This window comes from Podarcis melisellensis (assembly GCF_964234715.1).
Source record: "Podarcis melisellensis genome assembly, chromosome: Z".
NCBI lineage: Eukaryota > Metazoa > Chordata > Lepidosauria > Squamata > Lacertidae > Podarcis > Podarcis melisellensis.
The window spans coordinates 12,473,770-12,543,470 of NC_138547.1; the positions used below are offsets into that span (position 1 = coordinate 12,473,770).

General features: G+C 45.3%; 2 protein-coding genes across 9 annotated transcripts; one reads left to right on the top strand and one right to left on the bottom strand.

Annotated features, from left to right (window-relative positions):
• The first annotated feature begins 6,153 nt into the window (after positions 1 to 6,153).
• On the top strand, positions 6,154 to 16,158 carry ARPC5L (actin related protein 2/3 complex subunit 5 like). Its single transcript, XM_081896664.1, has 4 exons — positions 6,154 to 6,408; positions 13,047 to 13,119; positions 14,172 to 14,348; positions 15,518 to 16,158. The coding sequence occupies exons 1-4, from the start codon at positions 6,245 to 6,247 to the stop codon at positions 15,578 to 15,580; spliced, it is 477 nt and encodes a 158-aa protein (XP_081752790.1). The 5' UTR covers positions 6,154 to 6,244; the 3' UTR covers positions 15,581 to 16,158.
• Positions 16,159 to 17,539: 1,381 nt separating this feature from the next.
• On the bottom strand, positions 17,540 to 55,174 carry GOLGA1 (golgin A1). Of its 8 annotated transcripts, XM_081896404.1 has the most exons (25): positions 55,004 to 55,082; positions 54,299 to 54,404; positions 50,578 to 50,848; positions 49,753 to 49,843; positions 48,653 to 48,727; positions 47,349 to 47,446; positions 46,393 to 46,425; positions 44,711 to 44,839; positions 43,897 to 44,066; positions 42,485 to 42,596; positions 41,416 to 41,511; positions 40,906 to 41,031; positions 38,810 to 38,905; positions 35,310 to 35,405; positions 29,930 to 30,025; positions 28,381 to 28,536; positions 27,603 to 27,698; positions 26,199 to 26,279; positions 24,680 to 24,782; positions 23,730 to 23,890; positions 22,659 to 22,817; positions 22,077 to 22,136; positions 21,355 to 21,501; positions 19,907 to 19,993; positions 17,540 to 19,166 (listed from the first exon to the last, which is right to left on the bottom strand). In XM_081896404.1, exons 3-25 carry the CDS (start codon positions 50,710 to 50,712, stop codon positions 19,086 to 19,088), a joined length of 2,484 nt encoding a protein of 827 aa, XP_081752530.1. In that variant the 5' UTR covers positions 50,713 to 50,848; positions 54,299 to 54,404; positions 55,004 to 55,082; the 3' UTR covers positions 17,540 to 19,085. The 8 variants fall into 8 exon arrangements, with proteins under 8 accessions (XP_081752530.1, XP_081752529.1, XP_081752531.1 ...); XM_081896403.1 differs by lacking the exon at positions 54,299 to 54,404 and having other exon boundaries at positions 55,004 to 55,174; XM_081896405.1 differs by lacking the exon at positions 54,299 to 54,404 and having other exon boundaries at positions 28,381 to 28,533; positions 55,004 to 55,173.
• Positions 55,175 to 69,701: the final 14,527 nt, after the last annotated feature.

Below are 69,701 nucleotides of genomic sequence, written 5' to 3' on the forward strand. Positions count from 1 at the left end.
CCTCTCTCACAAGTCGGTTTTTATGGTTGCCTTGACCACTGCCTCCTATTTATGTGTGTGACCTTTTGCTTCTCTGCTGTACTTCGCAGCTTGCCTCTCATCAACACTGATGAGCTAACAGCTGTGGAAAATATCTATGACTTCCGCTTAAGTGAACAATTTGGTATATGAGATAGAGATGAGATATTGATCCTGGTAACAAGGATGCATGGCTATGTGCTTACAGGACCTATGCATAGCTTCTTTTTTTTAAAAAAATTAAAATTAATTTTCTTTTTTCTCATTACAAATATACTTATAACATACAGTTTACATAACATCTCTCCCTCCCTTTGGACTTCCCCCAACTTCTATGTCTGATTTATTATCCTCATTATTATATTCTGCTATTTTCTACAAATATATTTTCCCTTTTATTACATTATTTGTTCCCTATCCATAAAATTGTGAACGTTTATTTAAGTCCTACCATCAAGTCAATATTCTTCCTTTGTTTCTGCGAATATAATATAAAGGGTTCCCACTCTTTTCCAACATCCCTACTATCCTTTCCCTGAAATCTGTCTGTCAGCTTTGCCAACTCCACATAATATACATAGCTTCTTAACAGTAGAGCCCTGCTCTGCATTGTGGACTGCTGTTTTAATCTTATTCCCTGTGTCAATATATTTTAAAATTTAGTTAAAAGCCTTTCTTAAACTGCTAAATATTTAAACATCTCTTTAAGTGGTATACAAAAATACAATAATAAAACAGTATACTAAAAACAGCTGTATCCAAAGTTAGCTCTATAAAACCCATTGAAATTAATCAATGTGGGTTCCTTGATTTCAGTGTGTCTTAGAATCATAAAATTGTAGAATCAGAATAGAAGGGACCCTGACAGTCATCCAGTCCTACTCTCTGCAATGCAGGAATCTCAGCTAGATTATACTTGGCAGATCACCATCCAAACTCTTAGAAACATCTAAGGAAGGAGAGTCCACCACTTCTCATGGGAGTCTGTTCCACTGTTCATTAGTTCTTACTCACAGAATGTTTTTCCTGATGTTCAGTGGAAATCTCCTTTCTTGCAACTTGAATCCATTGGTTCATGCCCTAGACACGAGCAGGATAAAACAAGCTTCCTCTATATGACAGTCCTTCAGCTATTTGAAGATGGCTATCACATCTCTCAGTTTCCTCTTTACCAGGCTAAACATACCCAATTCCCTCATCTATTCCTCATAAGGTTTGGTTCATCGCCCTCTGCACATGCTAAGATTGTTAATATCCTTTTAAAATTGTGGTTCCCAGAACTGGTCACAGTACACCAGGTTTGGTCTGACTTCTGTTGATTGGGACACTACTGTTGATGCAGCGTAGAATTGCCTTAGCTTGATTTGCTGCTGCATCACATTGCTGACTCATGTTAAACTTGTGGTCTACTAAGACCCCTAGATCCTATTCACAGATACTGCTAGTAAGCCAGGTGTCTTCCATCTTATATTTGTGCAGTTGGTTCTTCCTGCCTAAGTTGTTGTTGTTGTTTAGTTGTTTAATCGTGTCCGACTCTTCGTGACCCCATGGACCAGAGCACACCCGGCACTTCTGTCTTCTGCCTAAGTTTAGAACCTTACATTTGTTCCTATTGAAACTGATTTGTTAATTTGGGCCCAGTTCTCCAGTCTGTTAAGGTTGTTTACACAGTCATACCTCAGGCTGTGAACGTGAGCCATGCGGGAGGCATGTTTGCAACCTACAGCACCGCGTCTGTGCGTGACGCACTTCTGTGTATGCGTGTGATGTCATTTTGCGCTTCTGCGCGAGCGCCGAAACCCAGAAGTAACGCGTTCCGGTACTTTTGGGTTTGACGTGGTCAGCTACCCGAAAACCTGCAGCATTCGTAACCCGAGGTATGACTGTAACAATGTTGAAAAAAAATGGGCCCAGGACAGAACCCTGCAGTACCCCATTTAACATTTTTTTCCTGGATGATGAGGAAATGTCCGTGAGCATTCTTTGGTTTCCGTCAATCAACCAGCTACAAATACACCTAACAATTACCTTGTACAGTCCACATTTTATCAGCTTCACAAGAATATCATGGGGAGCTTTGTCAAAACACTTACTGAAATGAAGATAAACTATCTTCACAACATCGCCATGAACCACCAAGCTTATAACTACAGTGGACCCTCCAGATACAAATTAAATTTGTTTCAGGGGTCTGTCCGCAACCCGAAAGGTCCATAGGCAGAGGCACCGCTTCTGCACACGTGCGGCACGCAGAGTGCTTCTGCGCATGTGCGCGGGGCGAAACCTGGAAGTATACACTTCCAGGTTTGCCATGTTCGTTACCCGAAAGTTACGTATCCAGAGCAGTACGAAACTAGAGGGTCCACTGTATATATAAAAAACAGATTTGTATCGCATGAGTTGTTATGAGAAACTCATGCTGGGTCTTAGTAATTACAGCACCCTTTTCTAGGTGCTCACAGATTGACCATACAGTCATACCTCCACGAATGTCCGCCCCCTCGATCGTCGATTTCAGTGGACATCCGAGGCAAACCCAGAAGTACCGGAACTGGTTACTTCTGGGTTTGCCGCTTTCCGCATGTGCAGAAGCGCTAAACAGATAAACACGCAGAGCGACGCTCTGTCGAGTGTCTCTCTTGTTGAGTTTCTGGGGCTCCGGAATGGATCCTGGACACTTGATGAGGTACCACTGTATAATTAATTATCTGTTATCTGTTTTAGGACCTTTCCTGGTATTGGCAGTTGGCAGTTACAGTACCTGGGACTTATTTCTCCCCCTTTTTGAAGATTGTGACAACATTTGCCCTCTAGTCTGCAGGGACCTCTCCTGTTCTCCAAGAGTTCTCAAAGATTATAGACCAGGGGTTAGCAATGTTTTTCAACTGTGAGCCGGTCCACCATGCCCCAGACCATGTAGTGGGCCGGACTATATGGGGGGGAAAATGAACGAATTCCTATGCCCCACAAATAACCCAGAGATTTAAATAAAAGGACACATTCTAATCTTGTAAAAACACCAGGCAGCCCCCACAAATAACCCAGAGATGCATTTTAAATAAAAGGACACATTCTACTCATGTAAAAATACGCTGATTCCCAGACTGTTCATGGGCCGGCTTGAGAAGGTGATTGGGCCACATCTGGTCCCCAGGCCCCTGTTATAGACACTGAGATTACATCCGCAAGCTCTTTTAGTACCCTTGGATGCAGCTCCTCAAACCCTGAAGATCGGAATTCATTTAAATTAGGTGTTCCCTTACCACATTTCCTCCTATTTTGGGCTACAGCTCTCTCCTTGCATTGTTAATTTTTTTATCGCCAGGTTGGGCACAGTTTTCCTTTTGGGTGAAGACTGAGGCAAAGTAAATGCTGAGTAGTTCCACCTTCTCTCTGTCACCCAAAGAATTTTCCATCTCTTCCACACAAGGGACCTACTAATTGCTGCTTCTACTCTAAGTCGAACTTAGTTGGATATAAACAGTATTATGAAAACAGAAATTCAGTAATAAGAGTGAGTTTATGGTTCAAGGAAAGCCTGTGCAGATAGAATATAGAATAAAATATGCAGGTTTGGGGTAGGTTGGAGTATTTTCTGGGGCTTTCTGGATTGAAGTGAATTACTAACTTGCATTTTCACTTGTACAATACTGCAAATGATTTATGTTGCTGTATATCTCCTGTGATGCTTGTAATGTCCTTTATAATTGTGGCATTCATACAGAGCCCCCGGTCGTCTCACGTACACCACTAATCCACTGCCACCAACCAGGGTCTCCCCGGTAAATCACTTAGTCTCAGTCAGGTTCTTAAGTTAACAAAGAAGAGTGTAGTTTATTGCAAACACAAATAAACTTTAACTGCATTCAAAACGTTGTTACTCTTTACCTTCTTAGTCTTATTTTATCCTGTCTCTAACTCTTCTACCTCCCCTCACATAAGAACCAACTGCACTGTCTTTCTATTTCCAACTGCCAACTGCTTTCCCAACTGCCTTTCCCAACCAACCAAAACTAACCCAAACCTCAGGCTGAGTCCTTTTATAAGCAGGTAGGCTCCGCCTCTGGCTTTTCTATTGGTCTGCCTGTTAACCCTTTCTCTCCCCCATACAGACATTTTCAAACGAATGGGCAAACGCCACAATAATAACTTTTAAAATTGTAGCTACCAAGTTATTGTCATTAGGATCCTATGGACAACTCAGTTTGAAGCAGCTGTTTTCTCAACATCTTCACATTGTAAATGTGTGTGGGTGTACACAAGAAACTGTAATTACAGTACATAATGACTAAGTGGGTTTTTTTTAATAGGGAGGTTTTGCACAATACTTCTTTATGATAATTTTAGTATTTTACTGCTGTTTTGTTGATTGTTTTAAAGGTGTGGGGTGGAATCTCAGATTGTACTTTAATGGAAGCCTACAGCTTCTTAATATTTTTTGGATATTGCAATCTATGCCCACTAAGCAGCATATTGAGAGCACTCTTGTTCAAGACCTGAATATTTCTTTTGAAAAACACAGTGGAAATGGATATTGCCCTCACACTACCTACAAAAAATATATAATTTCCCCCCATTCTGAAACACAACTATGGACTAGCAATGTTTCCTCTTCTTCCTGTGGATTTTTTAAAAAGAGTGTGCACACACGCAGATGCAGTAATACCTGCCCATGCTCCAAGAATGGAAAAATATAGCGGAGGAGTGATTAAGATGGGAAGTAATCCCAAACAGCATGAATATATTCCATCAAGCTCTTGCCACTGGTGTGGATGGCAAATGGCAGAATAGCAATGAATATGAATGACTTAGAAACTGGAATGTGAGGACACTAGTGTCCCAGTCACATGCACACAAAAATAGGATCCCAGCAATCCATTTGTGCAATAACTCCCCTTTGTCTGGAAGCAACCATAATCTAGCATTTGTTGTAAATAATTTGCCAAGCTTGATTATAATTTTTTTAAATGTAGATGTACACTGAGTGATTTGAGAGACTGAAGTGTAACAGTACAGTCATACCTCAACTTACAGACGCTTCAGGTTGTGCGTTTTCAGGTTACGGATGTGCCGAACCCCAGAAGTACCAGAATGGGTAAATCCAGGTTTTGGCGCTCACCTATGTGCAGGAACACTAAATCACACTTTGCGCATAAGTGCCAAATCACAATCTGCGCGTGCACAGATGTGGTGCTGCGGGTTCGGAACGTGCCTCCCGCATGGATCACGTTCGCAACCGGAGTGTCCACTGTACTTGTTTTGTAGGCCCCTTGAAATGAAACTGACTTGACCAGCTTCTTAGACCTGCAGTAATTCCCCTGCCTCCCACCCTCCCCAGCCTCCTGCCCAGGGATTTGCAATATGATGCACTGAAAACAAAGCAGACTGGCTGGATTTTTTTTTAAAAAAATGAAGCTAATTGGAGGGAAATTTAAACAAGTAAAATGTGAAATGAATTGAAGTTGAATTGGACCGAGGTAAATTGACCTGGGTGTTGAAAAGGGCCAAAGTTCAACAGAGAAACCGGAGTGAATTGAGGTGAAAGTGAATCAGGTTCTCGTAGTTGTTTATATTAAGAGATTAGGCAGATTGACAAAACCGCATTGTGGTTTATGAATTGAGGCCGCGGACACGCATATGCATCTTTATTTAAAAGGTGCACTTTTAATTCGAATCCCAAATCGAAGTGGCACTGAAGGAAAGGGGCCATAGCTGTCAACTTTCGGATTTGAAAATAAGGGATCAGTAGCCTCACCTGTCCCGGGGACAGGACTGTCTACGGGATATCTAACAATCCGGGATAGCAGCGGGAAACTGCGCTGGAATAAGGGAATTTCCCGCAAAAAAAGGGAAGGTTGACAGCTATGGAAAGGGGCGAGAGCGGGAAAAAAAGATGCTCCGGGCGGGCGGGGAAGGTGGTTGCGTTGTGAGGTCACGTGGGTGAGACCGGCTGGAGGCGGAGTGACGCAGACCGAACGGGAGCTTCTCCTCCTCACTCTTTCTCGCCCTCCGCCCTCGCCGCAGGCCAGGCCCCGCCCAGAGGGTGGGTTGACCGCGCCTGTCAGTCGGCCCCGCCCTCGCCCTGGCAGGCGGGCGGGCGGGCGGGGTTTCCTTTTCCGGGCAGTGCTGTCCTGAGGAGGGAAGTGTAGCCTCGGCGGCGGCGGCGGCGTGCGTGGCTGTGGCGGCGGCGCCTCGGGAGAGCGCCCGGCTGCCGTCCGGCTCAGCTATGGCGCGGAGCTCGCTCTCCTCGCGCTTCCGCCGCCTCGACATCGATCAGTTCGACGAGAACCGCTTCGTGGAAGAGCCCGACGGCGCCGATGCGGGGAGCGGGGCCGGCGCGGCGGAGGCGGAGGGAGGAGCCGGCCCGGAGGTGGAGGCGGCGCTGCGGCAATATCCTTTCTCGGCCCGAGCGAGCGACCCCGGAGGCCCCTCGATGTCGCCCACCCTTGACTGGCAAGGCGCCCTTCCAGGGTTTCAGGCAGCGGGGTGGGGTGCGTGTGGGATGGGTGGGTGGGTGTCTCTGTCTGTCTTCCAGGCTTCCAGCCCTCCCTAGAGATGTCGTTGGGGATTGAACTGGAGACCTTTCGCGTGCAAAGCATGTGCTGTGCCACTCAGCTGTGGTCCACCCCCATTAGAGATAAAGTGAAATGCTAGTGCTGAATAAAGATGTGCTTTTAAATACAGAGTCACACCGTCGGTCCGCCTAGTTCAGTGTTGTCCGCACGGACTGGCAGCAGCTCTCTAATAGGGTTTGAGGCAGGGGGATCTCTCCCATCCTTACCTGGGGATGCTGTTGAGGATCCAGCTAGGGCCCTTCTGCATGCAAAGCTAATGTTCTGTTGTTTGAGCAAGAACTGCTAAATAAAAAAGGAACGTAGGAAGCTGCCTTATTCTTTTTTTCCTGTGTGCCTTGGGCATTGCTTCTCTTAAGCCTCCCTCTATTCCCCCCCCTACCCGTACTCTTTTGGAGATCCCTTTGTTTTTGCCCACTTTTGTCTCTGTGTGCCTCAGTGCCTTCATTTCCTGCTACTCTCTCCCCAGTGTGCTTTGGGGCACTTCTCTGCTGCCCACCTTTCTCCCTCTTCTCCCATATGGGCCATTACTTCTCATCTTTATTCTCTTCCCTGCTCTGTTTCATGGGGCATTCTTTTTAAACCCTTTTCTCCCCATGTGCCTGAGTGCTTTCATCTTTCCCACTTCTCTTCCCATTGTCTTTGTATTAATCTGTGAAAAAACATTAATTTTATCCAGAACAGGGATTCTCCTTTAAGCTCAATGTGAATTGAGGGATCACCTCATAATGTTTTTTACCATATAGGGGAAGGACTGTAGCTCAGTGGTAGTCTTTGGTTTGCATGCAAAGGGTCCGATATTTCCCCTCTGACATCTCTAGGTAGGACTGGGACAGAACCCATTTTGAAATCCTGGGTATCTGCTGCAAGTCAGTGTGGACAGTACAGAGAATAATGGACTCAGTAATGGGTACTGACTGTTTGAAGGCCACTGTGCTAGATTGTCCTCCTCTGCCTGATCTTTCCTTCCCTGATAGATTCTATGGAGTTGGTTGTATCTCTTGTTGTAGCTGCTTTTATGGAGAAGGCACCATTCTTTTATTTATCCCCCCTCCCTGGAATATTTCTGTCCACTTCACTGCTTATCATTCTCACTCTTTGAGCAACTGTCACTGAGGAGGAATGTAGACTTTGCAAGATCAGGCAAGTGCGTAGTTAGCCATTTACCCTACTGTGAAACTCTGGAAAGCCTTGAGAACATATTCATCCTCCTAAACACCTCATCTCTGACTTTCCCCTTTTGGCATTGGCAGAATTTGCTTCACATCCAAACACCGTCTCTCCTTTTGTCCAATAAGATAGCTAGAGTTTTATCCAGTGTTAGTCCTACACCCATTGAAATTGATGTGCATGTCACTCTTGGTTCATTCATTTCAGTGGGTCTGCTCTGAGCAGAACTTAGTTGTGCACAACCCTTAGCTTCCTATGATTTCATTTAGTGGGGGGAGGGAGTCCTCCTTTACCTAGTACAATGGTACCTCAGGTTACAGACACTTCAGGTTACAGACTCCGCCAACCCAGAAATAGTACCTTGGGTTAAGAACTTTGCTTCAGGATGAGAACAGAAATTGCGTGGTGGTGGCGGCGTGGTGGCAGCAGGAGGCCCCATTAGCTAAAGTGGTACCTCAGGTTAAGAACAGTTTCAGGTTAAGAACGGACCTCCAGAACGAATTAAGTTCTTAAAACCAAGGTAACACTGTAATGGACTTCATAATAACCACGTTTTTCTTCCATCAGAGGGTCTGGGTAGTCCTCAGGGGTGCTCATCCTTTTTTAAGAAGGCAGAGGTTGAAAAGGGAGGGGTATGGATGGAGCTGGCATTTTAAAATCGCCCAGGGTAGGGTGAAGCAGCCTCTAGTGAAGGAACTGTCTTAACGGTTGGTCCTTAATGCCTATAGCCTTCTGGAAGTTGTTTTACTTGTACTGGTTGCTGATTGTAGCCATTCGTGTCTAGTCATTACAAGGAGGGGCAGCTTGGGTCTGGAAAATTGTGTGAATGATCCGAGGAGCTTCAGATACCTGCAGAAACACTGTCTGAAAAATGGGTGTGTGTGCATCTGAACAGGCTCTGTTGGGGAAGGGTTTTGAGTGTGTAGAGAGACCAGGTGATGTTGCAGGGCAGGTCACCATGGTATGAGGTTAGCCCTACCCCGCGGCTTTCCACAGTGTGTAAGCAATTAAAAACATGCGTAAGGGTCGTGAGGCAGGCTTCCGTCATGCATGGAATCAGGTTTGGCAAGAAGGCACTTGCCTTACTGGATCTCTGAAGGGTGCTGGTGACAGGGGCGGGCTTGTTCGTGCCAGCCGGAATTGGCAAATGTGGCCCTGCCTGTGCCTAATGGTGAAATGGGAGCCTGTGCTTTCTGGAATGAGGAGCAGAAAGTCCAGTTCAGAGACCAACAGGTCAGGAAGCTATTGCTTCTGTCATTTCCAGGAGAGAAAGAAAGATGTTAAAATATGAGTGTGTGCTTTTGCTCCAAAAAAAAGATGTTGAAATGTAACCAGAGCTGAATTGATGCAGCTCTTGTCTTGGACAGTGCTTGCTGAGAGACTGAAATAATGTATTTAAAGTGTGACCTTGTACCGTCTGTAATATTCCAAGGAGGCCAGTGACAGCTGACGCACTACAAAAGACAGGAAAGGCCAGCATGTTACAGAATCAATAGTATTATCAGCTCTTTCATGGGTTCAAACAGTATATTTGCTGCTGGGTTTGTCCTATCTGCTTGCTTGCTTTCTTGCTCTCAGTAGTTGGCATGTGTATCTTTCCAGCAAGAATAACCCCATAGATTCAGAAGTATAAGCTTTATGAGATGAAGGGGATGTGACTCACAATGGCAGAATTATGAACAGAAGTGTTAAATGCTTTGAGATTCTCAAGATGAGATGCTTTGAAACAGTATTGTTCATGCTTCTAATGATGACTCTCCCAGGTGTGGCACCTCTTGGCTTTCTCTACCTTTCATCTCCTTTGCCATTGGATTTCCATAAGTTGTTCTTTTCGTTAAATGGAACACACTAGTCTCTGCACTTAAATATTGTTATTCTTTGCTGAGAGTAGGCTGTGCAGTTGGTAGAAGCATATTTCTGCTTGGCTGAAGAAGTCCTGTGAACTCTGTATGAAAGCAATTTCTAGAGCTTGGGTTCCTGCTTTGGATAGGCGTCTTTTTAATTTTTAGGTAGCTGTTAGTTATGCCAGAGTCTGAAATCCAAAGTTAACTGCATCCTTGTAGATAACAAGAATCACAAATCAACATGATTGTTTTTTCACTCCTCATTTTGTTGTTTAAAGCTGTGGTTTACAAACTTATTTCTGGGATTCTAGGAGCCCCTCCACAAGATTAGTAATTTGGGGGTGGGGGTGCTTCCTGAAAGATTGGTTAACTAACAAACTATCTTCCCCTGCAATGTACAGCCTTAGGTTTTTATGGGGCTACAGTGATGCAGTGCATAGTTACAGTGCAGTAACCTTTAGGATTATCTGCAATGCAAATGTATTCTGCACCAGATATGAATGGGGTTCTTTCGCAGACAGATCTGCATAGAAGGTATTCCCTGTAGAGATGTGAAGTTTGAAAAACATGGGTTTGCTGCCGGTGAGGGTAGTGTTGTAGTGTTTGAAATTGGCCAGCTGCATTTTGCACCTGCCTGTTGTCCACTTGCTACCTGACATCTTCACCATCTGGAGGTGCACGCCTGGGGATCATTGGCTCTTGACTGTTTTCACACACCAATACCACATCCTGTAGAATTCTATCAGTTATATTTTATCTGCACAATCAGAATGAATTTCAGGAACCAAAATGCTTTTTCTGTGCAGCCTGAGCTGAAGCAGTGAACAATGTTATAATTAATTGTAGCTTGTCTTCACTTACCCCACCCTACTGCCCTGCTCACAGTTGTGAAGAATATTCTTATGTTATGAATGGTCCATATCACCATTAATAAAAGAGATAGGAAGAGGCCAATACATATGTTGACTGTCCCTGGATCAAGTGACTTTTCTTCTTTAAGTTCTCAACGCTTTTAACCTAGCTCAAGGTTGTCCTCTAAACTAGCCAGATATTTAACTGATAATCAATCAATCATAGTCAGTCCAAAACTGAAAAATAAGACTTTTGAGATATCTTGCCCCCAAATGGCAACTAGACATTCCGTTTTGGAGACGGAAACCTTGGTTTAAGGAGCCATTTGGTGCCTAGTTTATATATCTGAGTTTCTGACACTAGGTGAGTGTTGTGGGTGATTTAGGGTCTATTCTTCATCCCTTAGTGAATGAAACAAGACACTTTGGGTGCTGTTCTTCCAGGATTTGCCAAGTTGTGAAATCACCATTACTGGTGAATTAAATCAAACCATTGAGAGTTCCTATGAAGGAAAAGAATATTCCACTCCCTGCTGTTTTTTGCAACTTTTCAGTGAATGAAGAGTTAAACTGGTATAAAGATGATCAGAATAACTCTGCTGCCAACCACCGAGGGACATAACCCAGATTGTTCCTTTTATTAAGAGGTCAATGCCTTTTGAATTTGAATGCTGTAACATGCATAGGTCACACAGGCTTTTTCTGTGCTGCTAGCATATTTGGATGTCTTGTCTCATTTAGTCTATACAAAAAATTATTTACCACTTACTGTAACTAAAGGTTTTCGCTTCTACCCTTGCCTGCAAATTCATTTGCAGTGTATAACTTTGGTGGTTAGATTGCAGGAATTCCTGGTCTCCCAGCAAAACTGGTCTGTGTACTGGGATGTGACAGTGAATTAGAACTGTGGTGCTGAGGAGTAGGGCTGTGTATTTGCTATTTTAAAACCTCAAGTTTAATCTTCCAAACTGGTGATCTGAAACCTGACCTTTAGCACCTTGCTCAAAATGTTTCTATGGTAGCTTTTCTTGTTTTGTGAGAGACAACAGTACAAGAAAATTTGAAGGATCCTGTGTTGGTTAAAAGAGTGTTGAGAAGAAACAGGTATCAGGTAGTTGAGAAGATTGCATAGGTAGGCAGTGGGACTCCCCTTAGCAACTGCCTCATGTATATTGAGGAAATCACTTACCTTCTTGCTACTGTTTAGCTGCAAATGTTCTAGTTAGGTGCCCAAGACCAACTAAAAAGGTTGAGCAGTCTTCAGTTTCTTGTAGCTACCCTTAAATTTGGAGTTGTGGTGTTCATGTGGGGTGCTGGGTATATTTGAGGAAAGTGAGTGTGTGCCCATATCCATCTCCCACCACCATTCAGCTGAATGGACATTTGAGACTGCTTCCCTGAAAGGCAAAAAAAAATAGCCTTAGTTGCTGTGTAGGCTGCTACTTGCTCACTGGTTTCAAGGCTGGAAGTCCTCTTATATGTGTGCCATCCATGAGACTGGTTGCAGGCTGTTTAGTTTTCTTTTTGTGTGTGTATGTGGTGGAAGCATGTGTTTGTGTGTGTAGACGGGTCTTTGCAAATTTAGCAGCCCTAATTCATTTTAGTGAAAGGTTTGAACTTTGTATGGGTTTAAATTCCTTGCAGCCACTGGCAACACCAGCTCACTGCTGCTGTGAGTTCAGTCTTACTCATTTCAGCTAAGTAAAGACAACCATAAAAAATAAGGGGCGCTTTTAATCTTTAGTGTGTTTGTGGAGATTTAATAATAAATGCAGCCTTTTTGTCTACTGTTCCCTTGGTGTCTTTTCTGATTCCTTGGTATCCTGGCAGCCGCATAAGTAGAACATAATATTATTATCATTTTAAAGAAGCTTTAAGGAGAAAGATTAACAAAATCAGATATGTTGTAATAATGGGAGAGTTATACTGATAAGTTCCAAGGATGTCTGAGACATCAGGTTTCCTTGATCTGATGGTTCTGTCACTTCTGCTTTGGATGATAAAGGGTTTCCTGTCAACTATAATGTGAAGTTTCTTTTAATAAGTGTAGAGGAGATTGACCTTGGCACGGGAGGAGGCTTTCCTTGCAATCAGTGATGCTTTGTGTGATGGAGATTCTAATGGACTCCTTGTGGAGTAATTTCAGGGCAACAAAAAATGAAAGGCACTAAATAATGTTCATCACTTGGGAGAGGGGAGCAAGTTCTAATTTTGGAAGACTGGTTCCAGCTTCAATGTTTTTCCTTTATTTGCTTGATAAATGAAGTGCCTTGTGGGGCATCTTTGCCTGCCTCACACACACTCAACGGATGCCCGTTTCTGTAACTGGTGAATTAGGGATTGTAGTGGTGGAAGCCAGGTCGTCAGCATTTCCTTTACTAGAGGGAATTGTAGGCTGCCTGGCAATGGTTGGGTTTCCTCAGGGTTGGTCAGTGCCCAAATTGATGTCCTTGGGTCTATCTAATGCGTCGCTGTGCAGCGAGTGCTGAGAGACCCTGGTTAAATTTCCAGGCCTGGTACAGGGTGCTGGTTTTGTGTGTGTTGTGTGGGTCAGCTCAGTTGCTTTAGTTCCTTGACTTATGTGGCTGCACAGGTGATATGCTCAGAGCTTTCCATGCGGCTTTACAGAATTCTCCTGTCAACACAAAGAACCATGCAGCAAAGGTAAGTTGAATCCTGGAGAAAGTCATTGTTTTGATAATCAGAAATGCTTAGAATCTGGAGACCTTCTGGTTACAAACACTAGAATGTAAAGTGCCTGTCTCCCTAATTGCTCACCAGTGCCTGGCTGGGGGCACCCCATTTTTGTATTGCTCTTTTTTAAAAAAAACCACAAGCCATCAAAAATGTATTACATAAACAAATTCCACATTGCCTTGAAGAGGAAGAATAAGAGTCATCTTAAATCCTTCAAGAACATCTTTCCAGAGATTGTGTTACAGTTACGCTTAGTTGTGGTAGTAATGAAGCTACTCCGTATATCTTCATAAATGCCATCTTCCACTGCTTCCTGATGCCACAGCTCCAACATATTGGGAGCATGGTTCTTCCCAATGTCCTGCTACTACCAGGGCTTTTTTTTCCAGCCAGACCTCGCCAGAACTCAGTTCTGGCACCTCTCAGGTGGGCACTGTTGCCATTATAAGTTCATGGTGAGTTCCAGCCCCCTTTTTGCTAGAAAAATAGCAGTGGCTACCACCAATATAACAGCAGTCAACCAAAAGCTCACCAAGCTAAGGGTATCTTTTCCGGCAGAGAAGGTTCTGAGCATTCCTCCTTTAATCAACATTTATTAGTCATTAATCACCATTACCAGGTATCATAAAATGTAAAAGATAGTACTGTAGTACAGTACTGTTGAACAATCTTATAAAACACAGGGGTTCCTCATTGACAAGGGAGATGCACTCTGTACATGCCCTTGTGCTTTATTTCTGAGGTTCATAGTTCCTAATTAAATCTTCCCAACTCTACCTCCTAAACTTCTTTTCCACCCCTCCGCCTTTTTTATCTCCAGATCTTCATTCACTGCCCTGTTGACCCCATAAGGTCAATAGTGACTGCTTTGGGAAAGACTGATCTAGTGTGTTTTTGGTAATATGAAAAGACTTGTTTCTGGATCCTGCCTTTGCTGTTAAGTGAGTTCCTGGGAAACAGCTGGTGTTGGTTGGGTTTTATTTGCGGTCTTATTCTTCTCTTGTTGCCTGTCTCTCCAGGAGCGGGCCCAGGAAGTGGTGCTGAAGGTTCTGACCTCCTTTAGAGGCAGCGAGATTGAGCAGGCTGTGAACTCCTTAGACAGCAACGGTATTGACTTGTTAATGAAGTACATTTATAAAGGATTTGAAAAGCCAACAGAAAATAGCAGTGCAATACTACTCCAGTGGCATGAAAAGGTAGGTGATTTCTCTCCCAGCTTGGAGGTCCTAATCCACGTGGTTCAGCAGGTCGGGCCTATTTTTGAAGGGCCAGTGACCTGTCACTGCCCACCTGTACAAAACACTCTTGCCTGCAAGAGGATGAGGATTGGGGCGAGGCAGGGGAGGGGCTCTTGAGAAGTGTAATCTATGGAGGGATGAAAATGCAACATACAAAATTAGAGTTGATGGCAAGAAAGACATAAATGTTGTACCAGCCTTTCTGTTAGTGACTTTTCCAGGGTTGGCAGTGCAGCGATACTCAATACTTGCCTCTCAAGAGGTGCAGATGTACCAGTGGGCGGGTTGGGGACGGACGACTTTTGTGTTCTCATGACAACATGAAACCTGTTTCTGCTTGCTTTCGTTTCCAATGGTAACGACAGCTTGTGCCCAAAGTGGGCTGATGTGGCGGGGATGGGGAGTGTGGAGTTTGTGAAATCAGATAGCTTAGAAAGAAGAGTTTCTGGGTGCCCTGCCAGGCTCAGAGCAGCAAGGTGTTTCCAAGAGATGTTTGGTACAGTGCCTGGCTTGTGCACCATTGTTTGCACCACTCTGCAGGGCTGTAAGTGCAAAGAAAAGAAGCCTGCCTTGTGCTGCGGTTTCTCACAGCATCCAAGAGCAAATTCAGCCACCTGAGGGTATGAAGCTGCACCTGCCCAAAGCCATTACAACTGTAGGGTTATGGAGGCTGGCCTTGCTTATGGTTTCCCCATCCCATGTGCACATAAGACTCGGAATGAAGTCTAGCAGAAGCTCCCATCTTCAGCTATTCAAGCACAGCATTCTCCCTATCTTATTGCCTGGCCTGGGGTAAAGGGATTCATAGAGCCAAAGGGCTAACAATGGGGGGGGATCAGTGAACTCCACATAAAAAAGCAACATTAAAGTCAGCAGAAAACTGGTGGGTTCTTCTCTCCTCCCCCCCCCGCCTCAAAAAAGAAAAGAAAAAAGAAATAGCGAGAGATATTGATACAGCCTGGTTAGTCAGCCCATAAAATTAACTGGTTTTACATGAAGAGGTGGTGTACCTTTTTTAGAGGTTCTGCAGATTGGGTGAGCACAAATGCTTATCATTCACTGCCTCATTTGCTGGGGTGGGCTTGAACTGGCCCATAAACTAACTTTTCTTTCTCTTCCTGTTGCAGGCATTAGCAGTAGGTGGCCTAGGCTCCATAGTCAGAGTCCTGACTGCACGAAAAACTGTTTAAAAGACTTTATGTTCTCTGGAATTGAGACACCAAGAACTCTGTTGGAGTCAGGAAGAAGTACTGGCTACACCGATACTTTGGTCCACTCTTCTAGGAACCACAATCTACTGAATACTGTGTGTGTATGTGGCAGGCGGGGGTGTCCCCCCTTCCTCTCTTGGAACAGTGTCCTTTAACAGAGGTGGTGGTGGTGGTGGGGCAGTTTTATGTATTCTTGTTTTCTGACTATCAAGGCAGGAGCTGGGAGGGGAGTCTGTGTTGTGAAGGGAAGTGGGGGCAGCCCGTTTATGTGCAAGCACCTGCTTCCAGAACAGCTATTGCTCTAGCCAAGTGTGTGTGGGTGAGTGAGACATTAATTTAAATTTAACAATTATTTGGGATTTTGGGATGGGGCTGGGTGGGGAGCTGTTATGTCAGATGCAAAATGAGAATACCTTGTTTTGGGGGTTGGAAAAGGGTTTTATTATGCAAGAGAGCTTTTTGTACATAGTTGGGACTAGGTGGGCTGAGTATGAAGTTGGTTTCATGTAAAGTGCCTGCTGCTCTTTCAAAATAAAGTTCTTGGATGGTTAGAATAATTAGCAATGGATTTTAATGGGAGTGGGCTGCACCCTATTCTGCCTATACATCCAAACACATACATTATGCACACCCACACACATTCTCTCTGCCAGGTTTTTTTAAAAATAAAAATAACCTACTGCTACTATGTGGTAGAGCTTTCATATTTTTTCCATGGATGTCACTTAGTTGTCCATACATTCCTGCCTAGGAAGCTTAGCTTTTATATTTAAATCATGTACCATTTGGGTTTGAGGAAGCTGAAATTGATTCTGATATGGTGGAAGGCAGCAGTAGTCTGCTTTATATGTTTGAAAATCCAGATTTTCCACATTCAGACACTAATCTCGCACTGCTAACTAGTTGCCCATCTCCCCCCAAACGATGGTGGTAGACAGATGAGTCTTGTGTCAAAATAACACATTGTACAAGTCTTCCTAGCACAGATCAAAGGCTAGTTTCCACAATAGCAGCTGCTAAGATGCCTTTAAGAAGCCCACAAGTAGGACCCGTTGTTCTTGCAGGGTAGTATGTAGCCATTAAAGGTAAAGGTACCCCTGCCCATACGGGCCAGTCGTGTCCAACTCTAGGGTTGCGCGCTCATTTCGCTCAAGAGGCCGAGAGCCAGCGCTGTCCAGAGACACTTCCGGGTCACGTTGCCAGCATGACTAAGCGGCATCTGGCGAGCCTGCACCAGCGCCGCACACGGAAACGCCGTTTACTTTCCCGCTATAAAGCGGTACCTATTTATCTACTTGCACTTAGGGGTGCTTTTGAACTGCTAGGTGGGCAGGAGCTGGGACCGAACGACGGGAGCTCACCCCGCCGCGGGGGATTTGAACCGGCAACCTTGCGATCAGCAAGTCCTAGGCACCCGCGTCCTGCTAATGTAGCCATTAGAGGTTGGTTAAAGACAAGAGTACTTCTGAAAGACAGCTTGATTTTATAATCCTGCTTTAAGCTTGCCCTATTACTGTATTGTAAAGTATTACAGCCTAGCGAAAACACAGTATAGTACATTCTTAATTTGAAATTGAGAAGGTGAAGTGCTGTATCGACTGTGAAGCTGAGAATGGAGTCCATTGTTTTCAGGAACCTGCACAATAGATTTCCAAGTGGACTATAGGGGTAATAAGTAAAGCAGTGCAGTTGAAATAGGCACTTTGCAGTCACAGCAGGAAAGGTGATGTGGCATTTTTAACCCTGAATGGGGAGACAGATGACAGAAGGGCTGTTCACATTCTCAGGAAGACGGAGCCTGCCTCTTCTGTGTTTAAAAAGAGAAGAGAGAACTAATTCCACATGCCCAGTGAAAAACTTTTCCATTAAGCAACCGTAGGCAAGGCTTGGAACCTCCAGTGCTACCAGTTAAGTATATACCATGAAACATGAAGATAATTAAGTAGCCTCAAGTTTTAATCAAAAATGTATTGCACCACAAATTAGGACTCTACAAGCCATTACATAATACAGTCCATATGTACACAGAATGAATGGATTTCCCAAGTGTCCATAAAGGCTTTTTTCTACATACACTCCAAAGGTGGTTTGTGTTTTCTTTGTACAAGGAGAAAAAGTGCATTGGTTGCTACCGTTGAATGAATATACACACCTCATTCGTGCTCTGATACCTTACAAGAATTCAACACTAAGGCTACTATAGAGTCCTGCCCAAGAGGGTTTCCATACAACCCCTTTAAAAAGGTGACTCTGGGAAAATACAATAAAGTATCAACCAGTAGAAATTTTACGCTGTGCTCTTGGTAAGAAAAACCAACCCCACCATGGCTGATTTTTTCTTCTTAATAAGCACTTTGTAAACAAAAATATACTGTAGCTTAGCAATATGCAGTGGCAATATTAAAATTGCAACCTGCTCTCTTAACATGGTTGATGTTCTGTACAGAATAGACAGTATCTTTACATAGACTGGTTAATAAAAATATAGGGGTGGGGGGCTTTTTTGTTTGGTTTATAACTAAAGAAAAAAGAATCCTTAAGCAAGGTCATGTACTTTGTTTCTTCTTTCTAATGAGCCAAACTGACTGTTACTTTCAAGTAGTGTAAAAAAATTAACTGTGATTATGTGAGGAGCTCCCCGTCTGTTAAGTAAAGCAACATGGATTGCTAGTGTTGCGGCTGAAATGGAGCTAGGATATGTTGTCAGAGGCTGATGCACCTGCAGCTCTCAGCTGCCCCCTTCCCTGCAAGCAAAATCAGCTAGAGGTGAAACAGAACATGTTCTCTCAAAGCAACCCCATCACCTTACTGTTTTCACTTTAAAAATGAGAGGCCACAACCCTCCTTCCACTCTGCAACTTGCTATGTTCGTCTAGAAAGGTAAGGCAAGTACATGAAGCTTTGTGAAGACCACTTAATCATTTTTCTTTAAGAAAAATAAGTCTGGCCCTGGCTGAAGCAGATGGGGCTGTTTGCAGCATAGGTGTGAATGCACCAGCAGTTTCAGTCAGCCTTGGTGAAGCAGTGCTGAGACGAAAGGGAGGTGTTATCAGTCTGAGAAAGCAGAATTGCTCCCCACCCCGACAAGGTTTTCTACACTGTGGAATGATGTAAGTGCAGAACAGACACATGCACTTGTTCCTCAATATACAACACTCGGGATTTCTGTTTGTGACAGAAGCTGCCCCATGCTGCTAATTCCTGCCACCAGAATCACAACCGCTTGGGTTCCACAAGGCCTCGGAAGCCAGGGCCATTTGTTATCACTAAATGATGGAATAGGGAGAGGGGGTGTCAGGCTGCAGCAAAGGACACTCCTTTTACAGTACAGCTTTGTAAACAATTTTCCAAAGTTCTTGTACAAAAATACTGTGGTGACAGCAATAAAGACACCACCTCAGTTGGTGGGTGCAGGATCCTTTTCATAGAAAAAAAAAAGCAGCTGGAGGCAGGCAGCACATCCTTGGGTCAAGGCAGGGGGGACTCACGACCACGGAGTCCTTGGACTTGAGATGGAGGGTCGGATGCTACCCCTGGGAGATGGTTTTGACCCAAACCACGACATCTGGCAGAAGGAAAACGATAAGACAAAAAAAAAGGCACACCATTAATTGAGCAGCCAAACATTAGGGGCAAAGGAAGGTGGAAAATCTGAATAAAGCTGTGTGCATCCCAGCAGAACAAAAATGGGGAGCAATAAGTCAATACCCTGAAAGCTAAACAAAGATAGATAGGTTGAAAAGCCATCACTAGGCCAGGCTGGGGTGTGAAGCTAATGCAGAAAAGTGATAGGCAATCTCAGTATAATGCAAGACAGACAAGCTTAATTAAGCACAGGTCTTTGAGGACAGATGCAAGAATCCATCAGCAGCCAGTAAGAACAGAGGAGCCACCAGGACATGGACTTCTGAACAGTATGTATGTATACGTGGAAAGAAGACAACTCTGGAGTTGATAGAAGTGCAAAGAAGAGCTGCATTCCCTTGATAGGGCCTAGGACTAGGTGACCCACTGCCATGTAGAAGCAGCAATTCACAAGCACATTAGAAAAAGGCCTGAGCTTAAATATACTTAAATATATACTTGATGCATGCACCCTGTAATGCTAATATCAATGTGGCTGAGACCCAAATTGAAAAGGAAGATTCCCAAAGCACATGTGATGGAAGGATTGGAACAAAAGCTCCATTTCTGGCACAGACCCACAATGCCTTCTTCACACATGCAAGCTACCCCTTGATATAGGGGTCATCAAGTGATGGAAGATGCCCAAGTGAACTTGTAAGAGTTCAAGCAAAGTCTTACCTTATACTCCAAGGTTTCCTTGAGCATGTTTTCTTCCTCTTGAGAGAAGTTTAGCAACACAGACATGGCTTTTATCAGGTGGAATGCCTGAAATGCAATAGCTGGTGAGTTACAACTGATTGTTATGTATAACCCTTACAGATTTGATCACAGAGGTACAGCCAACTAGCTAGAGAAAAATACTTGTCGCTCTTGGTGTCTGCTAGTGGGAAATGCCTGCTGCTGCTGGGCAGTTTGAAGAAACCAACAAATAATGTGATTTTTAAACAAAGTATAATTTGTGAGTTTGGGGGCTATGTGCACACACAAAACATACCCACACAGCAACCCAGGGCTCTGACCTGACCTGGAGAACAATGACCTGGTCCCAAATCAATTTTTGTATGTGGCAGTGGAAGCCAATGCTTATTAAGGTTTAATCTGATCTGCCATCTTGAGTCAAAATGGCACCTAAATGGTGACGAAGTCCACTGCCGGAGTTAGGCAGCTGAATCTATGCCAAAGAATGGACAGAGTCACACCAAAGTAATGTTTCAACCCTTCATCTTGATTTGAAATGGCATTTGGCATCCAAACACTGACAAGACTGCTGCCTCCACCTCAGTAACCCTTGTATTGCATTTGGAGATAGTACTGTATTTTTCTGTGTATAAGGCAATGATTTTTGCTATTAAAAAAAATAGGCAAAAATTGGGTGTTGTCATATACATGGATAATGAATGCAGAAGGGGGACGTGCGATTAATGGCAGCAGCAAGCAGGAGGTTGGCAGCGGCGATTGGGCGGGTGATTGGTGGCTGCAGCAAGGCCTGCTGGTGATTGGCAGCTGTGGCGAGGCGGGCAGGTGATTGGTGGCTGCAGCAAGTGGGCGGGTGGGCTGTCGGTGGCGGTGAGTGGGCAGACAATTGGCTGCGGTGAGATGTATGATCGGCAGTGGCTGTGGCAAGCAATTAGCAGTGGCAGGCAGGCGGGTGAGCGATTGTTGGACGTGACCCACCCCCCACAAAGCTAAACAACTTAATTTCTTAATTTTGGGTTAAAAAAATAGGGGTTGTCTTATACATGGGGGTGTCTTATACACAGAAAAATACGGTATCTTGAGAGGTGGCTGAATGCAGAGAACAAATGGACAAACCACATTCCAAAATATATAGTAGAAAATAGTGGATTAGATTTCTGTGTTTCAATCTGGGATCCTGAGGTACTAGTTTACTGTGGTTAATTTTGTACGTATGCTTCATCAAGGTGGCAGGCAAAAATTCAAAAATATTCTGAATTATGGTATGTTTTCACATTTGATCAGCTTCAGTGGAAGTCACATGGAACTTATCACCTGAGGCATGTTGATTCACAGCCAAAAGCAAAATAAAGAGGGAGGAAACTGGAGGGCGGGGCAGGAGGATGAGGACACGTTAAAATGGCATCAGCAGTAAAACATGTTTTTCTTACCTCTGATTCCCGGCAGGACATAAATTTTAGCACCACGTGCTTAAGGTACTCAAAGTTTATCTCTCGGGAGTCATTCAGATCGGAGTTGTTTGTTACAGTCAAGGCAGCAGTGGGGACCTCAGGGACCTCACCATCGGGTCGCATTTTCTGAAAAGGGTAAAAACCAGTGCTAGCTTTAAGGGACAGGCAAAACCGCCACATCCAACACTCCTGAAGCCAGGCCTCACATCCTCCAAAGCCATTCTGGAGAGCAAGAAACAAACCGGCCCTGCTGGGTCTGCATATATGCCACACTTTCAAATTCTGCCCCCCCCAAAGGCGACTGTAGCAACCTACATAAATTATGCAAACTGGGTAGCTCATTCACAGCAAGCGCTCACTAATTTGGATCATTTGTTCCTGTTATGCTAGCTAGTCCCAAACAACACTTGAGAAAATTCAAGTCACCACTCAGGCTTCCAAAACATCAGTAGTATTACCCATGCATATATTTATCCTCATAAGTGCTAGAAATTTGTCTTTACAATAAAATTCCAAAGCTGAAATCCTCAAGAAACTGAATTCTGCTTCTGCCACCAAATTCTGCACTTTTTTTCCTTTGCATGCTAAAATCATGGCATGCACACACACACACACACACACACACACACACACAGTGACATACACCAAACTAATCCCTCTGATAATGACAGAGACTGCCATTCAGCACAAGCTGAACTCACCAATTCTTTCTGCAAGGTTTTCTTCAGCTCTGCCATCCTCTGCTGCAGCTGCTTTATTGTCTACCAGAGGAGAAAGGGTAGGGAGAGAACGTCAGTTCACAAGTCTGGCCATCAATAAAAGCCACTGCACCTCAACTATCAAGCCTTTTCCACAGTGGCTCCCCACTTTTGGGATGCTCTCCCCAGGGAGGCTTGCCTGGCACCTTCATTACATATCTTTAGGTGCCAGGCAAAAACGCCCTTCTTCTCCCAAGCTTTTGGCTAATTAAACAACCTATGGCCTTTTAAAATGGGTGGTGGTGGTATTGTTTGACTTAGACTCCCGGAGCTGTTCAAAAACTATTGCACGACTTCCGATTGGCTGCAGGACCTTCCTGCACTCAATTGGAAGCCATGGAAGCCACATCAGATGTTCAGCTTCCAAAAAAGTTCATAAACTTACTTACTTCCGGGTTTGTGGCGTTCAGGAGCCAATTTGTTCGGGAGCCAAGCTGTTCAACAACCAAGGTACCACTGCATATCAGAAACAATTGGAAGGCGGGGAAAAGTTGGAGAAAGGCTAATGAACAGTTGAACCCACACCTTGTTCTTCTCTGCGATTTGCTGCTCCAAGTCTCTGTTTTCCTTCTGGAGCTGGACAATATCAGTGGCAGCCACCTCCCCGTTTGGCTCTGTTCCCCCATCTTCAGAGGGACACAGATGCTTTTTCAGGGCTGCAGAAGTCAGTTCTAATGTAGCAGCCTAGCAGGGGGTAAAAACGGGCTGGATTTAGCAAGATCAGAGAGGCAACAAAAAGAGAGCTTATGTACATCCTGAAAAGATTTGGGACAAGTAGGTTTCTCCTGGCCACATATGAAGGGGCAGGGTGGGTGAGAAGAGATAAGCAAGCAACAAAACCACAGGAATAATGGCTGCACCAAGCTACAAGCAGACCAGCCAATATGGGTCAAAAGGCTGTACTGGCACCTCCAAAACATATCAAAGAAAGCTTAAGGTAGAAGCCGCACATCTGTGATGAGGTAACCCAAATTCTGAAAACCTGCATAAATTGTGTTTATTTTGCATATATGTGTTTTGCTTCCACAATCATGGGAAGTGTTAAGGAATTATAAAGGACATGGAAATCTTACATAGCAACCCTTCTGGCTTCTGAGATTTCATCAGGCATTGCCCACAAACTCAAGTGCATCTTTGCATCCATAAGGCTGGAAACTTGTCAGTTTTTTAAAAAAAGAAAGAAAACAAAATTGTTGGGATTTAAAAATCTGTCACAGTAGGTAGGATCTCAACGCATTCTAGTTTTGGCTCCACCTTTACCTTTGTTGAGTTCTGCCAGGGGAACACAAAAACTAAGGAGCCAACACTGAGTTATTCCCACCCTTCCTGTCCCCAATTGTAAGGAGATAGGTAGGAGGGTGGATGACAGCAGACCAAGACTGGGGGTGTGTGCCCCATTTCTCCCCTAATATTATGGTTTGGCTGATCTTTGGCTGAAATTGCCCAGTGGACTAAATGGGGATGTGCATGGTCTGGAGGTTCCCCACTGCTGCAGTGTTCCAGCACTGAAGAGAGGAACATTCCAGAGGAGAAGCCACAGTGCTGCTTTTAGAAAGGCTAAGGGCTTGCCCTGCCCAGGGAGGGGAAGCTGCTTACTTGCTTCTCGCTGGCTAAGAAGCGCTCCTGCTGGAACTGTAGCTGCTCTTGCAAAGCACTCATCCGTTTCTCTGCCGCAGCTTCTGTCTCCATGGCCTGGTGCTGGCACAACTCAAGGTTGGACTTCAACTGGTCCATCTGCAGCAGAAGTGCATCGTGGTCTAGAAGGAAAGGGAAACCAGTTTAGAGGCAGGGAAGAGAGAAGAAGAAGAAGAGTTTGGATTTGATATCCCGCTTTATCACTACCCGAAGGAGTCTCAAAGCGGCTAGCATTCTCCTTTCCCTTCCTCCCCCACAACAAACACTCTGTGAAGTGAGTGAGACTGAGAGACTTCAAAGAAGTGTGACTGGCCCAAGGTCACCCAGCAGCTGCATGTGGAGGAGCGGAGACGCGAACCCAGTTCCCTACTGCTCTTAACCACTACACCACACTGGGTGGGATGCAGTCATTAAACAAGAAGCATTCAGTCCAAGAAGCATTCAGTCCAAGAAGCATTCAGTCCAAGAAGCATTCAGTCTATTCCCCCAATTTTATCTTCACAACAGCCCTGCAAGGTAGGCTAGGCTGAGAGAGGAAACGACTAGCTCAACATCACCCAGCAAAAGATTCGTGGCCAAATGCGGGTTTGATCCTGAGCCTCCCAGGTCCTAGTCTGCCATTCCAACATAATAAAATTCAAAACAGTAACAATTAATTGCACATTTATTTAAAATGCAAGTAAACCTATTTAGTTTAATTAATTCAACAAAACTGATGAACTTGATCCAGTCATTCCATGGATTCCATCCACTCTGGACCACTGTTCTAACCTGTGGTGCTCAGGATGCCATTGAACTACAATTCATCCTGAGCTACTGGCAGCTGCTGACGACAGCTGGGAGTCCAACAGAACTTGGAGAGCCACATCACCCTCCTTGCTACTAGTAAATGAAGCTTTGCTGGGTCTTACCTTGCCTTAGGTTCTTCAGGTCTTCCTCCCCTTTCAGAAGTGCCTCTGCTTTCTCTGCAATCAGCAGGTCCTTCTCATTCAACAGCACAGTCAGATCCACAAGCTAAGCCACCAGGGGGAAAAAGAAAGGCCATCGACAGGTATGATGTTGCTTCCAGCCCTTGCTTTTCAGACATTCCAAAATGAATGTTTATTATAATCCAACATCACTGTAAGACTGGACCCACTCGAGGGCTATTTTACACTAGAAGCTGGAGTGCTATATATCAGAAAAGGAAGATGGCAGCCAAAGATGGTGTCCTTTTTGTGCTAAATCTGGTGTAACAGCATGTACAAGCAGAAGTGTCCAGACAACATATGCTACCTATTACGACACTGGACAAATGTCAGCCCTTGCCAACCTGGGGCCCTCCTGATGTTCTAGACCTCAATGCCAATGTGCTGGCTGAGCTGATGGAAGTTGTGGTCCAAAACATCTGGAGGGCACCAGGCTGGCTGAAACATTTGCACAATGAGCTTTCGTGGCTATTTCCTGTCTTTGCTTTCAGATCTAAAACAGCTAACTTTCCCTCCTCCCCTGACCTCACCTCACCACATGATGCTTTTTGACAAATGGCTGTTCACACTTTCAAGGGTGAGATGCAAGCAACACAGGACACCTGTGGAGAGGGCTAACTACTGGCCCTGATGGCTGTGCTCTGACTCTACAGCCAGAGGGAGTAACGCCCCTGAATACCAGTTGCTGGAAGCCACAAGAGGGGGGGAGGTCCTGCTTGTGGATTTCCCATAGGCATCTGTTGGCCACTAAGGGAAGAGGATACTGGACCAGAAGGGCTACTGGCCTGATCCAGCAGGTTGTTCTTCTGTCCCCCCCCCCACTCCTCTCACAAGCTCACTCAAGTCTCTCTTCCCCTTACACTGTCCTCCATCCCCAAATACCTGGAACACCTTTCCCCCTCTCTAAACTGTTTCTCCTCAAAATCCTCTTTGTCTTGATTAATCCTGATTAACTTTCCTGGACCTCCAAACCTCTTCTGTATCCTCCTAAATCTGCGGGTTAAGAATCCACCATTTCCAGACTTAATTTCTATAGCACCCAGCACCCTGCTGGAGCTAGAGGAATATGTAACAGGTGAAGAAGGATCAAAGGCTAAAAAGGCTCCAGAGCCTCCGTGAAGAAGTGTGACAGATTTCCCTTTATTTCCCCCCCAAAAAACTAGGTGCGTCCTATGGGACGAAAAATACGGTAAGTTATGACAGACAGCTTTTACCCAGGCAGTAAAGTCAAGACAGAGGCATCAGCTATTATGGAGACCACCTGCCCATCTCCAAAATGGTCCCCTATCACTGTCTGATTTGCAGTCATTCATGGTGGGCCAGAACTAATTTATTTGCATTGGCTCTGATTTGACCTGTCAATACCAACACAATGAATGGCTCAGGTGCATCCTCCCACCATGGCCAATCCTGAAGACAAAGCCAGCTACACCCACAGTGGGTGCCAAAGGGGTGAGCCCACCTCCTGCTGCAGTTGATGCTCCTTTTGCCCTCGCGTCTCCTCCAGGGCTTGGGAGGTTTCAGCGCTACTGCTCAATTCTGCCTGCAAAGCAGTAAGAATCCTGGGGTTAGAGAATGGAGGACTCAGAATGAGAGTAAACTCCCTAAACCCATGCACTGTAGTGTGGAAAAGGCCATCTTCCCAACCACAATTCTAGCCTACTTTACCTTGGCAAACTACCAAATCCCAAACAAAGGGAAGGCAAAGAGTTGTATCCAGCCAAGTTATACTCAAAAAAAGGTAAAGGTAAATGACCCCTTGACAGTTAAGTCCAGTCAAAGGTGACTGGGGTGTGGCACTCATTTTGCCTTTCAGGCCGAGGAAGCCGGCATTTGTCCACAGACAGCTTTCCAGGTCATGTGGCCAGTATGACTTTACCGCTACTGGTGCACAGAACACCATGACGAGTGCCAGAGTGCATGGAAACACTGTTTACCTTCCCACCGCAGCGGTACCTATTTATCTACCTGCACCGGTAAGCTTTCAAATTGCTAGGTTGGCAGAAACAGGGAAAGAGGAACAGGAGCTCCGTCACACAGATTCGAACTGCAAGACCTTCCGATTGGCAAGCCCAAGAGGCTCAGTGGTTTAGACTACAGCGCCACCCGTCCATCAATTTCAATGGGCCTGCTCTAAGTAACTGGATGCAATCAAAGTCCATTTTAATCAAAGGAAGACGACAGAAACAGAAAGAAGACATTTCAGTTCAAGGTGGACTACTATTCTGACCTTCAAGGTCACATTACCTTTTGCCCACCCTCTGAGGGCTGCATGCCAGTGGTAGGCAGGGCCAAAGTCACCAGTAGGTGTAGCCACACTTAAAACACAAACACACACCTCATTCTCCCCCTCATCCCTTCAAATGCTTGAAAAAAGAATTTTAGTTTTTCCAAGAAACTGGTATCGATAGGCAATGCTGCTGGGGAGAGGGAAGTTAACCCTTTACTCCTGAGCTGCTATATCAACAAACAAAACCCCCTCACTTACACAGCAATAATATTTGAAAGGGGGCAAAGTGGGGCAGTGAGGAGTGAGGCCTGGGGTCAGCCCTGAGGGCTAGACAGAGAAGACTGAGGGCTGCATTCAGCTTTCAGACCCATGCTCTACAGCTCCCCACTCCCCACCCCAGGTTTATAAGGATGCCGGCCCACAGCCTTTGAAACAATCTGCTAGCAACATTTGCAAAACAAAACCCATTAAAACACCTGCAAGTTGCACTGATCTGGCTGTCAAAGCTACCACGTTTAGGTTCGGGGCCCCTCTCTTCTCTGCTGCACTAGCAGCATAGCTTTTGCTTAACCCAAAAAAGGCAGAATACCAGTTTCCAACATGCTGGATGGATGTGACTGTTAAGAGCACAGATACCTTTAGCCTTTCCAATTCAGATTCTTGCTTCCTTAAGGCGCTTTCCAAGTCTTCGCATCTGCCTTTCAGTTCTTCGTTTTCTTTTTCCAGTTGGCTCTAAATGAAAAACAGAACAAAACATTGGACTGATGTAGGAATAAAGATCAAAGATTTATTCTTTGTCAACACTGGAGGTAAAGTTATGCTGGACTGGAGGAAGACTACTGTTGATCCAGACTCGGAAAATATCGCCTAGCAGGAGGAGAAACAGCTGGGTACCAACCTAGAATGAATACTTGGAATATTTTGATATATATATATAGAGAGAGAGAGAGAGAGAGATACAGATGGAGAATTGGAAGCACTTTTTATTTCTCTTTCTTTCCTTTTTTAAAAAAACCTTTTTCATTCTTTTGTTATTTTTATATTCCTGTTTCTGTTTCTTTTTCTTTCCTTTCCTCTTGCTTCTGGGTTGTTGTGTTTTTTTTAATGTCCTCTACTGTACACACATGAAGCTGATGGACCCAGTGTGTGAGGCAGGGAAAGGAACATCTCCCAGGGAGGGAGGTTGGGAGAAGAAAAGGAAGCTCCTAGGTGAGGGTCCGCCCCTTTTTGTGTGAGACAAGGGTTAAGATTTACTTTTGAAAGATGGATTTGCATCTTTCTTTCTTTCTCTGTCTCTTTCTGTTTTTTTTATTGTACTGTATTATGAAAAGCTTTAATAAAATCTTATTAAAGAAAAGAACAGAAGTGGCTAGAGAAGGTGGACAGTTGCTCTGAAAAGGAGAGCAGGACTCACCATCGCCTGATGTGCAGCCATCCTTTCTGTCTTCTGGGCAGCTTCCAGGGTTGCCATCTGCTCCAGCAGCCTCCCAACTTGCTCTGTGCACTGGTGCTGCACAGCGTAGAGGCCTTCCTGTGCTTGGATTCTCTCCAGCTGCTGATCTGTTTGCTGCTAAGAAAGGACAGAGTGAGAGAGTGGGGTGGGGTGGGGGAAGAATCTAGTATTGAAACTCCATCAACTCTGCATGTGCTCAGAACAGGTTAAGCAGAGGAAAGTGTGATGAAATAAAATTATATGAATATGTCTTAACATATATCTATATATGTTAATTCAATTGGCATGTTAATCCCATTCACATGCTTGATTCTGAAATTATTTCCAGGTCTGTTTTTAGATCTGTAAATTGTTTTGGTCAGAACCAATAAGGCAGAGAGTGAGGAATGGAGGGAAGGGGTGTGAAGCCTGTGGTTCTCCAGATGTTGTCAGGCTCCTAACACTCATCAGTCATGGGCCGGCACAGCCAATAGTCAGGAATGATGGGATTTGTGATTTAAAATATGGAGGGCCACAGGTTCCCTGGGTGAGGGGAATGTTATTGTGAGGCTTGAGAAATAAATAGAAAGCCATTCTCCTAGAAAACTTGGGATGAGAAAAGCCTGCAAAACACTTCCGGATTCTCCCCTATATTCTTCAGGGCTAGGATCTTAGGAAAAACAAGCAAACTGAAAAACTCACAATGCCTTTCTCTGCAACTCAAACAGGATGCAAGAATGGCAAAAACAAAACAAAAAACCTCAACCCTCTGATGGGCCTCTTCTTACATGAGTGGGCCTGGAGCATTTACAAACTGGGAGGCAGTAGTAGCAGCAGCAGCAGCAGCATTGCAATCCAGGAGGTGCCATTTTCATTTCCCACAATGCATCACTCTGGGCATGGTGGAATATGAAAGTGCTGGTGAAAATAATCTAAAAGGGGAATCTAGGGCAGACATCTGATGGGGGTCCTGGTAATTTATTTATTATTTCACAAAATTTATAGCATTTGACTGTAAAAAAGCAATGCTCAAAGCAATTTACAATAAGAATAAAACAATGAAATCATCAGGCCGGGGGAATTAAAACCTTCAAAAGACAATCAAAATCAGTAATAAGCTAAAAAGCAGATTAAAACACATATCAACATGTCTAGGATAGGTTTGCCTTGACAAAACGGTTTTAAGCAGGTGTCAAAAAGATTTGATTGAAGGCACCTGTCTGACATCAGTGGGCAGGGAGTTCAAAAGTGTGGGCACTGCCACACTACAAGATCGTTTTCCTGCAAATGCAGATCATGTGGTGCCGCTAACAGTTCCAGTTCCACAGATCAGAGTGGGTGGGTGGGCATATAGGGGGAACAAGATCCTGGAGTTGCCTAGGGATACATTATAGTGACTCCAGGCATGCCTTGCTCACGTGTCTCTACTGAAGCTCTCAAGTCAAGTAGGAACATTGGGCTATTGTAAGTATTTTCCTTCCCCCTCACATCCTGAAAAGCTCTGCCCAAAACTAGGCCACCCTAAACTCACCAGCTTTTGGATCTGCAGCTCTCTCTCCTCCATCTCTTCTTTGCTTTTTGCTGCTGTCTCGTTAGCAAGCTGTAGTGCCTGTTCTAGATCTTTCACCTACAAAAAAACCCACAGAGAACCTTCTTTGAAAGCCAATGTGGTGTAGCAGGTAGAGTGTTGGGCTAGGACCTGTGAGACTAGGGTTCAAATCCTCACATGGCCATGAAGCTTGCTAGGTCATCTTCAGCCAGACACTGCCTCTCAAAATAATCTACCTCACAGGGTTCTTATGGAGATGAAACAAGGAGGGGGAGAATCATGTACGCCACCTTGAGCTCCTTGGAGAAAAGGTGGGATATTAAGGAAGTAAATAAATAAAATAAATAATTCTTTCCTTGGGTTTCTGACACCTCAAACTCATAAACAAATTACTGAACCCAATGGGTGTTCCCTAATGGTTCTTCAACACCCTGGAAAAAAGTGACAAGTGGGGTGCTGCAGTGTTCTGTCCTGGACCTATTATTGTTGTTCAGTGTCTTTATAAATGACTTGGATGAAGGAATTGAGGGGATGCTCATCAAATCTGCATGTCACACTAAACTGTGAGGGGTAGCTAATGCCACAGAAGATAGGATTCGAAGTGACTTTAACAGATTGGAGAACTGGGACCAAACTAACAAAATGAATTTCGATAAGTGCAAGTGGAAGCTTCTGCACTTAGGCAGGAATAACCCCAGATGCACAAGTATAAGACGGGAGACACCTGGGACTTCTGTCGAGACAAGATGGCAAGCGCCAAGGCCGCACGGAGCTCTTGAGGGCCACCAGCACCAACTATGCTGCCTGGCTGGTCCCTGCGCCACCACTACCACCACAATCAGGGGGAGGGGGAGACTGGGGTGCCCATCGCAACAACCAGAGAAGAAAGCCACCAATCAACAACGCCTGTACATCTCTATAATTCCACATCAGCCAACAACCACTACCACCAAAACACCGAACCACAACATCCCCCCACTTCAACAGAACACAGCGCACATCCCAGACGAAGGCCACCAAGACAATCAAGATGGCACTAACCAAGGAGATGCCGAATGACAAGGAAGTCTCAACATCCCCCCCATGATGACAACTGCCCAACAACAAGAGAGACCTGAGGGAAATGGAACAGAATCTAGCAGAACTGTTGAAGAACACAGTTACTCCCCTGAAGACAATAATCAGCGACCTGACCTCTAAAGTGGAGACCCCCACTGGCACCATCTCCACTCTAGAAAAGGAAAACCAGATGCAACTCAAACAAGTACTGTAGAGCAATTCTGAAAGGAAAACACATGTCTGAAAAATAAATTAGCTGATACGGATTGCTGCCAAGAAAAAGAAAGCATGGAAGCGAGAATTAAACTAGAAGCCTTTGAAGATTGCAGTAGACGCTGCAATAGCCACTTCTGCAATTACCCAGAGAAAATGAAGGACAAAAAACCGGCCAATCTCATTGTACGCTGGCTAAAACCCACAATCCCAAACCTGAATCTCAAAGTAGATGATCTGGAAAGGGCACACAGCGCTCTAAGACCCATGCCGAAAGCCAACACCCCTCCATGAGACATCATTGTGTGCTTTACCTGCTACAAAAAGAAAGAAGAAATATGGAATAACTTCAGAAACACAACCATTCTCTGATATGGAGAAGACCCCATCCTGGCCTTTCAGGATATATCGCAAGAGACCCTAAACCGAAGAAAAAACCTACAACCATGTATCCAAACAAGCAGGAATCAAGTACCAATGGGGCTTCCCCTTTCGCCTCATTGTAACAACTGACACAACACAGCACACAGCCACCAACATTTAGCGAAATCATAAAAGGAGCCCCCATCCCCAAAACCCGGACCTCTTCGAAAAGTCTCTATCCCAAAACCACTCAAAGATAGCCTCAAAATAGAATGAATCTGATAGAACACAGCAAAACGATCAAACTCCTACTGACATCCCTAGACATGTCCCTAGACATCCCTAAAGCCTTTGATTGCTTAGAATGGAAATAGCTATTAGCAGTATTAACTAACATGAAATTTAGCACCAACTTCCTACAAACCCTCAAACAAATATACTCCCAAACCTCAGCAAAATGCAGAATTAACAATATGGACTCCAATACTATAGCAATCTGAAGAGGCACTAAAGAAGGACACCCACTGTCTCCCTTCCTATTCATCCTGGTCCTGGAAACCCTAGCAATCCTACTGCGAGCAGCCCCAGATACCAAGGGTATGGAAATAAAAGGTAAAACCTACAAACTAAGGCTCTTAGCAGACGACCTGATGGTCATAACACCAGACCCCATAAACAAAGCAACCATCCTAAGCAAAGAACTCAACACAATGGTGTTGGCCCTACAAGTAAACTTTGCAAAATCTGAGGCTATGTGCTTCAACACTACCACCTCCCACCCGCATACCCAAAAGGAATTCACCAACATTACAAAGATAAAATTCTGCTGCATCAAATTCAGGTACCTAGGGGTTCAAATAACCAAAGACCTCAACAAACTATACCTCTACAATTATAAGCAGCTGTGGCAACAAATCAACAGAGAATTGAGGAAATGGAACAACACCAGTTTCACCCTCTCAGACAAAATAGCAATGATCAAAATCAGGGGTCAGTAACCTTTTTCAGCCGTGGGCCGGTCTACCGTCCCTCAGACCATGTGGTGGGCCGGACTATATTTTGAAAAACAAAACAAAACAAATTCCTATGCCTCACAAATAATCCAGAGATGCATTTTAAATAAAAGCACACTATCTATTCATGTTAAAACACCAGGCAGGACCCACAAATAACCCAGAGATGAATTTTAAATAAAAGGACGCATTTTACTCATGTAAAAATACGCTGATTCCCGGACCGTCCATGGGCCGGATTGAGAAGGCGATTGGGCCACATCCGGCCCCCGGGTCTTAGGTTGCCTACCCCTGATCAAAATGATCACCTTCCCAAAACTAACCTATTTATTCCAAACCCTCCCAATCTAGATTCCCCCAACCCAGCTTCAGAAGTGACAGAAAAAACTACACTTGTTTATTTTCTCACACAAATAGCCAAGAATAAGCCCCAAATACCTGCACCTCCCCTCCTCAAGAGGAGGATGGGGAATCCCCAATACAGAATCAAATTACATCGCCAACCATGTATGCCACATAATCCTGCATATTCTAGAAGACAAGACAAAAAAAATGGGTTCACTTGGAGAGAGACTCAATCAAAAACATCCTTGCAACAGCATACCCATTTCTCTAAAACAAACTAGGCAGATTATCCCCATCCGCACTAACCTACTATTCCAACATGCAACACAAAACATCCAGATAAAAACTTGGCAAGCCCAAGGCCTACACTGTTTAAAAGACTTCTACAAAAACAACAAACCCATACCAACACAAGAAATACAAGACAAACTAGGAGACACCCAAATACCTTGGCTAACACATCACCAAATACATGCCCTCTTAAACAACCCAGTAGTTAAATAAGCAGCCACTAGGCCCTTGACCACCTTCGAAAACCTTCTCCCAATAGCAAAGGGACATGGCAAAGGGATGGTATCCACAATATACAAAATACTGGTCCAAAATCCCACAACCCCTCTTGACGCAATCAAAGAACAATGGGAGCTCAACATAGACTATGAAATTAACCTCACCCAATGGACTAGAATGTGGTCTAAACCTCCCTTTAAGTCCATATCAGCCAAAAGAAGGGAACTCACTCTGAAACTCACCTACAGGTGGTACTTAACACCATGGAAACTAGTGCTGATACACCCAGGAACCTCACCAAGATGCTGAAGAAGCTGCACCTCCACAGGCACATACCTCCACATGTGGTGGGAATGCCCTAAAATCCAACCCTTCTGGACAGCAGTCCTACAAGAGATATGCAAAATAACTAAAAAGGTATTAGAACTCACCCCAAAACTGGCCCTACTGAACATCTTCCAAGATCATAATGTCCACTCACATTATGCAGAACTTATAAACCACCTACTCTCAGCAGCCAGAAGCCTCATAGCCAGACACTGGAGGGACCTGTCAGGAGTAAACATGGGCCAATAGTATCAAATTGTATGGGAAACGGCCTTACTAGAAATGCTATCCAATAAACTGAAACCGACACGGGAACAAATAGATGAGGGCACCTTCACCCCAGTATAGCTCCCCTTTATCACATACACAGCCCAATGAGACAACGATAAAAATCCACTGATAGCATATGAATCAATCTGGCTCATCTGACCCAACAAACCCTCCCCTCCCCATAAATGCAAACAAACCCCACTGCAGATAACCACAGACAACCAACCACACCCTTCCCCCCAATACCACTCACTACCAAGGAAATGTAATAAACAAATAGAAAGAGAACCTACCCAGTTGACACTGAAACAAAACCACACACATACACTATACAAAATATAAGCATCACCACCCCAGCCCTCCTCTCTCCCTCCCCAACCTTATACTGTACTCAACACAAATGTCTCACTTGTACAACCTGAAAAAAAGAGAGAATGCATGTACTTTTATAAAGCAAGAAAATCTTTAAATAAAAAAATAAGGGGGACACCTGGCTTACTAGAAGTATGTGTGAAAAGCCCTAAGGGTCTTATCGGAGCACAAGCTCAACTTGAGTCAACAGTGAGATGCAGCAGGAAAAAAAGCTAATGCTATTCTAGGCTGCATCAACAGAAGTATAGTGTCTAGGTCAAGGGAAGTCATAGTACCGCTCTATTTTGTCTGGGTCAGACCACACCTGAAGTGCTGTGTCCAGTTTCTGTGTACCATAATTTAAGAAGGATATTGACAAACTGGAACATGTGTAGAGGAGGGTGACCAAGATGATCAGAGGTTTGGAAACCAAGCCTTATGAGGAATGGTTGAGGAAGTTGGGTATATTTAGCCTGGCTAAGAGGAGACCTGAGAGGTGATATGATAGACATCTTCAAATATCTAAAGGGCTGTCACATGGAAGACAGAGCAAACTTGTTTTCTCCTGCTCTGGAATGTAGGATCTGAACCAATGGATTCAATAAAGGAGTTTCCAACTAAACATCAGGAAGAACTTTCTGACAGTAGGAGCTGTTCAGCAGTAGAACGAACTCCTTTGGAAAGTGGTGGATTCTTCTTCCTTGGAGGTTTTAAAGCAAAGGATGGACAGTCATTTGTCATGGATGCTTTGGTTGATATACTTGCTTTGCAAGAGGTTGGAGTAGATGACCATCTGGATCCCTTCTGACTCTACAATTCTATGATTCTATGCACACACCACCCCAGCCAGCCTGCCTCCCAATTTGGGGAAGAGGAAAGAGATATAGACCAGCTGACGTGATGGCCCCTACCTGTGGTGAACTACTTTCCTGGAGGCTCTGCACAAGCTCCTCTCTTATGTTTAGGCACACCTGCCTTTCAGCCAACTGGCAGTTCAGTTTGTTAATCTAGGAGGCAACAGACAGGACCAATGACTCAAAGCCAGGAGAACTGCAGGGTGCAGCTTTCACTGGCTGTACCATGAAGGAGCCCACGCTTGAATGTTGTGGGTCTCCCTCCCTCCACCAAGGACCACAACAGAATATAGGGCCAGCAGTGCTGCTACAGTGGGACTTTGGGGTGGAGGTCCAAGCCCTCACTCAGCAGCACAAGCAGGCGGGGACCCCAAATCCAGAGGGGCCACATTTTGAAGCAAGTGAAGTAATGTTTATTATGACCTAAACAGCCCTCTCCCCTCACCCCCATAAAACCACAAAATCCAGTTTAAAATTACGTAGAGATATAGAGATAGATATAAAAATAAATGCCTGATGCCTTCATTATACACCTTTAGGCACTAGGCAACAACGTTCCTTTTAAACCAGGCCTTTGGTTGATTTGATTGACATCATACGCCCTTTTAAAAAGTGTTGGGGGTCTTATTGGATTGTTGTTTTTATTTTGATTACATATTTTGTGGTTTTATATTCTGCTTTTATTTTGTAAACCGCCCTAAGACCTGCAGGTATAGGGCGGTATATGAAGAAGGAGGAGGAGAAGAAGAAGGAGAAAAAGAAGAAGAGAGATGGGAAGTGCCCTATACAGAATCAGACCATTGGTCCATCTAGTTAAGTACCATCTACCCTGATAGGCCCTCCAGGGTTTCAGGAAGAGTGTTTCTTCCTGCCCTACCTGGAGGATGATGGGGATTGAACCACCTGCGACCTTCAGCATGCAAGGCAGGTACTCTACCACAAAGCTAAGGCCTTTCCCTTGAAAATAAAGGTTTCCCTTGAAAATAAACAAGCTAAGTCTACCAACTGCAGCATTATCTGCACTGACTGCAGCAGTTCTCAAGGCAGTGGTGTTGCAAAGGGGCGCGGGGGCAGGCGGACCACCCCGGGTACCATCCTGAAGGGGGCAACATTCAGTGCCCCCCCCCATGGCTCCCAAGCCTAAAGCTAGCGGCAAAGCGGGGGTGCTTTGCTGCTGCTTTGCCACTTGCTGTAGGCTTGGGAGTTGTGGGCAGGCGGAGGGTGCCGAATGTCACCCCGTTTGGCACCAGGACCTTGCGAGTAGATGCGCACACGCGGGAAATGGCACCAGAAAGGCTCCTCTCGGCGCAGCTGGGTGAATGAGCGTGAAGCTACAGCATCTCCCAGAAGGGAAGGAGCGAGAGGAGGCGTGTGCGAGAGAGGGGGAACACTCCCTTTGCTTCCTCCAGTGACTGACTGCAGGACGAGAAGAGGGGTGGAGGCGCCCCCACGTCTGGTAAGCCACGAGCAAAAGGGCTCAAAATGGAATACAGCGGCAGGGGTGGGCTGGCTTGCTATTGGATAAGTAGTTTTCTCCCGCGTGTGGGAGTCCTCAGCATGAAGCTATGAATGGCACCAGGCAGCTGCACGGGGTGAGGGGTGGGGTGAGATGGCGGGATGAACTGGGGTGAAGGCAGCACGCAGCTCCGTCTCACTGGGGTCTCCTGGTCTGTTTCATTAAAAAAGGAAAGCGCTCACTTTGAGAAACTGAGCATCCATCCGTCCCTAGTCCTAGATAATCCTTGGGACGGGAAGGCATTTCTTGACATTGACAGCTGCCACTACTGCTGCCTTCTCTGTCTGCTACTCAAGGTGCCAACCGGCCAGTAATTACTTTCAGCTGGTGGGGTTCCAGGCAGCAGCTCGGGCAGAAGGTGGCTGCTCCAAACAGGAGTGAGCAGGCAGCGCGAAAAGAGCAGAAAAGAAGCAATACTTTCTACAAATAATAATAATGATAATATCTACAACAGCTTCCCTACAGTCTCCTGTCCCCAACTCGCTGGTCCCGAATGAGCCTCGGTTCTCCTACCACCATTGATCTGAGTGGATTGCAGCCTATGGCTTCCATTTCCAGCCAATTTATGTGGGAGACAGTCCCAATCCACACAGGGTTTACTTCAGAATAAACACTCTTGGGCTCAGGCCATAAGTAGTCATACTAAGGGCTTAATCACAAGTAACCCGCCTTCTCCCATACTCAAACCCTTCTTAGGGGCAAGTCCCATTCAAATGACCACAACCACAACCCCAAGCCTCTTTCCAAGGAAGGAAATCCCATTGCGTTCAGGCCAATAATAACAACAACAACAACAACTTTTGAGTAATCTCGTCTGGTTCGAAGTCCTGATTTCTTGTTTTAGCATGAGGGTTTCAAGTGTACTTAAGATATGGAATGTGGCTGCAAGCAGCCTTGCTAGGGAGTAACCCTCGCCATGCTCAGTGAGGAAGGAAACATGCCTAGGATCCCACTGCGAGGACGCTTGCTAGCCGAGCTGGATACTTCCGAGTAAGCACACTTGGGGCTGCACCCTCTCAGGTCCAGAATTGGCCCAACCCAATTCAGTGGAAGCCCTCAATTTCTGAATTTTGTGGGGAATGCCGGGGGCGGGGGATGATTTGGGGATGGCAGCTGGGCTGCTTTCAAGGTTGACTCCTTACTCAGGAGTAAGTTCCTTAGACATCCATTTTACTTGATGTGAGTGATCTACAGGAACACGTCCCTTGGGTCAGCTTGCAAGCGCCATCCTATATGTTCACTCAGAAGTAAGTCCAACTGCGTCCAATGAGCCTTACAGTCAGGGGTGTAGGCAGGGGGGCAGGGGCAAGGGGGTGGACTGCCCCAGGTATCATCACTGACTCCCAAGCCTCCCAAGTCTACCTCGAGCTGTCAATGTGGGGAGAGGGCGTGACAAAAAAAATTCCGCATTGGGTACCATCTGACCTTGCTACGCCTCTGTCTCAAGGATTTCAGGACTGGGGCTTTCCCAGCCTTACCTGGAGATATTGGGGACTGAACTGGGGGCCCTCTAAATTCAATGTAGATGCACTCCTGTTGAGCTACAGCCTGTTCTTAGGGGTGATTATGTGAGGGATCGCTCAAAATGTGATTCCTGCCCCCTCAACCAGTCCAAAGTGGTACAGCCCAGGGCACACAGCACTTTCCTGAACATGTGCTTCACTCACACCTTCCTCCTGAAACCAAGTCCTAGATCAGAAATATTTATTATTATTTTTATTAAACAGGTGCTGTGGCCTGGAAAGGCTGCCGCTTGACCTGAAAACCATCTCCTCCAAATATATAAAAGGTTGGTTGCAGATACTCAGCAGCCAAGGAAAAGCACTCAGCACATGCTCAGAGAAACTCTATTCCTACTACATCACACGTTCCAGGGCAGAGCAATGGTCCTGAAAACCATGAGAAGAGAGCGCCTCCAAACTGAGTACCTGGCTTGACCAAGCCAAGAGGAATCCCCCCACCCCAGAAAGTAATTAGGGCTGTAATTCACCAACCACTAAGCACCATCCCAGGCTTCAGAAAGCAATCCTGCCCTGTGTACCTGAGTCTCCAGAAGACTTAAACTCTCTGCATGGCTTGTCCGTGCAGCTGAAAGCTGCTGCCTGGCCTCCTCCAGTCTCTGTTCCAAAGCACTTTTCTAGAAAGGGGAGAAAATTCAATGACTACTAATATTATTGTTACCATGGCTTTTATGTGTTGATGTCTCACAACTTGGTGGCCCTCCAAGCAGTCAACAAAATACAATGGAAAGAAGAACAGGCAAAAATGCAAATAAATTAATAAAAGTACAGAGCAACCATGCAAATGAAACAGAGAATCATTAAGCAAGAGTTTTCTACATGGCATCATTAAAAGTCTGCAGCCAAAACTGTAATAGAATTGGAAAATGCTGCAGAAAAGTAGGGAAAGGGTCATAGCTTAGTGGCAGAGCATCTGCCTTGCAGAAGGTCCCAGGTTCAATACCAAACTGTATCTCCAGCTAGGGCTGGGAAATACTCCTGCTGGAAATCCTGGAAAGCCTCTGTCAGTCAATGTAGACAGCACTGAGCCAGACGGACCAACAGTCTCACTCAAAAAGAGGCAGGTTCTTGTGCTCCTAGAAGTCAAGTAGGCAGCTATGTGAGGGAAGAACTGTGCAGCAGAAACTGTCCTGTCTTCGTGGCCTTGATGCTGTCACCAGATCTGCCCCTGGTTCTGAGTGACGTGGGTGGGGAAAGCTTCAAGGAAGGGTCTACTCTTTATGAAGGGCAAGACAAGCAGAACCTCAATTGACACTGGCTGTAAGCTGAAGAATAACCTGAATAACTTGTGCTTGAGCTTGTTTGCTTCCTCCACCTTCCCATTCATTTTTTCTCATGTGCAGTCTCTTTTTTATTGTGAGCCTTGAGGGCAGAGCCTGTCTTAGTACTGACTTTTCTAAAGGGCGGGCGCAAAGACTGCAAAGAAATAAAACAGTGGTAGAGAACCTTGGGCCCTCCAGAGTGGTCAACTATAATGCCCATCAACCCCAGCCGGTGGCTGTGGATGATGGGAGTTGTAGTTCAGAAAACGCCTGGAGAGCTGAAGGTTCCCAACTCTTGGACATAAAACAAAAATCTAGTCTAATGCCAGCCAAACTTCTCACAGTAGTTAGTATTTCCTGGGTGGCATGTAAATACTCACTACTCACTCAAGAGAAAAATTAGGGCTATGCCAAACCTAAACCAAGTGAGGACAATGACATTGCTAAGCTGAATTCACATCTGATTGATGTTTTAAGACCCATCAGAATGGGCAGCCCCACCCTTTCAGTTACCCATTTGCAAGAAGACCAATCTCTACATCCAGAATGAACTCAGCTCATGCTATCAAAATCCTTAAAGCCAGGCTCTGACCAGAAAGCATCATTAGCCCATGATGCAGCAGGAAGGATCTAAAAGATCCATCCTTCCATTATCCTTCCATTATTTTCAAGTGGTGAGTGTTGTTGCTTGTTCAGTGAAAGGGGAGTTGTATCAGTAGGCTCGGGGGAACATCAACAAAATCTTTAGCAGGGGGACCCCTAATGGGGAGAAAAACAAACCCCTCAAAAAGGTCCAGTGAATACTGAGCAAGCTCAGTAAGAATAGAATACTGGTTGACAGCAGTGGGTGGAAGGGAGTACTGTAGAGGAGGGCACAGCTGACTGAGACAAAGAAGCAACCCACACTGCCAACATCTGTGGCCAGTTCCACTTGCCTCTACAAACAGCATTTTACTGGAAGTGTGAAAGCTCAGCAGCTTCCACAAGGCTGGTAAGATAAAGGTAAAGGGAGCCCTGACCATTAGGTCCAGTCGTCACCAACTTTGGGGTTGCGGCACTCATCTCGCTTTATTGGCCGAGGGAGCCGGCGTACAGCTTCCGGGTCATGTGGCCAGCATGACTAAGCCGCTTCTGGCGAACCAGAGCAGCGTACGGAAACGCTGTTTACCTTCCCACCAGAGCGGTACCTATTTATCTACTTGCACTTTGACATGCTTTCGAACTGCTATGTTGGCAGGAACAAGGCCAACACCTAAAGAACATCTTCATGGATGATGAAACAATGGACTGCATGAAAAGATCTGATGCCCTCAGTATAGCACTCTTGCAACCCCTTCTAAATACCCCACATTTACCTCCCTGAGCAGCTCCTGGACATGCTCGTCACCAGAGAGATTCCCTTCAAAGTGCTTCTCCAGGATGGTCACTTTCTCCTGCAAGTGGCTCACAAGTTGGCTTTTCTCCTCCACCTCAACAATCATCTGTCGAGAGACATACATTTGCTCTGCAATGAATTCTAAATAAACATGGGCACATTGAAGCGGGCATACCCATCAATGTAGGAGAGGCTGAGCATTTGCAATCAGGCACCGAGCAGGGAGAAGAACCAGTCTCTCACTTTTGTGCAATGGGGATTTCTGATGGGCATATTTACTAAGACCTTTCACAGTAGCCATAGGAGGTACTGATTTGTGCACCCATGGGACCAGGTTGCTGACCCCACAATCTCTGCACATCAATTCCAGTTTTTCTGGTTGCTGAAATATCTGTATCATCACATAGCATTCTCTTCTTCATTGCAGAAATGTCCAAACCCTGGGGGTCTGCTTACCCCTTTTCTCAGTGTGATAACATCCAGGCCATACCTTTTGCTTATTCTGTTCATACTCCTGTTTCAGAGAGTCGTGTTCTCGCTGCAGTGCTTCCAATCGCTTCTCACAACTGGTGGCAGATACTTGAGCCTAAAATATATGCTTTATTAGTTATTGGGTTTTCCCACTTTTCCACCAAATGGGGCTCAAGAAGATTAACAATGACAATATGGAGGGGGGGAAAATTAGAGCAGCCATGCAAAGAAAAAGCAAAGAAACCCAAGAACAAAGAAAAAAGTTATTGAAATAAAAAGCAATTTCAATGGGTTGTACACAACTTTAGTCCTACTCAAGGGTGGGCCAAGTAAAATTCAAGGACACGGCTAACTTAGAGTCATTCATTTCAATAGGCCTACTCTAAGTAGAGTTTAGTTGGACACCTACTGAATTCCCCCCCATAAAAGTTATAAACCACTTGATTGCTTAAAGAAAACAACCCTCAAAGTGGTATACAAAGATAATTAAACAATAAAATATCAATAATGAAGTTAAGAACAGTGTTTAAAAACATTTTAAAGATAATTAAAATTAACAATAAGCTAAAAAACATATTAAAACACATGTCAACATTTTATGTATCAGTGTAGGTTTGCTGAAATAAAAACGTTTTTAGTAGGTGCCCTCCCTGCTGCTGAAATGGGAGATGCTCCCAGCAGCATTGGCATTCTGCTGGCTCCTGAAGACACACCTGCTTGGGAAAGACTTCTCCTGAATTGAACTTGTGATTTTATTCTTTTCACTGTCTTTTCACTGTTTTAATTGCTACGTTTTTAATTGTTTGTTTTAATGTAGTTCCAGTGCATGTTGTAAACTGCTTTGAGATTTTTTCCCCTTCAAAATATAAAGTGGTATAGAAATGATATTATAATAATAATAATAACAACAACAACAGTACTACTACCGGAACTAATGATAATGCAAATTAAATAATAAAAAATATTATTTAATTTCTCTACTATCTTTCAATTCATTCGAAGGGAAAAGGAAGGCTTTTAACTACACACTCTGCTAGCAAGAGAGGCATATGATGTATGTGGGTAAGAGAAGAGAATCTCCCACTTACATTTTGTAGATCTACTGACAGTTGCTGAATGTACGCTTGGAGCTCCTGGCTCCGCTGCTCTAAGGTTGTGATCTTGCTTTCTGCATTCTCCTCTGCATCGATGAGCTCATCCCTGTGAGGGGAGGAAATGAAGGGAGGAAGAGAAATTTAACTTGAAGGCCAGAGATCAGGGATAGCCAACACAGTGCCCTCCATATATTGTTATGACTCCAACTTCTATCAGCCCAGCCAAGAGGGCCAGTGGTCAGGAACAAAGGATTTGGGAAGTCCAAGAATATCTGGATGGCCATAGGTTCCCTGAGCAAGAAGTTCAATTCTCTGTGTTAGGTCTAAGCTGAGATAATGGTTTCATATCCATCACAGGAAGCTTTATTTCATTTGCTCTGAAATGGTGCCCCCATGACCTGTCTTATGGAGATGGCAGTGGTTTTAGGTCTGCCCCTTAGAGCAGGGATGAGAAACCTGGGCCTGCCAACTTCCATCAGCCCCATCGTTTTGATGATATTGTTTGGTTTTCTATTGTACACTGCTTAGAAATCTTTAAAACATTAAGCACTTTAGAAATGCTTTTTTAAAATTGTTCATTAAACTGTTTTGAAAATAAAGATTAAAAAAATTAAACAAACAATACCGATGCAAAGAGTGAGCCATTAACATAACAGGCTTAAGACAGCTCAGTAACAATGCAAACTCATCAGCTTATGTTTATATTTCTTCTACAGGGTTTCAAGGTAAAGAGGTAACTCAAAAGGTCCGTAGTCTAGAGTAGTACTCTGATGTGGTGGACCAGCTATTTTTTCCCTCCCAACATCCCAGATTCTGGTGCCATATTTGCTCCCGGAAGCATCCCATCCAACCTGGGCTGTGATGGGGCTGCCACTGGCCAGCAGCCAACGGCTTGTGGACCGGCACCAGTCCTTTTGAGGTAGCACTGGTCTAGAATATATGAAGGGCAAGGAGAAAACATTATCCTTTACACTGGCATATCTTAAAATCATCACATAAAGATTCTGCCTTTCCTCAAAGATGCTCAAGGTGGCGCACATGCTTCTTCTTCCCACTTTATCCTCACAACCCTGTGAGGTAGGTGAGGCTGAGAGTGACTGACTGACTGGCTCACTGAACTTCAGGGCCAAATGGGGATTTGATCCCTGGTTTTCCAGGCTGTAGTCCAACACACTAACTATAACACCATGATGGCTCAATAAACACTACCCATATTTTCCTCAAATGGGTCTTTCACCTACTATCCCCTGGCTGCCCTGAGTTTTTGTGTTTTCTCTAAAAGGGCACATTGCCAAACTTGTGCAGCTAAGAGGAGATGCTTTTAAATAAATAAGAATTTTCAGGCACACAAAGCCTGTCCAGGACAAGACACCCAGAGGGTCTAAGCAGAACATTCTTTCCCCAACCTCTCTGCTTCCAGCTCTGCATGCTGCTGTCGTAGTTGCTGTAACTCTGCTGCCTGGCGGGAGGACAAAGTGCGAAAGGTCTGCAGCTCCTCTCGAGTGCTCTGCAGCTCTTGTGTGGAGGATCCCAATTCCTGCTCCATCTGGGCCAGTGACTCTTCCTTCTTCAAAAGCTGCATGTTTTAAAGAAAACAAACAACAAAACCACATATCAATCAGCTAGCTCTCAGAGGCAGAGGGAACTTCTCAGTACAGTGCTACCTTGGAATATGGCAGGGCTGGCCAGTTTAATGCCATCCACATGTAGTTGCACTGTAATTCCCACCATGCCTGACCTCTGAGCCCTGCTTGCTGGGGCTGGTGGGAGTTGTAGGATGGCTTCCTATGCCCCGTGTCTTAAGAGAAGGACCATAGATCAGTGGAAAAGCATTTGTTTTGCATGCAGAAGGTCCCATGTTCAATCCTTGACATCTCCAGGACAGGCTGATAATGTCTCTTGCCTAAAACCCAGGAGAGCTGCTGATGGTAAGTGTAGATAATACTGAGCTAAACAGGACAAACTTCTGATATTCCTACTTTGAGATTGCCCATGTACTCCCCTTTGATTCCCACGGTGAAAAAGAGGTAGAACATAAACTAAAGGGTGAAGGCAGAGTCCAATAAGCCCAAGGGTAGATAAGAGAGAAAAAGAGGAAGACCAGCTGGGGAGCAGGCGGTCAGTGGAATATAAAGGCAAGAGCTTCCTGGATTATGTCCCAGAGGTCTAGGCTGGGTTTGGCTGCCCTACCCCAAATGGGTTTCCCTTGGGAGCACTCACCATGTGCTTGACTTTAGCCAGCTCCTGCTGCTGGAAGCCCTCCAACTCATCAATCTCATCCCTTTTCTGGAAAAGGTTCAAGCTCTGCTCTTTCATCTCTTGTAGCTGTGCCGAAAGGAGCTTCTTCTCCTGTTAAGCAGCCAACACATAGAAAAGAAGATTAGGGGGATTTCCCAGCTTCAGTGTAAAAGCCAATTAAGATCTGAAAAGGGGGAGATTGTCCAGTGTTCTGCTTGGTGGGAGGAAGGCCCATCTGCAAAGGCCCTATATATCAAAAAGTACTCACAACAAGGATTTTGGGGTGGGTCTTGATGTTCAAACACAATCTAGCTAAGGCCTGTCATAGAAATTATCTCTATTCTGTGTAAAGAAAACTGAAAGAGCAACAACAAATGCTACAAAATACACAATAAAACCATGTATACAAATGACTAATATTTATAGAAAAAAGTTCTCACCCAGGACCCAAACAACCCACAAATTGCCCCAGAAATCTCACAATGAAGAGCTTTTCTGGGACCCACCAGCACCACCCTAGTTTCTCAGGTGAGGCTTTATGAACAGACACCCAGTCTGATGGCGCTTCTTCTGTGTCACATCCAGTACTCAGATCAGTTGTACTGCACACACACCAGTTCCAGGTGACAGGAGGTTTGGCTTGGTTGGTTTCCCAGGGGTCCCCTCAAGGATGGCAGAAAACCCCTCCACTCAACTGGAGGCTGCATCCAGTGCTAGTCCATTATTTTCAATGGGTTTACTCTGATTAGAACTTAGTTGGATGCCACCCTTGGGAACAAGAGACCCTTAAAGCCACATCCCTTGAAGCAGAAAATGAAGCAGCAGCTTTGGGAGTTTTTGGTAAGGATAAACTGAGAGGTACTGGCAGGTGTAAGTTGGGGTGTCGCAGGCTGACCTTGTTTTCAAGGCATCTGGGCATTGCCACACTCTCTATTGTCGAGGGGTGTTACAAGCAGAGTAGTCTCTGTCTTTCATTCAGCAGGGACGGCATTTAAAAGTTTGACAATTGTACCTAAGAATTCAGAATATTCTTCTAGTCTGGTAATTATTCTATTGCTTGTTTGCCATTAGCTACCCCTGAGTAGTATAGGTGCTCAAGTAACTAGAAGTCTTTTTTGTTCAAGATTCTAGGCCTCAAGAATATAGAGAAAAATCTGGAAGCCTTTTACAAGCTTCTCTTATTCAGGTGTTCTAGGGAATGGTTTTCTGCTTCTCTTTCAAGGATCATAATAATATTTCCCTAGCCCAGTAGAGGGAAACCCATGGCCCTCCAGATGTTGGCAAACTACAACTCCTATCACCCCATCACCAGACATGCTGGTTGAGGCTGAGAGGAGTTGGAAGCCAAAAATGCAGCAGGGGGGGCAGTTTCCCACCTTCCTGCCTTATGGAGAGAGAATTTACATCCTTCTGCTGGTAACCCTGCAAGACCACATAATGCTTTTGCTATCAAGAAATGTCTATAATATTCAACAGTCTAGACTGTCATGGAAGACTGAGGGACACGAGGCACCGAGACTAAGTTGCTTATGATGTCTGCAGCACAGCTGGGAACTAAATTTGAAGTCTATTTGGGAAGGGGAGGAAGAGAAGATTACAGCCTCCAAAAATCAGATCCTGTCTGTTTGCACATTTTAGGGCCCAGCTCTAAGTAAGCTACTTGCCTTTTCAAGGTGTGACAGCTTCTCCCTCCATTCCTGGGAAGGAAGAAAAGGACAAGTCAACATTTGCATGCCAGAGGGGCTATAATGAGGGAGAAGCTGGCAACAAACCAGGGAGCAGAAAAGTTCAGAGCCTACACCATCTGTCCTGCACAGTTCAAAGGAGCAACAGCAACTGGTGCTGTTATTGCATCACAGAGAGGCTCCCTTCCTTAAAGGGACAGTCTCAGAGAGAAGGAGCATAACTGTTCGTTATTTTATATGATTTATGCTATAATGTTTTACTGTGTTTTATTATGTTACTGTTATTTATTGTTTGTAAGTCACTTTGGGATTCATTTAAATGAAACGCAGCACAGAAACACAATCAATCAATCTTTAGTGGTGGCTTCTCGCTTGTGGAAAGCTCTCCCACAGGGAGGCTCACCTGGCACCATCGTTACATATCTTTAGGCACCAGACAAAAACAGTCCGGAAGACCATTCAAGTTCTGCAATGTTCGAAAGCCAGCAAAGGGCTGGCTGCAAGTTCAATGGAGAAAACTGAAAAACATGCGGCAGAATTCATTCGATTTCCAAGGCGCGTTTGAAAATGGAGGCAATTACTTCCAGGTTTTCGGCTTTCGAAAACCAAAATGTTCAGCTTCCGAGACACTCAAAAACTGAGGTACCACTGTAATTGTAAGTAGCTCTGAGTTGCCAGGGCAAAAAAAGTTACTAATAAATTTAACAAATAATAACAATCTTGATAAGACTATTCCTGGGAGAGTAGGAATGGGGGGGGGAAGTGCCCCCTTAATGTTTGTTGGGACTACAAACCCCATCATTCCCTACAATGACCATGCTAAGCCTGAAAAAAGTGAGGACCTGGCAGAGTGGGGTTGTCCAGGAAGGCTTGTCCCTCACCCATCTCAGAACTTCTGGAAGCATGGCAACAAAGGCTTCACGAGCCTGACTGACCTGGTCCTTCTTCTCCAGAGCCAAAACCGTGCCTTCTGCCATCTTGGCCGTGCTGGCTTGATGAGCCTCATTCTGCTCTTGGAGCTTCTTCACAAAGGCTGCGGGTGACAACACATGAGCCGGAGAAACACCTGGGTGCTGCTGTGCCCAAGGCCCAGACTCATTCCATCTTAGGAGTGCAAGTTACTGCCTAACAGTGAGCCAAGGCTACTCCAGTGCTGCCTGCTCTGACTGGCAGTAGGTCCCCAAGTCCCTCAGCAAAGTGTTAATTGCTAATGGCTGCTACCTGAAATCAGTAGTGGCTGGTGCCCAATGGGGTTGGTAGGGCAGAAGGCAGGGAGTCCAATGGTAGGTGGAGGCACAGCCAGTGACAGATGGAGCTAAGCAATTCTAGTTTTGTCCTCTTCCCCCTCCCTGCAGAGTTCTACAACGGCAACACTGAGATTAAGGAGCCACAAGCTGACAGGCAGTGCCATCTCCTGGACTGTTGTGAGTCAGAAAACAGGCAGGCAGATATTGGCTGTGGGTAGACTGAGGTTAGTGGAAGAGTTCCATTACTGCCTGAAATTGTTTTAACTGGAGATTTTCGGGGCAGGTGTGGGGGGAAATCACACCAGGACCTTCCATATGGAAAGCATGTGTTCCGACACTGCCCCTTGGTACTGCCCCATCAGCAGAACATTACTCCACAGAATGAGGTAACTCTTCGAAAGGACCCAAGCTGGAGTTTGGGGCGGATGCTCCCCCTGCTTATTCAAAAACCTCTGAACCTTGCACAGGTCCTTCAGAAGCTGCAGATAACAGCTGAGAACTTTGTATGAGAGATGCCTATGTTTTGTATGTATTATACTTCTCAGAATAAAGAACCATTCACAGTTCTCTGCTCATTTCACTTTCTCTTCTTTCAGTGTCCCAGCTACACTTCAGGCAGCACTATACTGAGCAACATTAAATTCTGACTCTCTCCTAGGCCCAAATCTCACCCCTCATCTGCTTTCCCACAAATGAGGAAGTAAATAAGGGGCCTGCTCAAGTGTATGCCAAACCACAGCTTACCATTTCAAGAATGAGATTCAGGCTCACACGCTGCCTCCTCCCCTCAGGATTTTGCTAGTGATAAACCTGTTTCGAACAGCCAGACTAAAGTCCATGCTGGCCTACAAACTGTGCCTTCATCCTCATTTGCAAGCAAGCAAGCACAAATAATAATTTTCTTGGCTGGCTCAAGTTCAAAAAACAGTTTTACTTCCTGAGGCTTCTAAGCCCTTTTTTAAAAGGGAAATGGAAATAAGATGGGTACGTACAATCCTGATGGGTCTCTAATGCGTTCTCAAGCTTCTCCTTAATCTTCTGCAAGTTTCGGACCTGCTCGGCGTAATCTTGGGGGAAGGAGGCAGCAGCACCAACCAGAGATGGGCAGACAGGAGGGAAAAAACCGGGAGGAGGGGAGGAAAAAAACCTGGTGAGTGAAGAGGAATAATGATTTCCTTTGTTTGAAAATCATTTCTGTTAAGGAAGGTGAGGCAAACGGCCACACCTCAACACCAGGCAAAACAAAATACTGCTACTGCACATGAAGTATGAAGAAGAGGTACAGACAGAAGGAATTTTGCTAGGAACAGAGAATCAAACATTGCTGAAAGGGCAGGGCAAGTTACCAAGACCAGCAGTGTGGCTCCAGCAGGCCATTCCTTTCTCGGTAGCCCATAGTATAGTTGCACAGAGTATGTGTAAACCCAGACCTTGATGCTCTATAAAATCACACATACACCATCCACACTGGCTCAAAGAATGGAAGCAGTTTTATCATCATATGTTAGAAGAGCAATGGTCATTTTTGACTGCCTATCCAAGTGCAGACAGTGGAAGGATTAATGGAGTATTACAAAGGTGGACTACAGAAGTGGAATTAAAAACAGGAAGGGCTTTTTTTGACAGGGTGGGAGTGCTGCCCACTCTAGCAATGGATAAGAGACATTTTTCAGCTTGAGGGCTGCATTCCTTTGTAGACAACCTTTGTTGGGGGGGGGGAGAGAGAGATGCCAGTGGTGGGCAGGGCTAGAAGCAAAAATGGGGGAAAGCAATGGATGTGACTCTTTTGTATAGCAGGTTACTTTTTGGCCACATAAATATCAGAGGGTCTCTGCAAATACATAAATCCCTTTCCACCCTCTATTTACACAAGCAAGAGGCATGATCACATCCAAGGACACATTTGGGCCATGCTAGAGGACAGTGTGGAGCAGGCCATTGAGAGGCATGGTCTGGACAGAGTCCAGAAGGCCAGGAGGGCTACTTTTGGCTCACCCTGTACTTTGAACAGGTATGACTTCTGAATGTTGTCTATACAACAGGGAGCACCTGTGTTCTTAGGCTAACCCCTCACCCCCAACATAGCACCTACCAGACAGCTTGACTTCCAGCTTCCGGATTTGTTCATTCCTCCGGAAGAGCTGAGACGAGAGGTCCTCCCTGGAGCTGCTTCCATCTGAGGGCTTAGTGGATTAAAAGATATATAGTAGGAATACTCACTTTTAAAAATTCAGAAATGAACAGTCCAACACTTGTCCATTTCAGTAACAGCAACAAAAAAGAGCCTGCCCATGGGAAGCAGGGGGAGAGATGAGAGGAGAATGGCACTTTGCTGCAGTTTTTACATCATGCTACAATTTTTAAAGCATGGGCAGTGTTTTGTCCCTTCCACTAGCAAAAATGGTGCTCTCAATTCTTCTCTTATGATTAGATGTTACACTAGCTGGATAGGCTCATTCCTCTCAACTCAGCATTGGTCTTCCTCCACCTTCATGAGGTGCTAGTGAATTTTGCCTTTTTATGCTAAGTTGCATAGCAGCTGTCAAACTGGCTGCTTGATACTCTTGCCAACACAGACATGAACCCCGCACTGCTCACAAGTCAACACCATTCACTTGTCAGAGTTACATCAGGTGACTGACAGGTGGACATACTGCTTTAGTGAAAATTTGGAATGGTAAAGCGGTGCTGGATTCAGCCCACACTATCAGTGCTACCACCTGGTGCACTTCATTTCTTCTCCTGGACAAAAGGAATTGGTACTACGACATTCAAGAGGACCAAACCACACCAAAGAAAGATTGATAACATTTTTAGGTTTGCTTTTGTATTCTGTAGACTTCAACATAAAACTGAGCAAAACAACACATAGTTGTCTTAAAAAACTAGATAGCAAAATGTAGCATTTGGCACTTACAAAGTCATCCCCGGAATCTGCTCCTACAGATGCGATGGACTCCTTGCTGACTGATCTGGGCATTCTAGCCACCCCTCCTGGCCGCGGGGAAGTAGCTGCCTCCTCCGCAATCTTCTTCTTTAGTTTTGCAAACATCTTCAACAGCCAGACAGGCCTTCAACGGCCGGATCACCGCAGTTCAGACAGTCAAGGCACAAGCACACAGCAGTCTGTGCCTGATTTATCTTCCATCCAATCAGTTCCTCTCCCTCAAGGGGCTCATTGCCCAGTGCTGTTTCAAAATTAAGGGGGTGCGTTTGTAATGACCAAATCTGACAATACAGTTCAGTGAACACAGATTAGGCAATCTGCAAGAATTAGTTCAAGATCAAAATCTATGTTTGGAACAATTTTGAACTCCTTGAATTCTAAACCTACATTGCTCTCCAACTCTCTTCTGTCCACCCACCCCAACCTCAATGCAAGGCAAAGTACTGGAACAGATACAATACTAATCAAATCTAGAAACAAAATTGTAACTAATGTTTTTTGAAGCTACTGTCACTGGGAACCACATTTGCACTCAGGTTTCAGACCTTTTAACAGTCTTCAGTTCCTTCATCTTTTTCTTAAAACCAATAAAAAAGATTATGTACTTCTGAGTCACGTTTTACAATATTTACAAGTATCCCAATAAAAATAAACTCCATAAGGCATTAAAATTGACTGTAAAATCTAAACCACAAGATGTGCCCTTGATTGATGGGCTCAAGCTATCAAGACAGAATGAGACACATCACTAAAAACATCATTAGAAATTCCGGCCCATACCAATACTTGGCTCTTCTGATTTTGTTGGCTTCAAGTATGTTAGAAGTCACAGGGACCCGTGACATGCGCCATATGCAAGAGGCAGAACACAGGTTGCAACATCAAAGCAGGGCCCCCAATGCAAGATAAAAAAACTCAAGAAGAGGTCTCACTGAAGCCACATGAAGGGGAATTACCATCTCCTGACTCGGCCTCTCTGTCTACCTAACACCATCTCCCTGAGCAACCATGAATTATTCACTGGATTTCCTGACAGCCCTGCAGGAGCTGTAGGACACCTGACACCACCTGTCCAACATGCTGACCTTGAAAGTACTTCTTGAACATTGCAGGCTGATTTGTGATAGTAACATCAGCTTCCCCACATATTTAACTCTGCCTCTCACTACCAAATCTCATGATGACACCCTCAAACTTGAACCAAAAGGATGACTTACAGGATCCACTCTGAACCAACACTTAGCAAGAGGTGCCATAGCTTGTGTGCCCAGAAATCACTATCGCCAACCAGGAAGCGCTCTTCTCTAGTTCTAGAAGCAGGTGGGATGGCGGAAGCAAATGACTAATGGCAGGCAATGTTAATAAATTATGCCTAAACTTTTTAGCTTTTCTAATGCAATTTCTAAGATAATGTTTGAAAAGCATTTTTAACTTACACATGCCTGTTATTTACTTATAGTTGAGAACATAGCCAGAGGCACTCTTTATTTATACATTCTGGCTCCGAGAGATCATATTTGGCCCCCGGTATGATGCTCTTTGAATTTCTTGCCATATTCAGTTTCCCACCAACTCACATTAGACTACAGTAATGTCAATGCACTCCCCACCATCACCTGTTACTGAAGGGGTGGGGAAAGTCAAATTTGGCCTGTGGGATCATTTTAAGACAAGTGATGCTCACGCTATATATCAGGCACACAGATCTGTTATCTCCAGTGTAAGCACTAAGTGCTAAGACTGGGGATAAGGGATCTCTTATCCCTGATCCTAATGCTAAGCACTACAGTGGTGCCTCGCAAGACGAAATTAATCCGTTCCGTGAGGCTCTTCGTATAGCGGTTTTTTCGTCTTGCGAAGCAAGCCCATTGACAGCTTAGCGGATTAGCGCTACAGCTGTCAAGCGGCTTCCAGCGATCAGCTGTTAAGCGGCTTATCAGCGGAACAGCTGATAAGCGGCTTAGCGGCTTAAGAAAAGGGCGGAAAAAGCGGAAAAAACCCGCGGGGGGATGCAAGATTTTTTTCGTCTTGCGAAGCAACCCCATAGGGGAATTCGTTTTACGAAGCGCCTCCAAAACGGAAAACCCTTTCGTCTAGCGGGTTTTTCGTCTTGCGAGGCGTTCGTCTTGCGGGGCACCACTGTACAGTAATTATTACTGTATTTACCCCTTATCAGTTGCTTATTGCAGTAGAGGCAAACCCCCTTAGGAGCAGCTATGATGAGCTGCGCTTCTGTCTTATATTCTTCCTACAGAAAAGACTGCTGTATGGGACTGGGCATATGAGACATCTTTTGACAATCTTTCAGACACAACTCAATGTGCTGGCGTTAGTTTAAAATTCTAACACAGCTACCTTAATGATTATTTTTTCCTATATATGGACCTGTCCAGACACTAAGGTAATATTAAGAAGACTTTCTTTGGATTCCACTTGTTAGAAGTGAGCTGGGCTGTGACCCAAAAAGGCCTTTTCAGCTGTGGCAATTCAACATCCTTTCAGTGACAGGTGGAGACTTTTAGGTTTCTTTAAAACAAAGCTTTAAACTGGCTTTAAAAAAACTGGTTTGGTACTGGTGCGCTGCTCTACTCCATACTTTATCGTAACTACTGTTTTGTTAACCTGGTGCTGTCTAGATGTGCTGGGCTACAACTCCTTCAGACCACACCAACACAGCCATGCTGTATGGAAATAGCAGTCGAAAACATCTGGAGGGCACCAGATTGGCAAAGGCTGCTTCTCTGCCTTATTCACTGTCCTTAAACTACCATTAGTTATTTTGGGGCCCTTTGGGTAGAAGACAGCAATAAGAGAAAGCTTAAAAATAAAACCAACCATCTCAGGAAGCAGTGAGCATGAGTCAATACACACATTTAAAGCTGCTTTAAGCATCTTAAATAAATTTGATTCTTGCCTTCCAAAATTTGCATAACATTATCTTTAACCATTTTACCTTTAAATAGCAAAGCCCTCATTGTTTACATTGCTACTATAATACCCATGTTCAATGCAACCAGATCCACATTGAAATCCTGCCGCACCTGTATTCCAGGGGGCTTATGCACTAGCAAGTACTCTCAGGTCTTGCTACCAAGTTTCCCATAATGGGCATCTGGCTGGCCACTATGAAAACAGAATGCTGGACTAGATGCATCTTTTGGGGTCTGACCCTAAAAGGCTCTTCTTGTGCTATAAGTACGGCACATTTAGGATTGCAAAGGTCATTATGGTATGGATGTTTCGGCCAGGAAAGATCTTGTCTGAAATTCCCACTTGGTCACAAACCTCAGTGGATAACCTTTGGACCAGCTTTGTTGTGTGAGCAAAATATGGAGGCATGGAAAGACTTGATGTCCCTGCTCTTGAATAAAGCACAATAAAAAAACATCAAGTAGGTGATTCCAAATATAGTTTTATTACTGGATCAGAGCTTCTGAGGCATGCCAGGTGTTTTCCTTTTTCTGCAGTGCCCAAACAATGTTGCCAGCATCAAAATGCTAGCGTGTATCCCATCACTCACCCCATAATTAAATCTGGATTTATTCTTTTCAGGGGAAATTACAACACACACGTTACCAATACCCTGTTTGTAAATTAAGCCCCATCTAGAAGGACTCAAGGTTAACACTAACAATAATGATACAAAAGTCACAACATAAAAAAGGAAAACAAAAAGTCACTGGAGTCATACCTTTATTTGGGTCAACTAAAATGCTGCAAAACAGTGGTGTGGTTTTGAGTTACGTAGAAGTCTTCTTCACACTTACTGTACAAAATCAGGCTTTGGTGGGGCAAGGCTTGGGAGGAGGGAAAAAGAGAAGTAGGTATTTCCCTCCACTCATTACTGTGAAAGCCAATGAAGAGCGGCAAGACCCAGGTTCAAATCTCTGTTAAAGCCATTAAAGCTCATTGGGTTACCCTGGGTCAATCACTATCTCTCAGCCTGAAATGCTGTGAAGATAAAACGCGAAGGAGAAGTGTGCATACCACCTTGACCTCCTTGGAGAAAAAGTGGGACGTAAGTGTAAGAATAATTCATAAATAAATAATGAATAACGATGCCTGAATCTTCCATTCTTCCCTCCTCGAACCCTTTTACATGCCGCCTGAAGAACAGCGTTGGGGAACCCGAACACTTTCTCGCATCTTTTGCTTGGTCCTTTTATAGGCAATAAATATGGTAAATGAGTGGGGAAGACGGAGGCTCTTAACAGCCGCGCCGAACCTTCCCCATTTACCGTATTTACCGTCTCACCTTTCTCCAACACTACTACCACCCTCCAGAAAGCAAAACAGAAACCCACCCCCAACGACCGCAATACACTGACATTTCACGCACCCTCTAAACGCCAAGGAAAAGAAAAGGCGGAACATAAAACCCTTTCTCTCAACTCACCGGCTGGTTCCTGACAGAACGGACGCCTCAACCACTCAGCCGGACCCGGAAACAGTGTCACCACCGGCTGGCGGAAGTGACGTGGCAGAACGGGACTAGGGACGCGTGCGCAGAGAGAGGTGCTGTTTGTTTGTTTGTTTCTTTGTGTGTAAGTGTGTGTAGCGAAGGAGACGATATAAGGTTGGAGGGCGTGGCCACTTCGGAGGCGTGGCTAAAGAAGAGGCCCCACCCCTCGCGTGACTGAAAAAGGGCGGATATGAAAAAAATGGAGGCGGTACTTGCGTCACACTTCGCGCCCCTCCCACTTTCGCCTCAGGACGACGTTCGAGGAGGCGGGACAGAGCGGGAGGCAGGCGCTCAAAGGACGCTCACCGTGCTTTTAAAGCACACGCTTAACGCTCACCCCGCAAAGTATTCTGGGAACTGTGGTTTGTCCTCACAGACCTACAATTCCAATAGCACCCTTAGCAAACTACTGTTCCCAATAAAGGTGATTTAAATGGGAGGCGTGTATGCAGCCTGTACAGAAAATGAAAGAAACACCATTTGTTCTTTGCTGTTATATAAAAAAATATTTTTCCTTTTTAATAAAGAGGTAGTTGTCTACACTTAAGTAAACTCGCTTCAAGTCTCTGCCAAAGGAGACTGTGACTTTTTTTTTTATTGCTGTCCTTTGCTTTGTGAGGAAAGTGCTGATTTGTTTTTGTGAAAGGGCTAATAAATTTTTATATGGTTATTATCTCTCTCACCTGTATATGTCAATTTTGTTGTTCCCAACTTGGATTCAAAATATTCAATGGGCATCAGGTTATAAACACTGCAGATAAATAAACACTCCAGATAAATAAAATAAAATTACCCCAAAGGAGTAGTCAACCTGTGGCTTTCCAGCTGCTGTTGTTGTAAATAAAAATATGCCTTTTCCCTTATGGGGTATCCAAGAGCCCATATAGAGTCCTTACATAGGTTCCCTATTGGTAGGAGAAAATAACAGAGGCCAACCAGAGAATACTGAGAAGCAAAGCAGCTAGTAAGCTTGATCTTTATTGATCTGTTGCAACAGGGTGCTCCCCTCACACGCAGGAGAGGAAGAGGACCCACAAAAATGCTGTGCAAGGGTTTATAAAGACTTTTGAAATTCCGATTCTGTAGATCAAGACCACCCCCAGAAACATTATGCATACATCACAGAAGGGGTGTAACCTAAGACCACCCCTCAGATACATCCCACCTACATCACAGAAATTTAAATGTTGTTTTTCTCTTGTCACAGTTTATCTCCTGTCTGGCAAGTTACTTGATTGGATTGCCTGGGGAGCCTGGCCATTCTTTTGTAGTGGTAAAATACTTATTTCCTGGGCCAGGTCACAGGCTCAGACCTTATTCAAACAGACATATCCTTGAGACAGGATTTGTGAGGAAAGAGACAATGGGGAGGCTTTTCCATTTTGACCATGAAGAGAAACATTTGCTCAGTTTAGGAATCAAAATGGTTCCAGGTTGGCTTTCCTGTGCTGATCTATGTACGTGTGGTTATGAACGTTGCAATATATCTAAGACCATAAAATTCCTATCACACTGTCGCTGGGGTCCCAACTCCCATAATCCCCAAGGACTACATGCAACATCTGGAGGGCTACAGGTTGATTATCCCTCACACCTCAACACTTTCCCCATGTAACACTAGGTGTCTTTCCTATTTCTAAATATAAAATTCACTGCTGAGGGCATTACACCATAGATTTAAATTACATAGCTCCCCCCAACCCAATAATCCTGGAAACTGTGGTTTACCCATCACAGAGCTACCATTTCCAGCACCCCTAACAAACGAGTTCTTTAAGAGAATCCATATGCTTTAAATGTACATCACATAGTAACACAGGAGGCTGCCTTAAGGTAAAAGGTAAAAGACCCCTGGGTGGTTAAGTCCAGTCAAAGGTGGCTATGGGGTTGTGGCGCTCATCTCACTTTCAGGCCGAAGGAGCCAACGTTTGTCCACAGACAGCTTTCCGGGTCATGTGGCCAGCAGGACTAAACCGCTACTGGAGCACAGAGGACCGTGACGAGTGCCAGAGCGCACGGAAACACCGTTTACCTTCCCGCCGGAGCGGTACCTATTTATCGACTTACACTGGTGTGCTTTCAAACTGCTAGGTTGGCAGGAGCTAGGACAGAGCAATGAGAGTTCACCCCATCGTGGGGATGAACAGTGGGCCTTCTGATCAGCAAGCCCAAGAGGCTCAGTGGTTTAGACCACAGCACCACCCGCGTCCCCTAGGAGGCTGCCTTATACCAAGTCAGATGCCATGGCCCATCTAATTTATTGCATACCCTCCAGCATTTCTCCAGTGAAAATAGGGACATCCTCTTCAGTGAGAATAAAGAGATATATTTTTATAAAGGTTATTTTCTTCAGTCAAAGGTGCTCTTTAAATGTCCACATTTCAGATGAACAGGGTGTGTTTTATAATCTGATGCTTTATGCATCTGCTTTCAGCTGCTCAGCTGCAGAAATGCAAGCTCCAGAGCTGTGTTTTAGCAACCTCATCAGGATCTCAGGCATTCATCAACATGATTTCCAGCTTCTTTTACTGGCTGAGCTGCTGTTTATAGATCAGCAGTTGCAAAAGTCTCATGTCTCCCTCCCCCCTCCCACCACCACCTCCAATATTTCTAAAATCAATAAAACTGCCTCTTTAGTGCTGGTTCAAGGGATGCTTTGCCTTTCATATTAATCTTCTATTCAGTGGCAGAGTCAATTTGCCTGCTTTAAAAACAAACAAACAGAAGGGGTGTTTCTTATGAAACCCTTGGCAAAGATCCATAGCCATACTTGTTACAATTGCTCATCAGAAGATCCTTGCAGATGGATAATTATATATTTTGTGATTTTGTGTTCTAGTTTTGTTCTGTGAGCTGCTCTGAAACCTCTGGGGATAGGGTGGAATATAAATAAAATTAAATAAATAAATAACAAAACATTTCTCTCATAACACCAGAACTCTTATTCATGCAGCACATAGTTAAAACTGTGGAACTCACTGCCACAGGAGGCAGTGATGGCAACCAACTTGGAGAGCTTCCAACTTCTCCTGATTGAAGTGCAGAGTTTGAGGACCAGGACATTTGCAGGGAAACAAAAATGCTTGTTTATAAAGCTGTTGTACTACGAACCCTACTGTATGCTTGTGAAACATGGACCACTTATAAATGCCATCTCCAGCTCCTTAAAAGATTCCATCAACCGTGTCTCTGAAAAATTTTACATCTTACTTGGGAAGACAGGCAAACTAATGCCAGTGTACTGGAAGAAGCAAAGATCACCTGTGCCGAAGCAATGATTCTTTAACATCAACTTCGTTGGAATGGTTATGTTGTGTGGATGCCCAATTATTGTCTTCCAAAGCAGCTCTCTATTATGAATTTAAAAATAGAAAGTGTAATACTGGTGCTCAACAAAAGAGGTTTAAAGACTCTCTCAAGGCAAATCTAAAAAAAGTCGTATAAACACCAACAACTGGGAAAACCTGGCCTGCGAGCTCTCCAATTAGGGAACAGCCTTTACCAAAGGTGTCATAGACTTTGAAGATGCTCAAACTCAGGACGAAAGGTAGAAACTTGCTAAGAGGAAGGGACATTTGGCAAATCCTCACCGTAATAAACTCCCGCCCGGAAACCTATGTCCCCACTGTGGAAGGACATGTGAATCCAGAATTGGCCTCCATAGTCACTTACGGACCGTATTCATGGAAGAATCTTACTTGGCTATGAGTGATCGCCAAAGAAGAAGAAGGTGGGGACCCCAGGACTAGGTCAGAAACAATGTGCTGGGGAGGAGTCTCAAGGAAGAGTTCTCAACCAAGCATCTCTTTTTCTTTTCTTTTAAAAAAAATATTATTTATTGATTTTTTACAAAAAAAAACTTAACTTATGTTAACATAAACTGTAAGTTACTTTATGCATTTTCTTCCCGTCCTCCCCTTCCATGGTTTCCATATTTACCCTTTTTCAATAAATACAAAAATTGATGAAAGAATTCCAATTATAAAGAAATAACATGATACCAAGGAAAAAGGTGGGAGTGAGGGGAGGAAAGAACAATGATGCATATGAAAAAGAAAGAAAACAATATTTAAAAATGCAGTATAATATACTCTCATACATTCTTACATAAATTGATAAAGTGTTATTACCCTTGAATGCAGCATATTTCTCCTATACTATTCAATACATTCATTTCAATCTCCTCTCTCTTTTAAGCCTGATAGCACCCTCTCTAAGATCAACGAGTTCCTTACATGTGCCCCAGTTCTTGTTCACATTTAATTTATTGACTGGCCCTGCTTCAGTGGGGGATCATGAGGACTTTCTTTCTAGGACATTTTTCAGTCTTGCCGAAACACAACAACAACAACAACAATTTATTATTTTTACTCCGCCCAGCTGGCTGGGTTTCCCCAGCCACTCTGGGCGGCTTCCAATAAAAGATTAAAAATACATTAAAATGCCAGACATTAAAAACTTCCCTAAACTATCTAAGTTCTTCTGTAGAACGCGGATGAGGAAGCTGTTGCTCATACTTCAAGTCCTTCTTGCGTTTTCACCTCGCTGTAGCAACTCTTTATACTCAGCAAAAAGTCACCATAAGGGTGTAGATCGAGGTTGCAGACGGCGTCTCTGCTGAGCCTCCTTTCCCGGCAGATGACATTCTTGTGTGGGTCTTCTTGCTTCCAGAGGCCTCCTCTCAGGCTCCAGTTGATAGGCTGCCATTTTCCAGCGTGGATTCATCGTTCCATGCCGGAAAGACAGAAAGGAGGTTCTGTTAGAAGGGTACTGAGTATTAGTAACGTTAGACAATCTTGTTGCCCCAGAAATTATCACCGCTGATGGTGAATAAATAATTAAAAGGAGAAAGGGAACCAAACTGCTGCTGGGGGGTTGCCTGCTCCCCCCACTCAAGAAGATTGCAGAGAGTCCTGCAAGGACCAGGACCCTGGGTAGGCAGGCAGCATTGGCGACACCTGCTGCCCCAGGTAGGCATACATACCTAACCTCTACTGGGTTGGTGGGAAGATGAAATGGGATAACCCTGTGCAAAGCTGCAAAGAAAGCAAAGTGACCTACCAGATGCTTAGCTGCCGGGTGGAGTACAAAGTGGAGGCCAAAGCTTTTGGGATGTACCCATCACTTGACCTGTGGGGCTAGATGGCAAAGAGTCCTCATTGTGGCCTCAAGAAGAGAAGAGGGTTAGAAGTCAAGGAGAACTCAGAAATGAGCTCTTCAACAGATTTCACCTTCCAGTGGTAGCCCTAGGGTGAAAGTGATCAGCCCCTTTCTGTTTCTGCAATTCTCTGAGTTTGCTCCTTATCCTCTTCTCCTGTTCCTTTTTCCTTTGGTTTCACCTCTGTTTGACAGCCACTAAGCCATTAATTTGGATTGCAAATGCTTGCGAGAAGCTCAATGAGCCATGCCTGAGAGCCGGAGCTGGACCAACAATCCAAAATGGTTTGGCTGCAAGATGGAAATACAAAATGGGACAATGGAGGAGGAATACAGTACTGTACGAATTAGTTGTCCTCTAAAAGCTAGACAATCTCTGAAGCTCCTGAGAACAATCTCTCCCTCCTATTGCATAAGTCAACCTTGTTGGCCCTCACCTTGGCCACCTCATCCTCATCTTTGAAGTGAATGACAATGACCAGTTCTCGAATGGCTCTATTAGTTGTTCTGGGAAGCAATTGGTCTCCAGTCCTGACCCGAAGCAGCCCCAGATGTTCCATGGCTGCTGCCTGCCCGGATGAAGTTTTCCTCACACAGGCGAAAAGCAAAAGAGATTGTGTCTCTCATCAGAGCTGTTTAATTTCCCCAGCAGAAAAGGTAAGATCAGGGCCCCTGTCCACTGGGGTCTTTTGAGGCTGGCCAGCCCCCTATCCTCCCCCTGGGGCAAATATGACTCTCCTCCAAGGTGGTGCCTGGGCATCTGTTTTCCATGCAGGCTTCCAATAACAGGTGCTCCAGAGGAACACCCCACATGCCATAACATTTTCCTTGCATGCCAATCACAACACCACCCTTCCTTTTCCAAACAATAAATGGACCCTGAGGAGTATGGCAAGCCAGATTCACTAGGAATTGCAGAAAGCCTTCTGTTGAGGCTGAAAATGGCTTTTTAAATGGTTTCACAGAATTCATAGACTGCCTGATGATAAAAACCAACCCAGCTCTCAGAGCAGTAAACAATGTATTGAGACATTGTCATGCAGAACCCCATGAACAGAGGGGCTGTTCATCTTTCAACCAAATTATTTCATGGTTTAAAGATCCTATTCTGAATAAAGAATGCCTAGGACCATTCCTCCTTAACAGTGTATTGTGTAATGTGCAATCGAGAAAGCAGTTGTTCCGTAAAACTCACATGGGCAGCCAGACCGCAGTAGCTTACAGCCAGCATCTTCAGGGTACTACACAAAAGAAATATTCTTTTCAAAGATCTGAAAGGCCCAACAGTTATTCTTTTAGCACAGACTTGTGCTTGGCTGTGATTTGAATCTAAATCCTTCTCATGCCCTCCCTCTAAGCATCACTTGCCATGTCAGAGTGCAGAAGCAGGGATATCCCTCTGAGTCTGAGCTTCTGGATTTGTAGGTGATCATGCTGCAGCCAGGTGAGCAGGTGGTCCAGTGCTTCCTTCCAGGGATAGACCAGCATATTGTAGATAAGCAGCTCAAGAGACCCAAAGAGAAAGAAACTCTTTGGTGATAAGATGGGATACTTTCCTTGTCCCCACAAAGCACTTTTCTGATGGAGGTTTAGACGGGTTCTCATTTTATCCACCATCTGTAGTCTTACGTACAGATGGAGAGTTGGATCCAACTATGTTCTGTGCTGAGCAAACCCACTGAAATGAATGGACCTAAGTTCATCACGTACATCAAATCCAACTGGTCTACTCTGAAGAGAACTAAAACTGGAGACAATCCGGAGCCTGGACATGAGCCACAGAATATTTAAGGTAAATGATTACTCAGAGTACAAAGTAGGGGTGAGGTTCAAATTCCGAAGGATGCCTGTTAGCGATCCCCCTATTGGGGTTTCCGTCTAAATTGGGGAGGGTGGATGCTATGTATTCAGTGGTCTGTGTTTGCCTGAGCTTGAGTCTGGACTAAGGATTCTGAGCTCCTATGTTCTGATTTGATACATGATGTCCAATCACAGTACATTTCAGGATTTGGGCCTCTGCCATTGGCCCTTGAACTCTGAGTCGTGATTCACAGTTTGGAAGTTTAAACAGCCAATCATGTTGGGAGTGGGAATAGCCCGGGCTTTCAGAAATGTATATAAGTAGTTGCTTTGCCCCTGTTTTGCTGTTATGAAGTTCAATAGAGGTTCTTGCTGTTGTCACTGTGTTTTGCCTCATGGGAACTCACCTACACTTCACTGGTGACGAAGGTGGGATGTAAGGCTAGGTATGCAGCCTTGGTTAGCTCCCACAAGCTGAAAGCACTGCTGGAAAACTGTCGCCTCAACTGAGCTGAAATCACTGACTGCAGCCACAAGGCAGATCACACAGAGCGGGTGTCATGGCCACCCAGGGCCACATCGAGGTATTTGACACCACAGTTCCAGGGAAATGAGACTCCTATGCCACCCAGCTTAAGTTCTTCCTCGCAACCAATAACATGACTGACTCCAAACTGAAGCGGGCTATGCTGTTCAATGTGTGTGGGCCTGCTACGTTAGAGACTGCCTAGGCTCCAGTGGCCCCAGCCAAACAGAGCGATACAACGTTCGATGCAATAATGCTGAAGCTGAGGACCCTCTTCGCTCCCCAGTCATAAGAGATTGCCTGCCAGCATGCCTTCTACAAATAAGACCAGGCCTCAGGTGAATCCATTGCTGCCTTTGTTGTGGCTTTGTGGCAGACTACCTGCCACTGCAACTTCAGCGACTGCCATTCGCCCTGACACCCAAGTTTGATGCAGAGCTAGATCACCTCATCGAACAAGGGGTCTTGACCCAGTCCTGCATGTTCAATGGGAGACCCCAATTGTCACTCCCCTTAAGGCAAACGGGGTTGTGAGGATCTGCGCTGACTACAAGTGCACCCTCAACAAGGCCCTGCAGCAGCATGTGTATCCTGTTCCAGTTGTGAGTCATCTCCTTGCATCGCTGGCCAGTGGAAAAGTCTTTGCAAAGCTCAACTTGGCCCAGGCATACCAACAACTTCTGGTCGCTGAGGCTACCTCTGAGTCACAGGCAATCATGACCCATCGCGGGGCTTTCTGCGTCAAGAGACTACAGTTTGGTGTCAGTGTGGCCCCAGACCTCTTCCAAAACCTCACGGAAGAGTCCTGAAAGACCTCCTGGGCGTCATTCCTTATTTTGATGCCATCCTCATCACAGGGGAGTCGGAGGTAGAACTTGCAGCCTGTCTTTGAGAAGTCCTGCACCGTTTCCAAGACGCCAGCCTTAAGGTGAAGAAAGAAAAATGCCAGGGGTGCCCAAGGTTGAGCTCCTTGGGTTCCTGATTGATGCTGACGGCATCCACCCCACACTGGCAAAGGTCAAGGCCATCCAAAGTGCTGCACCACCACACTCGAAACAAGAGCTGCAGGCCTTCCTGGGCTTGCTGAACTACTACAACTCCTTTCTTCCCCATAAGGCAGCAATAGCGGAGCCCCTGTACTGGCTATTAGACAAGAAAGCCGCTTGGAACTGGGGCCATGCTCAGGATGCTGCTTTTAACGCTGTCAAACACCTGCTCTCCTCTGACAGCGTCCTTACCCATTTTGATGAGACCAAGCCCGTTGTGCTTGCCTCTGATGCTTCCCCATATGGAATCGGCATGGTCCTCAGCCACAAGTGGCTGGATGGGCGGGAGGCCCCCACTGCATTCTACTCCAGGACCTTGTCATCTATGGAACGCAATTATGCCCAGTTTGACAAGGAGGCCCTGGCTATTGTGGCAGGAGTGAAGAAGTTCCATGATTACATCTACGACCGCCACTTCACAATTGTGACTGACTACAAACCTCTGCTGGGCCTTTTCACTCCTGATCAGCAGATCCAGATCCAGTCTCCAAGGATGCTAAGGTGGTCCATCTTTCTCAATGCATATGACTACGTGCTTCACCATCATCCTGGTAGGAAACTGGGCCACACAGATGCCCTAAGCCACCTGTCATTGGCAGACATTGACACCAACCCATCCCCAAACTATGGTGTGATGCTACTGGAGGCTCTGCCCCAGCCACCGCTCCATGCCACAGATGTTGCCACGCACTTGGCAAAGGATTGCACCATCTCCCGCATCTTCAATTGGGTGTGGAGGGGGTGGGCAGCGAGTTGCCTTGATGCAGAGTTCTCCCCATTCATCCCTGGCAACATGAACTGTCAGTCTACAATGGATGCCTGCTATGGGGAAACTGGGTCATGATCCCTGCTAAGCTGCAGACCAGAGTGCTGGAGGCTTTCCATGTGAGTCATCCAGGCACTGTCTGCATGAAAGCTTTGGCCAGGAGCTACGTCTGGTGGCCAGGCATTGATGCAGCAGTAGAAGAGTGGGTCCAGCACTGCCAGACCTGCCAAGAGTCCCAACCAGCCATGCCCAAGGCCCCAATTCAACAGTGGGAGATGACACGCACACTGTGGTCAAGACTCCACATTGATTTCACTGGCCCATTCCAAGGTCAGACGTTCCTGATCATTGTGGACTCTTTCTCAATGTGGCTCGAGGTGATGACAGTCTCAACAATAACCTCCCAGGTTGTCATCCGTTCACCACACACGACCTGCCAGAAACTATCGTGTCCAACAATGGCCAAAACACCAAGAACCAAACTGGAAAACCACATTTACAAGGCTCCCCCAGAAGTTGATATTTCCAGAAATTATGAATTATGCAGATCTGCCTTGACATGCAAACAGAATCAAATTCCGCATCCTTGCTCCCTAGTAGCCACTTGAAGGATAGTCTCCCTTGGAAAATCAAGCTGGACCAGAAAACCCCAGAAGCTGAAGGAAAAGGGACTCCATTTGTCCCTTTGCGATGCACTACTCAGTTGAGGAATTCCTGGGCATGCAGGAAGTTGGCAGCTATCAGCAGCTGTGGAAAGTGATGGCGCACAGGTACCTTGTATTCATCCATCCTAAGGGTCCTCACCACTCGGCTCCTTCCTCCCCTCCTGCTGCCGGGCAAGGTGTTGCTGGGAGAGAGAGAAGTGCAAGTCACTTTCCCTGCTTTTCTGCAGAATACAGAAACCCCTTGATATTACTCTGGGGAGAAGAAGCCAGAAAGCAGGGGATTCGTCCTTACCACAGCGGTAGCAGTCTCTGCCAAGGAGCTCTGATGCAGCTGCTCAGCCTTCAGATGGAGTAGTTGTTGTTGGTCAGCCAAAACCTCCTGCCATATTCTCTTGCAGGCACAGCAACAGTCAGATCTCTTGGCTCAGGAATGGCACATTATTGCACGGAGGGGACCATTTGGTTCTCTGAGCAGTGGTGCGGGGGCCAGAAAGGCGCTTTGCCTCTAAACCTGACCCCTCCACAGGTGGTCCAGCTCCATCAGGAACTCTACTGCTTGCTGCCATGCCACAGAGAGAGGAAATGGCTTGGTCTTCCCTGGTCTCCTGCACTCCAGAAGGATCCCTCAGTGATCCGGATCAGCCCCTCTGTGCTGCTGCATCTCTGCAGATGGCAAAAAGAGAGAGGGGAAACCTGCACCAATCTCACCCCTTGCTGCCTCGCCTAGAGGACAGAGGCCTGTTCCTACCTTCTCGGCTTCTGCTCTGTTGCTCTTCCTGTTAAAAGGACCTAATCTTGGCTATGATACCACAAGACTAGCCCTCCAGGACCAACAAACATGTGTCATGGCCACCCAATGGCATGGGGTGGACTCCCCTACTTCAAGGTGGAGATTCTTCTCTCCCACCCTGGCAGCACCTTACCTCCACAGCTTTGCCGCTGAACTCTTGCAGCAAGTGGGAGATGTCCAAGGGCTCAAAGGTGCTCTCAACAGCAAGGTCACTGGCCAGGAAGCACTTGGCCTCCAAGAGCTGCTCCGCAGGAAGGAAGGCGCCAAAGACCCGAAACAAGAGATGAAGGTCAGAGACGGCCACGGGGAGAAAGTACTCATTCATTCAGAGCATTTGTACTCCTCTTTTCAGCCAAAAAGGCTCCCAGAGAGGCTTATACAAAATCAAAAACAAGACACTCCCTAGTCACAGGCTTACATTCGAATAAACAAACCAACAAACACAAACAGAAGCTTCCTTTGACCATTGATAGCTCTTTGCCAAACTTGATGATACCATTATTCTACGTCCTAAAGCGAAGTCCCCTGGAAATGCCAACTTTCACTTACCCCCAGGAGTCTTTGAGATGCCATATTCTAATCTAAATAAGCAAGGGTCACTACAGCAAACCTCTGCCAACCTCTTGACGCTGAGGATGCCAGAACCTCAGTTCAAACAGTCACAGCCTCCGTTGCTTGGTGCCATGGAACGCACGGCCAGCATGACAAGATTCCAGGAGAGTCCATGTGGCCAAGTGGTTAGAGTGCTGGGCTTGGACCTGGGAGAGCAGGGGTCCATTTCCCGCTCGGGGAGGAGGAAGCTATAGATGGCCCCCTGAGTTCCTTGGAGTTCAAGGAGGAGTATAGGAAGCTGCAGTGTTCTGCAGTGTTTGCGGCAAACATGAAAGCAGCACAAAAAGAAGACCAATACGGTGCCATGGATCAAACGTGGGACTTTCTGCATGCGAAGCAGGTGTTCTGCCATCAAGCTTTGCTCTTTCTTCAAATACACGGAGCCTGTGCAGTTTTCCATTTTGGTTGGAAGAGACCCAGAGTGTCATTTTGTCCAACCCCCTGCAATGCAAGCCTCAATGTATTCAATACTGCATGTGTTTCTTAAATATGTATATTTTAACTGCTGATTTTATTAATGTTTTGATTATTTTATGCCTACTTACTATATAATTACAGTGCAACTAACTAAATAAAAGAGAAACGTAAACAGCATTACAGTTTGCCAAACTCATTAGCTTTTTTAAAATTTGTAATCCACAGTTAATACTTTTAAAAAGTGCTGATCTATACAAAGAAAGAAGACCACCTCCCTCCCCACCCCAAGTCTAACATATGATGTGACAGGGGTAACTACCTCTTTCTCTCATGAGTTAGTATCCCTTCCAAATCATTCCCCAAGTTTCAAGCTCTTCCACCTGTCAAGAAAGGCTGGGACAGAGGTCCCGCCAACTAGGGGCTCAGGGGCAGTTACACAGGCAGAAGGTCCCAGCCAGGGTCCAATCCATACTTAACCTTTTTAGACCCAGTCTCTCTGCAAAGCTGCTAAATATTCTTCCAAAAGTTGGTTTTGGAATCCGTCTGCTTCGGGAGACAATATTGAATCTTGATGTTTTACTGTCACTTCAAAGCCCCGCTAGGCAGCGCTGCCATTGTGCTGGGAGCCTGTCTCCACGTGCAGGGGAAAAACGTCCCCTGTAGCATCATTACGGTGCCTTATGTCACAATCGGCCCCTCCTTTGTTATTCCCCCACCCCGCCTGGGTAAGTGGGAGCTGAAGCCTTGATGTCGATTTGCCCCAGGCTGAAAGGCGCTGACTTCCAGGCGGGCAGGGAAGCCGAGCACAAGGCGCCCCGCTGAAGCCCGCAGAGAAAGCTCGCGCGCAACCCGGGAGCAGGAGACGCCCCTGCAGATCATCGCTTCCCCGCAAAGCCGCTTGCCACCCGCGGCTGGATCCCGCGGCTAGATCCGGCCGCCGGGAAGCAGCAGGTGAAGAAGGGGGCGTGGACGCAGCTGGCCCTCACCACTCGGCTCCTTCCTCCCCTCCTGCTGCCGGGCAAGGGCGTCCCGCCGGATTGCAATGGCACTTCTGCCCCGCTGCTCCCCCCACCATCATCTCCCTCCTCTGCTCTAGTGCAGCAGTCTCTGCCTCGGCCGCCCTCCTTCCTCGTCGCCCGCCCCCCAGCCAAGGCAGTCCCTCCAAGACCCTGCCTCCCAACAGAAGGATGGTACACCTGAACGGCATGGAGCTGAGCGCGCCGGACTCCGCCCGCAACGGGGCGCTGCTCATCGCCGGCCAAGAGCGCAGCTTCGAACCCGGCCCCTTGTTGAAAGGTCCGCCCCCCCTCCCCCGAGGAAGCTGCAGCATTGAAGCTCTTCCGCCGCGCTAGGCAAGGGCAGGGCAGCGGCATTTGCCCGCGCACTTTGAAAAGCGGCGGCAGCTCTCCGTCTCCTTGCCGGCTAAGTGAAAGCGGGACATTCCCGGATCTGTTAATTCGCGATGTCCCGGGACATTGGGGCATTTGAGGGGGTCGGCTATTGTCTACCCCAGGGTGGCAGGAACATTGGGCCCTCCGAGTGTTGCTCAACTCCAAAGTCCATCAGCCGCAGCCGGCAGGGTCGGGAATGAAATGTGACTCTGGTCCCAAGATGGCCAAGCAAGAAGAAAATGCATTTCTGCTGGTAGAGGGTGGGGACCCCACCCCAAAAGCCTTTTGGATTGCTTCCCTCATATAGTTTCATGTTTAGCCTACTTCTCGGTAGAAAATTCCAGGCTATTTTCATTTCTAGAAACAAATTTAAGATATCTGCTGTCATTGACCGGTGTGTGACATCACAGGAAGAAAAAATAGCACAATGTACTGCTAATGCAGGTGGGTTCTTCCGTCTCTAATCCAAGGCTTTAAAAAAATCCACCAAGCCTGGCATTTCCTAACTATTTTTCAAAAGAATTAACTGCCTTGATTTTAAATAGCCGTAATTACTATATATTGGTAGTATGCCCCCCAAAAGCAGTTTCTGGGGAACAGGAGAGAGTTTTGGTTCATATGTCTTGTTTTGGATGTTCCATAGGCATCTTGTTAGCCACTGTGAGAACAGAATGCTAGACTATATGTAGGCTTTGAGTTTGATCCAGCAGGGCTCTTATATTTTCTTTCTTTAAAGTCAGAATGTAATGAGATTTTCATGAAAACTGGAAGAGTGGCTAAAACAAAAAAATTCCTTCCAGTAGCACCTTAAAGACCAACCAAGTTAGTTCTTGGTATGAGCTTTCGTGTGCATGCACACTTCTTCAGATACACTGAAACAGAAGTTACCAGACCCTTCTATATAGTGAGAAGGTGGGGAGGGGTATTACTCAGAGAAGTGAGAAGGTGGGGAGGGGTATTTCGTGTGCATGCACACGAAAGCTCATACCAAGAACTAACTTAGTTGGTCTTTAAGGTGCTACTGGAAGGAATTTTTTTGTTTTGACTATGGCAGACCAACACGGCTACCTATCTGTAACTGGAAGAGTGGCTGTGTAAGAGGGCCTTCCTGCTCTTAAAGATGATTGAAAATAACATTATTATTCATCAATGTGGTTGAGAATTATAATGATAAACAGTAATGTTTGAGTTTCATTCATTTAAATGTGTAGCCCACCTATTCCTGAAGGCTGAAATGCACACTTTTAAGCAAATATGTTTATTGTATATTGGTAGTACATATAATTTGAGTGGGTCTCAGATACAAAATTCATGTACAATAATTCACAACCGATGAGTGTACTCACATTTCAAGCAAACATTAACCAACGTGAAAGCCTTAAATACACTGACAGCAAAACCCCAGAAATGTCATATCCTTGTTACTTAAACACAACATAAAAAGCATTTTTTTTTTTACAGT

Bases quoted from the DNA above. Each gene is read 5' to 3' on its own strand.
- GOLGA1 (XM_081896403.1), bottom strand. From the start codon at position 50,712: ATGTTTGCAAAACTAAAGAAGAAGATTGCGGAGGAGGCAGCTACTTCC. The intron at 42,597-43,896 runs GTTGGGGAAAGA...CTCCCCTCACAG, and splicing joins GCAGAGCTGGAAGCAGAGAG to GGATGAGCTCATCGATGCAG. The intron at 35,406-38,809 runs GTACACAGGGCA...GTTGCCTCCTAG, and splicing joins TAAGTCTTCTGGAGACTCAG to ATTAACAAACTGAACTGCCA.
- ARPC5L (XM_081896664.1), top strand. From the start codon at position 6,245: ATGGCGCGGAGCTCGCTCTCCTCGCGCTTCCGCCGCCTCGACATCGAT. The intron at 6,409-13,046 runs ATATCCTTTCTC...ATGTGGCTGCAC, and splicing joins GTGGAGGCGGCGCTGCGGCA to AGGTGATATGCTCAGAGCTT. The intron at 13,120-14,171 runs GTAAGTTGAATC...CTGTCTCTCCAG, and splicing joins CAAAGAACCATGCAGCAAAG to GAGCGGGCCCAGGAAGTGGT.